This window comes from Pararge aegeria, chromosome 13 (assembly GCF_905163445.1).
Source record: "Pararge aegeria chromosome 13, ilParAegt1.1, whole genome shotgun sequence".
Lineage (NCBI taxonomy): Eukaryota > Metazoa > Arthropoda > Insecta > Lepidoptera > Nymphalidae > Pararge > Pararge aegeria.
In genome coordinates, this window is record NC_053192.1 from 17952805 (window position 1) to 18024893 (window position 72089).

Sequence of the window (72089 nt, forward strand, 5' to 3'; positions counted from 1 at the left end):
AATTATGAATACTTAAACTGCCCACCGGTTATTAACCTCCCACTTATGAGACCTCACTCTAACCATTACGCCAGTAAGGTCGTCAAGAAGCAAATAAATTGAAATACCGCAGTCGATATACCGCAGACGCGTACAAAGCGCTTCGCATCTTCGTTTCTGATCTGCACCGCTAGGATCTGGAATGCCCTTCCAGCTTCCATTTTCCCCAGTGCCTACAATATGAGTAACTTCAAATCAAGAGTGAATAGGCATCTTCTAGGCAAGCGTACTCCACCTCACGTCCACGTCTGCATCATCGCTTACAATCAGGTTTGATTGCAGTCAAGCGCTCGTCTATATTTAGTTTACAATGGCCCTGACATTCACTTATTTTATGGTAAAAATAAATATTGTTTATTAGATAAATTTCTGCATGTTAGGTAAATTTAACTTAGTTAGTTGGATGGGTTCTACCAGGAACCCTTGTACCTTGTAGTTTTAAGTCGACATATTTACGAACTATTTTGTACAGCTGTTGGTTTAATTAAAGGAAAATGAAAAGGGACCTGTGTGGTATATCCGAGTATAATCTATCTCGAATCCAAATTGCAGGAAAATAGGATAGTAATAGGTACAAACCGGAACTGAACGACGGCTTAGCGTACTCTCCGAGGCACGGAAGCGCGGAAGTTAATTGCTTTAGGTATTTTTGTCGCGGCGTTCGCGATTTCCCGCTACGTAACAATGCACTCTTGATTGCAAACGAGAATGCATAAAACCGTCGCGGAATCGTTTTGCGACTCGGCTCGGACTGCTGATTGGAGTGTAACGAGTTTAGGCGGTTAGAATAACAATGGCGATTCCACAATTGTTGGTTAAAAACAAGTTTCGTAAGAAAATAATAATATTAAAACAAGGAGTAACAACAAATAGGTAAGGTAGGTAACAAAATAGTAGGTACTGTTATTATTATGAATAATGTAAAAATATTGGAGACGAAACTGCTTCACTGTCCATCTTCGAAAGGCAAGAGATAGTGGAATGAAAAAGCTAGTTAATTTAGAATTTAGGCGTTCATGCGTTCGGCAGTTAACTGTTGCAAAAAGAAGGTGACAACAAATGTTGTAATGTAAAATACAAATAAATTGAAATTGAGAAAGGATATTATAAAATTAAAAACAACAGAGCTATTTTTTGTAATGGGCCTTGAAACTTTCTAACAGAAACTTTCACTTTGTTCAGAAATTTTGAATTCTTGTGGTAAGAACTAATCGATCATATTTTTTATTGTGAATAATGCGCTAGATGGCCTATAAATACCAATAGGTTTTTGTTTTGGAGAAAAGATGTCTAATAATAACTATTTGCTTGAAGGCATGCACCTTAATTTGTTTGTGAGTAGGTATAATTCTTGCAATCTCTTACTACTGCGTGCATATGAACCTGTCATTTGGTCACGTTGATTTGTTACGATCTATTAAAAACGCCGTCCTTTACAAATATTATTATTTTACATATTGCACTCGTTAAAGGAGAATAAAAACCTACCTAGGTTTAATGAACTGCTTTACCCTTTATAAGTTAGCGCACTTTCACATGAGTACGCTGTTATCAGTTATTTTATCATCGAATAATAAACAATATATATCTTACCAGTTAAAACTAGAACTATAAAGGGTGCCCCACACAGAATCGGTTTCCGTGCGGTCGCGTTTTTTCACACTAGAACGGCCACATGGTATTTTTGTAATAATTAATCGATCAAGCAGATGGCTCACCTGATGGTTAAGGGAAATCTTTCGCCTATTAACAGAGCAACACTTCGCAGGACATGCAAAGAACATGTCCTGCAAAGTTCCACCCTGTGTCTATCTTCCTGACGCATAGCTCGCTAGCTAGCTTGCTTCGGCCGAGCGGCAACCGCATCCTTCAGACCGCAACACAGCAGTATTTGCCTCTATGAGCTCTGTCAAAATAGTTCTAGGACTACTAAACAGTTTGTACCTTTTATGTCAACCATCATCGTGTCTACGTAAAGACAGCGAGGCTTCGATTCTGTTAGCTTTGTCAAAAGTTAATTTCAGCCGTAAGTGTCGGTAGCCCAGTGGTTAGGACTACGACTTCTCTTCCGGGGGCCGAGTTGGAATCCCAGCACGCACCTAAAATTTTTCTAAGTTATGTGCGTTGTAAGTAACTAAAATATCACTTGCTTCAACGGTGAAGTAAAACATTGTGAGGAAACCTGCATGCCTGAGAGTTATCCATAATGTTTCAAAGGCGTGGTTGACTGTGGCCTAAACCATTCTCATTGTGGGAGGAGATCCGCGTCCGCGGTATTGTAGGCCGCTAATAACCCATTAGCGGCCTACAATACGGTTTTTTTGGACACATCTGAGATGTCTGATCTCAGATGTGTCCAAAAAAACCGACTGAAATAAATTATGCCAGTCACTTCGGGTCTTCGACAGAGCGCAACTGACTAGCTATTTGATTTCATTGACCTGATTTTGTGTGTAAGTTAATTTGTCTGTATTCATTAAATAAATTCGGAAGTTCTTCCTGGGGCAGCGGTGAACGCTGAGGTTTAAAGTGGGTGGTCCGAACTTTGATCCCCAACAGACGTAATTTGAGAATTCTTAATTTCTGAGTTTTGCTCTGGTCTGGTCTAGTTGGATACTTCAGCCTAGGCTAGTTACCTACGTAAGATGTCGCGTACAAACCGATGGTGTGTTAACTGTAACTGCCCTAAAAAGGTAGCCCGCTGCCATCTTAAACTGCATCATGTCCTAAAGCCAAATGGTATTGCAGTCAGGGGCTAACTTAAAAGAAAATATATATTTGTAACATCGGACCGCGACCGCCATCGGTTTAGTGTGGGGAACGTTTAATGCAGCATGAGTGACATATAATTATCACACTGTTTCACCCGACTACGGAGATATATGGCAAAGACGGCTGATTGGCGCAATTTGCAGCGACCCTGCTTTATGAGTCCAAGACTGTGGGTTCGATTCCTACAACTGAAAAATGCTTGTGTGATGATCGTAACTTTTTCAATGTCTGGGTGTTTATTTGTAAATTATAATTATTTATTTATATTATTCATAAAAATATTCATAATGCGCCTACTTTGGGGCTAGATGGCAATGTGTATATTGCCCTAGTATAGTAGGACATTTATTTATTTTTCATATATTTATTAATAAAAAAAAGGTTATGTAGTTGATAACCGGTATAGGTGTTTACGGTAGAGTTAGAGGTTTTGTACAAAAATTATATATTATATCGAGAATAATAATAACAATTCGCATTTATAACCTCAAATTGCCTCCGTATCTGCAGTACCGATCTACAGTAACCCTAAGCCGTATTCAAAATAATTGGAATTTAATAATAATGAAAGGTTTTATTAACCACAACAATGATGTAAAAAAAGAAAAGAAGAGTTAAAAACAAACAAAAACACTTCAACTATTAAAATCGACGTCAAGTCCAACATTATGCCAAGGAATGCTGCAATGCTGCAGTAGAGACTTAAAGTTATGCCACGGACAGACAGCGACATGGTCTGACGTTAAAGAGCTTGTGTATACTCCTTGGGTAAGCTATCGTATACATAGCATAAACAACAATATTTTTTTTAAATTATCTCACTTAGTTTTAATTGCTAAATTGTTTACATTAGATCAAGTGGGATTGTATATAAAATAGCAGCATTTGCTCATTTATTGTCTGTATGAAAAAAATAACTACTGAACTGGAATAAAATACCAATAAAAGGCTATCAATGTCTATCCCGAGTAATATATATGGTGGCAGTATGTTTATTTCTTTTATTTAGCGTTTCGGACGCCATTTGACCAGCCTCACAAAACTTTCCTTTCAATTTATCAGCCGCAGTTTGTTCCGTATTTATGCCGTTAAGCTCAATGTTAAATTCTGTACAAACATTATAATACCTTTATAGATAAATTGTGTCGTGTCATTTTTCACTTGGCATTTCTTTTTGCGACTGTGAAAATCGTTTCCATTGCTTTGGATCACCGGTGCAACTTTTGGTTCAATTTTACAATTAAAGAACATGCTTACATTATAAAAAATGATTTTGTTAATGTCATAGGAAATCAAAATGTTTACCCGAATAAATACAAAGTAGAGCCTTTAGGAGGATATAAGCTATCATCATCATCATATCAACCCATTGCCGGTCCACTGTAGGGCACGGGTCTCCTCCCACAATAAGAAGGGGTTAAGGCCGTAGTCCACCACGCTGGCCCAGTGCGGATTGGTGGACTCCATACATCTTTGATAACATTATGGAGACTCTCAGGCATGCAGGTTCCTTACGATATCTTACTTCACTGTCAAAGCAAGTAATATTTGAATTGCTTAAAACACACATCTTCATCATCGTCATATTAACCTTTTACCGGCTCAATCAAACAATCAAACCTTCTTCGCTCAACAAGGCGAAGCCTCCCATAGAGAGATGTGTTAAGGCTGGGTCCACTACGCTGGTCCAGTGCGAATTCGTGGTCTGGATTGGAGAACATTATGTAGAAAACAACACGTTGTTTTCCTTCACGGTTTTGGTGATATTAAATTGATCAAAAACTTTGAAAAGTTAGAGTTGCTTGCTGGGATTCGAACTCACCCCAAGTGAAGCCGAAGTCTATCTACGTTTCATATATAACCTATGTAAGTGGCATATTTGAATAATATAATTGTTGTGCTCGGGCCAAAAATGGGTTAAATAGCACACTTTCACATTTTTAATAATACTAGCTTTTCCCCGCGACTGTATTTGCGGTTGTTTGATAATCCCGCGGAATATATTTGCTTTTTCAAAATAAAAAATAATGTCCACCTGCAGTATTTAAGAGTGCATAGAAAATAAAGTCTTTGTTTCAGACGAAATCTACGGGACAAAATCAAATAGAAACGGGAATTCCCTTAGAGTTTCTCCGGTATAAAAAGTATCCTATGTCCATCTTCGGATGAAATTTGCTTAGTATAAACAGTTTTTTTAACGTCGCCCATCGACAACTCTTTAATCTATCCGATCTACGGTAATAAAGCATTTATTTAATGTACATTTTACAAACGATGAATCAATGGTGTAGAAATGAAAGTTGCATAAACTGGTTTTCTTAAAAAAAAATATATTTAGCAGGAATTTCAATAAATTAACAATTCAACTTCAGCTTTCCCCACTACAAAATGTGTTTATTTCACTCGAATGAATGAATGCAATAAGAACGAACTAAATCATAAAGGTGATTAGGGGTTATCTTCAAACCGCCATACATTAATAAACAAAGGTAAATAGTCGTTGTTCTGACAGGTTTTACTAGCGAAACCTGTCAAATCAATTCCCCATTGATAGCGATTGCAAAATTACCTACAAGTGCAGATATTTAATTACTTTATACTAAATTGTCATTGATAAATTAGAGGCTGAGTTTAATTGAGTGAGTAAAAAGCTAAGCTTTGTTTAACTTATCACAGTAGTAGTAGATAATAACCGCAGAATTAAGAGCATTCAGAAGCCTCATTCAGCCATTATTACATTAAGTGCATTGTGTCCAAAAACAGTAAAAACGCCATTTGCACTCACTCCACACCCGCGGAATGTTGTTAGCTCACAAACTATTCCCATTTTCCCCATTTTATATTAAACGTTTAGAACATTAGAGGTAAATTATTACTGTAAAGTGCTAAATTGAATGAAGTAACTAACCAACTGAACAAGAAACACTACTACAGTAGAGTGTTTTTTGATGCGTCAATATCAGTCCTGTACACGGTTTCTGCATGCTCTTAAATCTGTGACAGTAACTCAATTGAGTCGTGAGAATTAAGAACTCTTTATCGTAGTAACAAACACATTTTGAACAACACAGCCCCGTGGGAGCCCAGCTTAAGCCCCAGCTTTAGTCTTTCTTCACCGTTCATTCAATGAATAGAATAGATTAAGCATTGTCTGCGAGTCATTCGGAACTACTGAAATATGAATAAATTTTTCCTACTCCCTGAATACAGTATCTCATAAGGCTATGTACAGATACGGACAAGTTTTATGATACAAGTTTTATCATTCATCATATCAATCCATTACCGGCTCACTACTGGGTCTTCTGCCACATTGAAGGGGGTTAAGGCTGTAATCCACCACGCTGGCCCAGTGCGGATTGGTGGACTCCACATACTTTTAAGAACATTATGGAAAACTCCCAGGCATGCAGGTTTCCTAACGATGTTTTCCTTCACCGTTGAAGCAAGTGATATTTTAATTGTTGTTATTATTAAATGGCCAATTGTCACAGGGGGCAGCTTTCTGGGTCTAAGGCCGTGGGTTCGATTCCCACAACTGGAAAATGTTTGAGTGATGAACATGAATGTTTTTCAATGTCTGTTTGTTTATTTCTTATATTATAAGTATATACGTACATTATTTATAAAAATATTGATCAGTCATCTTAGTACCCATAACACAAGCTACGCTTACTTTGGGGCTAGATAGCGATGTGTGTATTGACGTATATATTTATGTATTATTATAATTGCTCAAAACTCAGAAAAGTTAGAGGTGCGCTGGGATTCGAACTCAGCACCCCGAAAGTAGAGTCGAAGTCCTACTCATTGTGCTATCACAGCTTCTTAATGTTATGATTAGTTCATACTAATGTACTTTACTAACATTACAAGCGGTGAAAGCCTTTCAATATTGAAGATTTTTTTCAAAAGTACTTATATTAAGCTTACTTGTAATAAATTGATTCTGAATTTGGACGATAAAAAAGGGTATATTGTGAGACAACTCGCATGCCTTACAGCTCTCCATAATATCCTTGTAAGCGTGTGAACTCTACCAATCCGCACTTTGTTAGCGTGATGTACTACAGCCTGAACTTGTCTAATTTCGAGACACATTTTTTTATGTATATAGACAAGCGTTTGACTGCAATCCCCCCGGATGGCAAGCGATGTCGCAGCCTAAGGTAAAGGGCCGGCGCCTAGAAGATGCCTATACACTCTCGATTTGTAGGTAATCGTATTGTACTGTTTATCAAACACTGCTGGACAAAATTCGTATCCCAACGTAAGGGTTTACCTATAATTATCATATCACCTCTCACCCAAAGTTGGAGGTTGCATTAAATGGTAGCTCAGAGATACTGCTGTCTGCTGCTTGCCATATTCCCTCAGTCGCCTCGCACGACCTCGGCGGAAAGAGGAGGGGTGTTGGCAACTGTATTCAGATCTGCCGTCACCACACGGCAAAAGTAAGGATATTTAAAAAAAAAAGCCAGTAATAGTATAGTGATGGAGATAAAGAACCTTGGTAAAGAAGCATCCCCTAAGTGCCTCACCACTCACACCTTTGTAAGATACAACTTTGGATCATGTGGAAACATTAGATCAGTTTTAGCTGATATGCGTCAATTAAAGTCAAAGTCAAAAATATATTTATTCAAGTAGGCCCATAGATGGCACTTTTGATGCGTACATTACACGGTAGTGAGATGATGGCGATGACCATGTTCGTTAACTAAAAACTACAGCTAGAAGAAGAAGCCCACAGTAAACATAGGCGGGTGTTTTTTTTTTTTTGTTTTGACCAGCGACCTGGTTAAAGCAATAATTCACACCAAAGCAGTTTTATCGATTACGTCGTCCTGTATACTATGATAGGACTTTTTTATAAGCTTGCGTTTAATACAAACTTTGAACTTTTAATAGACTTCTCCAAGATGTCAATGGGTAAATTTATAGTATTATACACAACAACAAGAAAAGTCTTATAAAAATTTTTAACTGATAAATTAAAACTTCATGTGAACCTAGCCTAAAGTATTCACTGAAGGGTCATATTAAAAAATCTAAAGTGATTTCTCTATTCTTTAATTTCTTTCCTCCTACCTCCATTTGCATTTAAATATGAATGGAGTACTTTTGCATTTTAATATGTTCAATTAAGTTATTTCAATTAATCTAGTATTCAAGAAAACCAGTCTTAAATTTTTCATTCGCAGCGGTATAGAAATGTTATAACGCTATTTAAGTACTCTTCATTTTTCTTTTATTTTATTTTTCTTTTTCTTTTTCAATGTACATGAGTAGCGTTATAAACAAAGCTGCGTAGTAAATGCCTTTTAATTTTCCACGAAGTTATTTACGTTTCAGATCTAATATCTACCAACCATCGAGGCAAAAAGGGGGGTGTTATCATATATGCATATATGTATGAACGCTTCATAACTGCCTGCGATAGGCCTACATGAATAAAGAAATTTTGAATTTGCATTTGAATTTGTAGTGGGCCGATGATGGTGATGACGACTCTATTAGTAGATACTACTTAAACTTGAACTACAACTATAAATATACTTGCTATTGTTTTAATTTATGAGACAAATTAATAAATAAGCAAATCAGTGTGTTTGCACCCATGTTTGTACGGAGATACCGTTTGTGAGACATGGTATTACGTCAAAGATACATGACGAAGTTATGCAGTAAAGCAAACTGTACGCTTTTTGAAATAAATATCAAATTCACTTAACACCTTTTTATCGCATTATTTATTTATTTACTTTCGAAATATCACTTTAGTTCTTCTATGATATACATATTCCATTCGATCAAAGGCTGCAGTAAGTTCAAGTAACTAATTTAATAATAAAAATAAATGGTAACACGAAAAAGTAATATTGAATTTCAAAATGAAGAACTGCGACGGAGGATCTGAAAAACGTAAGGCTTTTAATCTTTTCTATTTCTCACTTTCAACAAAACTAAAGCCATGCATTTCTTTGTCCAGAATTTTAAAAAGCCTTTAGGTACTGTATAATATAAATTGAGAGCATATAAAATTCTATTCATTTTAATACTTATTTAAATAACTTAATGTGGTGCATTCGAAAGGGAAGAAATATATTTTACTTTTAAACCAACTTATTAATCAAGCTTGCAACCAGGAAAGCAAGCAGGAAAGAACAAAGATAATGTCGCCGAGACATAAAATCGTTAATTGTATCAGTTTGTTTATTTATTTGTTTGCGTGCTGTCTATATGCGGCAAAACCTATGCACCAATTTTGATTGAATTTACAAGAATAGAAACATAGAAATAGTTTGTATTCTCATTGACGTAGATTACTCCTAACCCCGGAAAAGCAACCGGTTTGTACGCGCTTGGTTTAAAAATGTGCACTACTCAACAAGTAGACATGTAATAATTTGCATACTGGACATTACCACGGCACGGCAAAGAAGAAATCTTTTATTTGGATATACACAATCAAAATTTAAAAAAACAAGAATGATGTGATGACCTCAAAAGGGTCGCCCCTAAACAGGTTTGCAATGACCTGAAGTTTGGACGATAGGCACTGACAGAGCACCGCTCGTAACGGGGCAATATCTGGTATGATCTACGGAGCCTTCGTTTGCAGGATATGGCTTCGGCGTCCGCCACATCCAGATGGCGTGCATGTGTTTGACGATGGTGGCTCTGTTCATCGCTCGCAGCAGCTTGGGGGTCGCCATACTCGCCATGACTGACATGCGACGTCGCAACGATACCAATGTAATAGTAAGTACAACCAGCATTATTTCTTTTGCGTTGCTTATACAACTTCTTCTTTACCTACGAAACAAATAAATTGTTCTTGTTTCCATATTGTAGAACTATTTATTGTTGCACGTAAGCTTTCATTGACAGTAATGCCCAAAGGGGTTTATTCCATGACAACCTAATGGAACAACTTGAAATGCTAAAGTACTCTTAGCATATTAAATAACTCTGTTATTTATTATGGGCCTCATAAGAAGGCTCAGAGTTACTCAGTTGGTATTTCTACGTGGTAAAATCAGAAATGAGGAGATCTGTAGAAGAACCAAAGTTACCGGCATTGCTCGGGGCACATTGCTCGGAGAAAGGATGGACGTTGGGGTCCCAAGGTGCTGGAACTGCATTTCCGCACTGGTAAGTGCAGCGTTGGTCGACCCACAAATTTACAACACACGACTATACAAGATCTATGTTCAACAGTGGACGTCTATCGGTTGATATGATGTTATTTATTCATCTCAAGACATCGTAATATTGTTTTCTATGCTATTCGGTGTTTCCCCTTTTTACTTTTGTCGTAGAATAATAATAATTTAGTCAGTGTACTATTTTGGTTTGGAAATATATATCAAAAGGCAAATAAAATAGTTGGAACAAAGTATAAACAGACATTAATTGTTTTTAGGTCTACGAATGGGACAAAAAGACTCAGGGTATGATTCTATCATCGTTCTTCTGGGGCTACTTGATAATGCAGATACCAGCTGGCTTGCTCGCGAAGAGGTACGGAGGGAAGCCCATCGTCCTTTTCTCTCTCCTGGCGAACGCGATCATCTGTGCTCTTCTGCCCACGCTTGTGCAATTTGTAAGTTTTTTTTTATATTAAATTTAAGAAAAAGAGCCGCAGGAATCTTTTTGCACACCGAATTGCCGATAGCCCATTACTCGTAAATACATAAAGAAATAGAATTGAATAGAAATAGTAAGCAAAACCTTGTAAGTTTGATGAACTAAACTACACACATATGTTTATATGTATCGTACTAATTGACGGACCAAGTATGATGGCCCACCTGATAGTAAGTGAAATACCATCGACTATAAACTGATCAGCACTTCACAGGGCATGTTAGAGCAAGGAGCACCAATTATAGACGTAGTTGTTAAACCTCATGTCCTTTTTATTACACCAGCAACCACACTCTTCAGACCGGAACACAGCATTGCAACAATGCTGCTTAACGGCAGAAATAAGCGTGGCGATAGTAGTAACGCCCAATAGGCGCAGTGGGCAGCGACCCTGCTTTCTGAGTCAAAGGCCGTGGGTTTGATTCCCACAACTGTCAAAGTTTGTGTGAAGAACATGAATGTTTTTTAGTGTCTGGGTGTTTATATGTATATAAGTATTTATTCATAAAAATATTCATAAGCAATATAGCTTCGAGAACATTATGGAGAACCCTCAGGCATGCAGGTTTCCTAACAATGTTTTCCTTAACCGTTGAAGTAAGTGATATTTTAATTGTTGTTATTATTGAACGGCCTATTGTCACAGGGGGCAGCTTTCTGGGTCTAAGGCAGAGGGTTCGATTCCCACAACTGGAAAATGTTTGAGTGATGAACATGAATGTTTATTTCTTATATTATAAGTATATATGTACCATATTCATAAAAATATTGATCAGTCATCTTAGTACCCATAACACAAGCTACGCTTACTTTGGGATAAGATGGTGATGTGTGTATTGTCGTAGTATAATTATTAATATTTTTTATTATTATTTATCGCCATCTAGTCCCAAAGTGAGCGTAACTGGTGTTATGGGTACTAAGCTGGCGGATGAATATTTTTAAACAAATACTCATAATATACAGAAGAACATTCATGTTCATCGCGCAAACATTGTCTAGTTGCCGAATTCGAACTCAAAGCCTTGGACTCAGGAAGCAGATATTGTGCCCACTGTGCCAATCGGCCGTCTAAAATTGTAAGAACCTCGCTGTAAAAAAAGTGTTTTAACCCATTGTTTAAACTGCATGGGTAATACTGCAGAAGATTGTTTAATAATATCATTGTGATATGGTTGTCAGGGTGGCTGGCAAGTGGTGTGCGCCTGCCGCGTCATCATGGGCCTGACGCAGGCGTGCCTGTTCCCAGGCTTCCACACCCTGCTGGGTCAGTGGTTGCCGGCGCACGAGATCACCTCTTACTCCGGTATCGTTTATGGAGGTGAGCATCACATCATTACCTTCTTACTTTAATTACATACTAGCGATCCCTGAGTTTAAGTCAACTTTAAAAGAAAGACATATGCTAAGGCGGACTTTTTTTTTAGAACTTTTAAAGGTGAATAAAATACATGCATTCTTCGAAACTTTAACCATCGCAGCGTACGCAGCGGAAGCTCTCAAAGGAAAAAAGACATTCTCCATTGTTGCTATGCTCCTATTGATCTTAGAATGATGATACTCGTATATAGCCTTTACCTTCCTCGATAAATGGGCTATCCAACACTGAAAGATTTTTACAAATCGGACAAATAGTTCCTGAGATCATCGCGTTTAAGTAAACAAACAAAAAATTCTTCAGCTTTATATATTAGTATAAGACACTTACCATTAAATTGTGCTTTAAAAGTTTATATGGGTCTGTTTGAATACATACAAACTCATACTAATATTATAAATGCGAAAGAGTGTTTGCTTGTTTGTTTATTTTTTGTTTTTTTATTTGTCCATACTTTATCAGTCATATGGTCAGGACGACCATGTTAACCAATCAATTTGATTGAGAGTAACGTGGGTACTTTGATCCTAGAAAAAACATCACATTCCAAAGGTACTTAGTATTTTTACACGCTTTATATAAGGTTCACCTGTATGTATGTTTGTAGCCGATTCCTTTAGACTTGATTTTGACCGTCTCCAAACGGTCTGATTTCGTTCAAACTTCGTAGATATATCAAGAACCGATGACAATACACAAATTTTATAAGATTATTCCATTTTTCAATTTTCTAAATAAGATTTTTGGTAATTTATATAATTTTCACCTATAGTCGATAAAGCAGGACTGGTTTTAATTTTAATTTCCAACCATTATCTTCAGCCGATTTCAATAATAATAACAAATTTGATGATGAATGGTTGACCGATTAATTTTGCTATGATAAAAATAGTACTAAAAATCACTCTTTTATAAATAAACTAAACTTAAAGGAAGAAAAAAGTTTAGTTTATATCACGCGTATTTGTAGTTTTTTTGAACTATTATTTTTTCTATTAACATGATATTTCGTCTTTCCGTTACATCCGAACATAATTTTTTATTAATTTTTATTTTTTATTTGTGTATATTTTGTTCATGTATTCGTATGTTACACCACCTATTTGTTCTCGCTCTTGGTGTGCTCTCAATCGTTGTATTCTACTCCAGTATTTGTTTCTCTCTATTCGTTCTTTATTTTCCTTACTGTGTGGTGTACAAATAAAGAGTGTTAAATAAATCCGAGCAAAGCTACCAAATGCCTTATTCACGGGGACGCCGCGGTGTGCAGTTTTTAAAGAAATATTTTATTTTGATTTTGTGTTTTCTGTGTGTCCTTCAATCACACAACAGAGCAAAGAAAATTCGAATGATAGACAAGGTTTATGGGCAGAGAGTTATATAGGCTAGCTTATTATGCACGGTTCCCATGGGATAGATCGAAGACGTAATTCTGTTATGACCATGCGAAAGCGGCTATAAGGATTTTGATGAGATTTTTTTATTAAGGGTATATATTGCTATATATAACACTTAAAATATTATTTTAATCTGAAAACCCGACTCATACTGTTAATGCATAAATTGGTTAGTGGTTTCATTATTAGAGGTCCTGAGTTTGATACTCGCGGTGACAATTTAAAATCTGTGAGTTTCGAATTTTGTGTAGTCTAGTCTGAGGCTTCGGCCGTGGCCACAAACCACCCTACAGATATCTAGGTCAAAGTGAAAATATCTTTATTCAACCATGCCCATAGATGGCACTTATGATAGGTACAATACACGACAAATATGTACACGGTAGTGAGATGGTTGCGATAACCATATTCGTCAACTTAAAACTAAAGCTACGAGGGTTCCAAATGCGCCCTGGTCTAAGAAGAAGTCCACAACAATCTAAGCCAGGTGTTGTTTTTTGTTATCACCATCTCACATTGTCATTTAATATTATCAGAAGAGCAACCTGGTTAGAGCAATAAATCACACCATTGCTATTTTATCGATTACGTAGTCCTTTATACTATAATAGGACGTTTCTATAAGCTTACGCTTAATACAAACTTTAAACTTTTTAAGAGACATCTCCAAGTTATCAATGGGTAGGTTTTTGTATAATTGTATGCAATTTCCTTTGATCGAATTATAAAATATTGTGTCGCTAACCAATATATTAGAACTATATTAGTATGCCATACACACGGCTGCTTTCGCATTTTTAACATGAAAACGGCAGTAGGGGCTAGCAAACGCTGGTGAAGCCCCCGGAAGATCTGGTCAAGTGTTATATGACTGAAGATAAAAAGCATCTTATGCACTTATGCTAAGCGAATTGTGTGTCCAATTTATCCAAAGTCATTCAGGTGTTGCGTGCTGGTACAACAATTATGTGGTTGATATTCAATCGACACGCAGCTAAACGTTTATCCACGTTACTGATATGTACCGCTAAAGTGTTTAACGCCTTTCCGGCAACTGTTTCCTGCTACGTATTACTTGAATATCTTCAAGGCAAGAATAGGTATTTATAGACAATCGTGCCTGATGCAATGATCAGCACTAAAAATAAATTTGAAGCACTAACATAAACTCATCATTGCATTAATGAGATAACTACATAATGCGTTATAATAAAACTTTCAACGTATAAAATATATATCAATATAACGCCTTATTCTACAATAAGGCGTAAGAATAGATTTTTATCTTGTTACATCAAAGAACTATTATTTCTGACGCGTGTAATTTTTAAGATAGGCAAGTGATCTCTCCTCTCGACACAGCATCCCTGCGATTATAGCTTTGGAGCTCCGATGTACGCACCGCGTACATCTTTGTGAGTGATGTTTCGATAGTTTATTCGTAGTTTCCCAACTGCTTTAATATATTTACTGTGGTGGTAAATGGTAGTAGCAGCATAGAGGACGCTGCTACCTCATCTTCGTTATATTCCCTTAGTCTCGTAAGACACCCGCGGCAATAGGAGGGGGTCAACTGTATTCTGATCTGGTGTCACCACACGGCACAGGGTAACTATCAGTGGTTTTTTTTTTACTATCGCTTTTTGTAATGAATATAATTATACTTCTAGCTGTACTCCTTGAGATCATCTGCATTTCATGATTTAAAGTTAAAAACTTTCCTTCTTGAATGGGATTTTTCATGGGAATATAATTTCTAAATACGAACTGCTTTCTAAATACGAATTCTGAGAGAGTGTTCATAAAACTAACCCTTAAGATCGAATTCCCGAAAAGCTGCTTTCCGTGAACGCTTTTGATACTTAGCTTCAAATGTCTGGAACAATATTCGTCTACCGTGCTGTTTTCAAAAGTCATCCCCAAAAGAAATTGCTTGCTAACAAGTAAAGCCAAATTAGTTTCAGGCACCTGAAGTTTGTAAGCTGAAGCCTTAATTACTTTAACACCTACGCCGAGCAGTAGACGTCATTTGGTTACCTATTAGCTGATACCCGCGACTTTGTTCGCGTGTATTAAGGTTTTTTTTCAACATTCAAAATTCAAAATTTAAAATTCATTTATTTCAAGTAGGCCTACTTTATACGCACTTTTGAAACGTCAAGTATGTTTGGTTCGGAAACCAGATTCTACCGAGAAGAGCCAGCAAGAAACTCAGTAGTTGCTCTTTTCCAACATCAACATTTACAATCATTTTTCTATCCTGTTGGAGATGAGAGCGAAGCTGACTGCTTCCAATCTACCTTGTCATTAAGAAATTCATCAAATGTATAGTAACCTCGCTGTATTAAATGTGTTTTACAGATTTTTTAAATGTATGCAACGGTGGGTCCAAAATAACCTTATAAGGTTCATATTATATAAGCGTATACTCACTCCCACAAATGACTTCTGCACCTACAGTATTTCTTATGTTTTAGTTTCACCTATTTTCTTTTTGCATGACCCACTTGCGTTTTATATTGCAGTACGAAAAAACGTGTTTTCTCTCTTTAATAAACAAACATATTTTTTATTTTCGCATTTGTAATATAATATACTAAGAAAACTGCAAGACATACGAAATGTTAACCAAGGAAAATAAATGATTAATGACGTAAAATTTTTGAAGCTAGATTTAAGATGACACGGATAAGTTCTAGACACGTTTCAGATAATGTATTAAAAACGATATTATTTGAAGCACATCTCAGGCTAAGTTGGTTGGAAATTTTCTTGATAAATGAGCTTTAAGTCTTCAAGTTAAAGTTAGCAATTTAGTTAGGCTGGGAAAAATTTGCTTATTGTATTACAAACTTTGATTCATCATTACTTGTATTCTTCATAATAATATGTTATTTATGTAATAAAATAGTTTCAACTAAAAATGTAAAGAGAAAAGATTACATTCTTTTTTCTTTTTATGTAATGACCCACCACTTTGCTTGATTGCGGATAAGTGGGTTTTAATGAATATCATCACAATATTTTAGTGAAGAATACTAGGAAGAATTTATGTCATGCATTTTCTACATGTTATATTATCACTGCATCAAAACTTATCAGAAGTGAGATGAGATGAGTGACATTGCAGTCAAGGGCAAACTTCTAGTGGAGTTAAAAAAAAAATATCCTTTGAATAACGATGATAATGGTCCTACTTACATTTAGTTGCATGCAACGTATAACAATTACAAACTATTATTTTTATTTATTTATTTATTTATTTTATTTATTTATGCAACTTTATTGCATAATAGAGGAAAAACACACAGGAACACTTACTTTAACATAAATTATGTGCCAAAGGCGGCCTTATCACTAAAAGAGATCTCTTCCAGGCTACCTTAAATAATGGAATAAGGCAGAGAGACGGGAAATCGTAATTCTATACATGTAATAAGATAGATTTACACACTACAAAAATACATAAATAATTAAATAAAATAATAAATGTAATAATGTATATAAATATATATACATAAATACACATACGTACACGTATAGTATTAACATATTTATAGTAAGAAAAAGCCTCCTAATAGCCTGCTAAAATCGCAGGGGTCGAATGTCATCAGGGAGTGCATTCCACAGTTTTCCGCTTTTACAGTAGAGGACTCCGAATAACTACGAGAATTACACGTTACAATTCTTAGAATATTTTCTCTAGTGGATCGATATATTCAAACAGAAATATAACATATTTTATAGGTTCTTCGCAGCCTTGTCGACTTATCAGAGCAAATTCCTCTAAAATGACATATTAGGTACTTAAATACGAAAATAAAACGAAACAACAGTCATCATGTTCGCAATATGCGAGAAAACAACGTAACGCTATACCTATGTAACGCTTCATGTAACTACCGAGAAACACGTTGGGTTGTTCGCACAAGCGTAGGAGTTTTTGTTATTTATTGAAAAGTGGCGCCAGTAGGAAAACAAAGCGGAATCGCGGGCGTAACTTTTTTAATCTGGCCCTGCCTGAAGCCTGCCTGTGAAAATTGTGCAACTTCCTTTCTGTGAGTTGCATTAATTGTTTCGGACGCTTTTTATTACTTGCTGCTACAAAAGGAAAAGCCAAGAATAATGAATTTTGATATAAAACATTTTGATAATTTTGGATAGTACAAATTTATCAAAGTGTTTATATCAAAATTTATTATTCTTGGCTTTCTTCTATACTTATAATTATATTCAAATTAAAAATTCATTCATTTCATGCACACTTTCAAAGTACTTTTGTAAAGTCATGCAGTCTATTGTAGTGACTCTAATTTTTGATCTGAAGGCAACCGAAAGACACATTCCTCCGAGAACTTTGTCAGGATTCAGGAATATGAGGCACAGAACAATTGCACACCTAACGTTTGGGTTAATAGACACAGAACAGCACGTTTGTTTATAGGACGTGTTCCAACATTTGTTCGAAAAATTTAAGTGTACCAAGTAAACCAAGTAGTGTGTGTGTAGTGCGCTTTTGTCACAGAAAACTGCATGGTTACATAATGGATTTGATTTAACTGAACACGCGCCGCGTGTCGTAAATGTGCTGCCGTCTTTATTCTATGCCATTCGAATTTAAATAGGAATGCATTTACGTTCACTCCGGGATTTGGAATCAATTTGTCTTATTCCAATTTGCTATGCGTCGTTGCTCGACAATTTAACATCTCATGCATCTTATCTTGCTAGAGTGCAATCTCTTACGCAAATTTATTTAACTCTACGTAAGGTTTGTTTTCTATTCCTGGCAATATTTTAAAATTGATATTTAAAAATAAGTATCGATAAAAAGGTACGTGGTTAATAAAATTACATATTAGCTCGAATACTTCGTTCGCGTTTATAACGTTTTTTTTATTAATCTCGTGGCAAACGGTTGTTTTCTGCGATAAAAAGTAACCTACGTTGCTTCCCGTTCTTTCAGCTATCTCTATGCCAAAAATCAAACTGATTGGTTTCTTGCTTAGGACGTGAGGGAAGGGTAAATTTCACATTTATAATATTAATAAGAACGGTATGGCATGGATATTGTAAGAACCGTATCTTGCTTGGCAAAGCACTCGAGCGATTGAAGGAGTGATGCAGGTTCATCACATCAACCCATAACCGGCTTATTACACGGGTCTTCACCCAAAACGAGAAGGCCTTAGTCCACCACGCGAGCATAGTGCGGATTGGTGGACTTAACACACCTTTGAGAATATTATGTAGAACTCTCAGGCATGTAGGTTTTCTCACGATGTTTTCCTTCACCATTGTTTAATTACTTCAAACGCACAAAACTTATAAAAGTTAGAGGTGCGTGCTGGGGTCGAAGTCGGCCTCCCAAACGGGAGGTCAAGCTCCTGCCCAATGCGCTATCATCGCTTTAATCTACAGTAATTCAAAATAATAGAAGTATTTATTAAAATAACTTTTACTGAAGCATGCCATCACTGCAACTGATTGAATTAATAGCGCCGCTGTCCGCTGATATTTGGTATAGGATGCTTCTTAAACACCACACTATTTATTATATTATTTTTTACCAATGAATATGATCCATTATGCAGATTATGTACGGCAAAATAAAAGTAGCGGCGTATATCCTGTTTAGTAAAAATGTACATACGCCGCCAGAGATTTTGAGGTTTTAGTTTTGAAGAATTTACAAACAGTCACTGCAATATTGCTACGTACATTTGTTACACAATATTCAGTGACGTGCACTTCATACATGCACAAGAGCTCTGCACACCCTAAAATTTTTGTACAACTCATTAATGCGAAGGATTGTTCCATTTTATGGCATCTGCCTTCTTTATGCATACCCTGGTCAAAAACCCTGTGCACGCATATTTATAGCGATCGATGTCACCGAAGTTTACTTATTTACTGTATAGGTAGGCGTCATTCAGTAGTGGGTCTGTAATCTTGAGCAAATAAGGATGTGAATGTCAATATGATACTGAACAATGGTATTTGTTTACTGCACGGGAGGCGTCACAGATAACTATTTACGTTTATTGTCTTTTAATTGTTTAAACACTTTTATCAAGATTACATTTTAGTAGTATTCGAGTTTTTTGTGTCAGAGCTCGTCCGGGGAAGTACAACTGCGATGCTTATTTCTAGGTGGAACTTTGTAGAACGTGATCCTTGAATGCTCTGCGTAGTATGGCTCTGGTCAAGTCAATTATAAATCCTACGAATATGATAAATGTGAAAGTGTGGTTTGGTACTCAATCACGCAAAGACGGCTGAACGGATTTGAATGAATTGTACATGCATGTTGCCTTTGACATTTGATTTGATTCCTGAAGTAGTTCCCAAGGGAAAATTGAAAATTATTTACGAGCTATGCCGCGGGCAGACAGCTTTGAAATTTTGTATGCATGTCACCTATGCTATGGAAAATTACATGTACTTTCTATACAGATCTCTCAAATAGTTCCCTTTGTAAGATTACAAAATTGAACGAAGCTTTAAACTAAATTCTGAAGTCCACGCAGACGAAGTCGCGGGTAGGAGCTAGTGTTAAATAAATTGTTACACTAGCTGTTGCCCGCGACTTTGTCTACGGTTATTTAGGTTTTATAGAATACTCGCGAGAACATTAGTTTTTTTCTTGGCTACAAATTATGTTTTGAAGCCAAGAAACGTGTCGGTTGACCTTACTCTTTACTATCTTAAATTACCTTTAGCTAGAGCTAAATATGAAAAAATAAAATGGTGGCTATTGGGTATACAATCAATGTTTTAATAGCCTATAAGATTCCACTGCTCGACTAATAAGGCCTCTCCTAACTTTACGGTCTGCTCATAATCACCACGCTGGGCAAATGATAGTTGTGGCACAGAGGATGCTGCTGTCCCTTCTCTTTTTTATTCCACTACAGGTAATCCCTTGACTGCAATATCACCTGGCGATTAGATGGGCTAATCTGTTAGGAAGTATGGTACCAAACCCCTAATCGGGTTCTACTGGTGGTGGACTGACTGGTGACTGATCTGCCGTCACAGCATGGCATAATAATACAATAGGCTTATTAATTTTAGATAAATAATGTTTTCTTGTTATAACTACGAAAGTTAAACTTATAATTCTTCATTATAATAAAGTTTGCTGCGATAATCTCAAACCTTCAGTACCCCTATACCGTTCTCGAGTACAAGTTTGCACATCTGAAAACTTTGATTGTTCTCGTGAGTTTCGATAACACACTCAGCAGGTGATTATTTCTTTGTTAAGTGTAAGGAAGTTCACTATAATTTTTCCTTCGACAACATTTTTAATTGACAAAGTTTTCAATTATTTTCTCACTGTAAAGAAAAGTATGTAGAAGATCTATCAAAATAGTATTTCGAAACCCTGTTCAGTGCAAATAAAATATTTCTGTCATATTTTAAAGCATAATTTTATCCATTTTGAGACTTCCGTACCCTCCCTCCTAAGTCGTTCACTCCTGACAGAGTGTCCGTGGCTGACGATGATCCATAATTTTTTGCTAATGCAGCCTCCTCGATGCGCCTCCACTTGTTACGTTCTTCAGCGTTTCCGGAAAATTGGACTATGGAGGTTTGTGTTCCGTACCCTAAGGACCCATGTATCAAACCATCAGTTTTATTAAATATCATCATAACCGTGTTAGGTAGTAATTTGAAATTGTCAGAGTGTGTGTTTCTATTGCCAAATAATAAAGACCAGTTCAGTTTTGTCTGGTGGGAGGCTATGGCCGTGGCTAGTTACCAACCTACTGACATAGACGTGCCGCTAAGCGTATGAGAGTTCCGGTGCGATGTCACGTGGAAACCGATTAGGGATATGACTAACATACTCCGTAACGGGCTAGCCCGCTACCATCTTAGATTGCACACAAGGGCTAAATTCTAGAGTTATAAAAAAACAAAACGATCAGACTTGTTGAAATGTATAAACCTTCCAATGTCTCGCACTTAAATGGCTTTTTTACCGTCAATACTAATTTACTTTGATTATATAAAGACAAGTTAAAAAATTAAATACCTATCCAAGAAATTTCTAAATAGTAGCAGAGCTTAAAGTGACAGAGCTCGTCCGGGGACAAACCTACTACTGCCGTGCTCATTTCTGACATACCTACCTCGCCCTACGCATCAGGTTGATTTTTGGCATATAGGTTTCTGGACGCATTCCCAGCTTGCCCTACAATGTGTTGTGGTTTACTGGCAATGGTTTTCCACTTACTATCAGGTGGGCCATCCACTTGGCACGTCAACTATTACTATTAAAAGTCCCTGTAGTTCTGAAAACATAGCTCGAATCCATAAAGTCAGATCATCTGCTTTCTAACTTTAAGGACAAATGACGAAAGTGATAAATTGTTTATTGTTTTTGTTTATTATTATTTGCTACACAAAACAGGTAATAACTAAAGGTAGAACTAAATAAAAGTAATAACAATTTTTTTTAAGCTAATACCCAAAGTATGTGTACACAACTTGGAGTTAAATTAAACAAAAAGTATAAATAAAATTAAAGTTGAAATAAAAAATAAACCTTAAATTATGTAGTGCTATAAAACTTAAAACACCCCTCCCCTATTTTGATAGTGAGTTAATTCAGTATTTTGTCATTGCTTATAATATAATATATTACTTTATAAATCAATCAAAAGCTCAGCCCACCAAATCACAGTAGGGCTGCCGGAATAAAATACAATATCAATGTTACGCATGGACGGACACCCATATAAGATGTCCGGACGTCCGACCGCGTGTTCTGTGTTCGAAAACTATCCATCAATGTCAATACAGATACCAAAAGCGGTTGGGTCGCATTCAAGTGGCAGAATAGGGCCTTTGCAGTCAATAGCATAAAAGAGCATATTTTCCTCCTTCATTATGTTATCCACTGACTGAGTTGAGACTTTGAGGACATCGTTAAAATCTGGCTTAGTTTTCAACTATGATTGACTAGAGTTTAATGGCTGATATATTTTTGGATAGAAGAACTGAACTTCTTTTTTCTTACAGTATTTAAAAGTGATTGGATGGTGATCATAGCTTGACGATAGGGCAATATTTGTTTATTGATTCATTCATCAATTAAGTACCAAAATAATCCTACAAACATTTTAAATGTGAAAGTGTGGATGTTTGTTACTCAATCACGCAAAACAGCTGAACGGATTTGGATGAAATTTAGCATGCCTGTAGCCTATGACATGGAAAAGAACATAGAATACTTTTTATCTCGATGCCTTAAGTAATTCTGGAGGGAAAATTCAAAATTGTTTACGAGCTAAGCAGCGGGCAGACAGCTTTGAAATTTGGTATGCATGTCACCTATGCCATGGAAAAGGACATGTACTTTCTATACCGATCTCTCAAATATTTCCCGTAGTAGGATTAAAAATTGTTAACGAACGAAGCTTTAGAAACAATTTTGAAGTCCACTCAGACGAAATTACGGGCAGAAGCTAGTAATAAGATAAATATACAGAATATTATCAAGCTTAAACTATGTCGAAAACTTAAATAGAGCTCTGAATTTAAGTTTGTGTACTGGCTCCAACATTAAACCCTGATCACTATCAGCTGTTAACCACGCATTGATCTTCCACACAAACTTTGCATGAAATATATAAATACTAAATGTGTTTCTTCTACTTTCACTTATCTCAAATCGCCGTTATTTTCTTTTCCAGGATCACAAATAGGCACGATCATCGCCATGCCGGTGTCGGGTCTTCTAGCTGAGACAGCTATGGGCTGGAAGCTAATATTCTACGTGGTGTCGGGCATCATGTTTTTACAGTCCATTATATGGATCTTCTTTGCTGCCAGCTCTCCGAGAGATCATCGGTTGATGACGGAGGGGGAAAAGGAGTATATAGAGAGGGGGTTGAATGCTGGTGGATCTAAGGTAAGGGGAATAATAGTTAATTAATTTTTAGCAGGCAAAAGTCTCTTTGTGTCGCATTTCGATGGACTAAGCCGTAGTTTGGGATAAGGTTTGTCAGTATACACGAGCTCATTCCAGTTATTTATTTGATTCAATTGTAAAAAATCTCAAATGGAAATGATCAGTGAAACTTGGTGGTCCGATAATGTGATAACTAGATAATGCGTTATAATAAAACTTCCATTACATTATTTTAGTTTCGTAGTTTGTCTACAAACGTAAATAAGGCGTAAGATTAAAATTTTGACTCGTTACGCCAAAGAAGTATAGCTTCTATCGCGTGTTATCCTAACTATATTAACACACACACTTTTTTTTTCAGAGCCATCGAACTCCATGGAGGTACATCCTACGCACGAAGGCCTTATGGGGTATAATGTTCACCCACATCGGCTGCGCCATCAGCTACGTGCTATTCTTCGTTGACATGCCCACCTATTTAGAAAGGGGGTTACAGATCTCTCTAAAAGACGTAAGTGTTTTATAAAAACGATTGAAGCTATGGATTCTGCAAGAACGTGATTTTAAACTAAAACCATAATTGAGTAGTGAAAGCTGATATAGTCCACGTCACCGATATGCGACATGCTATTGCGCCAAACTGGCGACGCACAGTGTATCGAGACATACATTTATACATTGCATAAATATTTAGTTCTGTCCGCAGTCCCTATTGCTGCCTTTTTATTGCTGTTATTGCTGTTAATAATACATTTGAGCTAACATCGGAATAAACAGTGTAGGAAATATTTAAATATGTTACCTACATATTCTATTAGTAGGGTTAAGACTCGTAATCACAATTTTTTTCCATTTAAAACGCAAAGATACGCGTTTAATTAAAAAAAAATTATATCTGATAGTTTATACTCGACAAAAATCTTAATAGTATAAACATTTTCGAGTGTACTTTTATGAGTTTTTAAGGCCAAAAAATTATTTATCTATCAGGCAGAAAACCGATATAAAATTCTGATATAAATGAAAATGCAAAATTTTAATACTTTGAAGTTTAAACCATTGCGATCGAAATTATTGATCAAATAATATTGCTCTGCTGTCTGTCCGTCTGTCTATCTGTCAGTCTGCCATTAAGCTGTATGTCATGAGCCATAGTATTAAATACATAATAATATTTCACAAATGAATGAGAGAAAAAAAATTAAATGGGGGACCCATAAAACAATTTTATTGACGTTTTTATATATTACTATTATTTATTATTTATTGATAATTTTTGAAATGTTAAATACAACACTTACAACATATACGTTGTAAGTGTACCGAAGTGTTTAGTGTACCGAAGTCGCCCTTAGTGTTTTTTTTTTAATCACATTCTCACGACCATACCTTATTTTCTTCCAGAGTGCATCTCTGTCGGCGTTACCTTACATAGGGATGTTTATCGGTAACATCGCTTCCACGTCTGTTTCCCAGAAGATATACAATAAGGGCTACTTGTCACTTCTGACCTGCAGGAAACTGTTCAATTCCCTTGGTAAGTGAGAAGCAACAAGCCGTCGACACAGAATTAAGAATATACAGAAACCGTGTACACGATTAATAGTGAAATTTCTCGAACAGGCGGTTAGTCACTTAATTCCATTTAGCAGTTGACGCTAAGGGTCTAAGCGTTAACCATAAAATGGGGTAAATGAGAAAAGTTTTGTGAGCTAGCAACATTCCGCGGATGTGGGTGTGAAGTCAGACGTGCACGGGGCGTTTTCCCTGGTTTTGGACACAATGCACTTTATTCAATCCAAATTACAAATTCCATCCAAATTATGTTTGTATGTGACAAACATAAAGATACGTGCAATTTATCAAACCCCGTCGTTTTTGTGTTGGGGGATAAAAAAAAGAAAAGGAAGAAAAAATTATTTATACTTTCCATGCATTTCATACATTACATTCATTTCCAGGGTTTTTCGGCACTGCGTTCAGTCTGATCGCCCTTTCATTCATCGGGCCGGAACACAAGAGTCTGGCCATTGTCACCCTTATCATAGCTCTCACTTTGAATGGCTTTTTTGGTGCTGGATTTATGGTAAGTTATAACAATTAAATACTTATATTTTAGGACTAATGTTTTCAAATCTGCAATATTCTTGTAACCTTTTTTCTCAAGTATGAAAAAAAAAAAAAATGAAAAAATGAAAAAATTTTTATTCAAAAAATACGTTTTACATTTAACATTTATCCGTTGTTGGGACATCCTTTTAAGTAATTATTTTACTTGTGCCAGGGTGTCCCGCCTTCCGTAAAATGTATATAATATGTATTATCTGTGTATATATTCTTATATATATAAAATCAAATCAATAACCGGGAGAGAGTGTGTGTGTTTCTGTGTGTGTGTGTGTGTGTGTGTGTGTGTGAGTGTTTGTGTGTGTGTGTGTGTGTGTGTGTGTGTGTGTGTGTGAGTGTTTGTGTTGCGATTGGGATTTTACTTGTTTGCTTCGAGTAATGCCTCAGTGTCTTCATATGTTAGTTTTCCAAGCCACTCAGTTAGAGTCTTTTTAAGCTGGTAAGTATTAAGTGAGTGTATATTTAATAAACTGTTTACCTTCTTGTAGATATAAGTCGATTGTCTAGTATATTGTTTTTTAGCAAATGTAGTTTTTACAATATTTGAACCTGTTCTAATGTTTATTCTTCTTTTCGTCTTTGTGTTTATGTCTATGGTTACTGTTTTATGCCTCCTTAATAATAGTTGTAATATATATAGCTTTCTCACACTCAACAAGTTATCTATGGAGTATAGCTCAATTGTGGGGAATCGATATGGTTTGCAGTACATTACTTTTAACAAGGCGCGATGACTACGTTCTAATTCAAGGAATTTAATTTTTGATGCTCCTCCCCATATTGGAACGCAGTAAGACAGTATGGATTTAGCAAGAGCTGTATAGACTTGTTTAACAACTTTATTTGTTGCAACATGTCTTAAGATTTTAAAGATCCAAATTAATTTTCTAATTCTGCTAGATATTAATTCAAGATGGGAATGCCAGGATAATCTTTGGTCAATAATTATGCCTAAGTATTTGGTTGAGTTTATTTTATCAATGGTAGGACACGTACAAATTACGCTCTGGTCGTCACAGTAATGTATTTTTAGATTTGATGTAATTGGTTGACTTTTATTATTTATTGCGAAACATATATAGTTTGTTTTATTAGTGTTAAGTGTGAGAAAGTGAGCATTAAGCCAACTTGATATTTTTCTTAAGCCTGTTTCGGCAGCGCTATGAACTTCTATCCAAGTTTTCCCATAAAATACTATAGCAGTGTCATCTGCATAAGAGTAAATATGTCCAGAATTTATTTTAAAATCACATAAGTCATTTATGTATATTAAAAACAAGGTAGGTCCCAAGACACTACCTTGTGGAACACCAAAGGTCATTTCAAGATCAGAACTGATAGAGTCGTCTATTTTTACGCGCTGAGTTCGGTTACTTAGATAGTCCTTCATCAGGTTAAGCTGGTTTCCTCTAATTCCTATGTTATGTAGTTTTTTTACAAGGATGGGGATAGAAACTGTATCGAACGCCTTTTTTAGATCCAAAAAGACAGTTAGACATTTATTTTTCTGGTCAAGATGGTCAGTAATTCGCGAAGTTAAATCTAAGATGATATCTTGCGTACTTTTCCCTTGTCTAAAGCCATATTGCGAGGTAGATAATATGTTAAATTTATTTAGGTAGTGAATTAGTCTGTTATTAATTAATTTTTCCATTACTTTAGACATACCCGTTAATACTGAAATTGGCCTGTAGTTATTGATTTGAGTTTTTTCCCCATTTTTATACACAGGAGTAATAATTGATTGCTTCATAAGTGAAGGGAAAACACCTTTTGTAAAACAAAGATTTGCTAAATAAGTGAGTATCCTTCGAATGTTTAAATAATTTTTTAATGACTTGTGTAAATTTTTTCCACGCCCACGTGATTTGTTAAAAACCATAATAAACGCAGATGAAGAACGCAGCTAGTTGTCAATAAGATGTTTGATTTTTGTTTATTTCGCAGATGTCATATTTGGACCTATCGCCAAACTACGCAGGCGTGATGCTCTCTATAACCAACTTTGCGGCAAACTTTGGCAGCGTCCTCACTCCCATCACAACTAGTTTGATCCTAAAAAACGATCCAGTAAGTTAGATTGAACTGTTTGCCATATTTGAATATGAAAGCCATTCCTAAAGCTACTCGTATATAGCTTTTTAGTTGCCTAGCAATATGGCTTTGAGCAAAACTGGCATAGCATATCCGCACTGGGCCAGCGTGGTGGACTACGGTCTAAACCCTTTTCATTTTGGGAGGAGACTCGTGTCTTTTAATGGGTTGATATGTAAAAAAAAATGTCTCGTGTTCTAATACCCTTTACTCCAAAGGCTATACATTAATACGACCCTCAATAGAATCCGTGCAGTTATTTCTGAATAAAATTATCTACCGAACGACACAAAATAATAGAATCTAAATTACATAAAAAAACTATAGGCAACATGCTCCGTACCGCTTTTGCCTGGAGCCTTATACTAATAATACAATAGAGTTTGACACTGGAGTTTGGCCAGGGAGTTTGTCCAACCAAACTTATCCATCATGAACGAATCTCAAGAATTGAGTCACATAGTCTACAAACCTTTCTTATTTCAGACCGACATAAGTCGCTGGCGCATCGTATTTTTGACCTGCGCAGCGATCTGCATCGCTGCCAACACCAGCTTCATGTTCTTCGCCAGCGTGAAGAGGCAAGAGTGGGATGACCCAGACTTCTTGGATAAGATCAAGGCTGACCCAGGTTGATAATTTGTTGACTCTTAAGAGTTCGTATACATACTCGTAGGTTATATTCATAGACATCTTAATAACCAGACACTAGAAATGTTCTTTAGCAATAATAGGAAAAACTGGTCGCCAAACGACGGCTCCCAGCAGCTATACCACCACGCGTACGCGCACACGCTGGGAGGTCTACATTACTGTATTTCACAACTGCGTGCACTAATTGTTTGAGAGCATATGAGGAAATGAATGAGTACACTTTTATCCACACCACATACAGAAATTCCAAATACAAAAGAGCGTTAAGGTTGACAAATTGGCGGACTAAGCGATCTCTTCTCTCGGAAACTATTCCTCACGATGTTTTACTTCACCGTTGTGGTTAAGGAAAACATCGCGAGGAAACCTGAAGACCTGAGAATTCTCCACAATGTTTTTTAAGGTGTGTGAAGTCCACCAATCTGCACTGGGCCAGCGTGGTGGACTAAGGCCTTAACCCTTCCTCATTCTGAGAGGAGACCCGTGCCCTGTAGTGGCCCGGTAATCGGTTGATATGATGATGGTGATGATGATGGTTGTGGCACTATTTTGTAACTTGCATTTAACTGAAATATAGCAGTTCTTTGCAACCGGTTACCTAAAACTGCCTGAAACTTCTGTCTGTTTGAAATATAAACATAGCAATACGGCTTTCTTCTGCTTTCTAAGAAAGTATTTAATTACAAAAAGTATTTTATACGGATCAGAATAGCACGCACAGTGATATCCAACCAGACGATAAAAGATATTGCTACACAGTTGCATATATTATTGAGATTCACACTTGAAATAAATAATTAATCTATGTTACAGAGGAAGTGAAACCTGCTTTAACGAAAACCAAAGAAGAAGCGAACTCAAAGTAAGAGGAAAACGATTTAAGACCTTGGATTAAATATTTAAGACGGTCGACATTATAATTTATTTTAGGATACTCAACAATAAATTAAGCTATAATAAATAAATAATTTAATTGGTTATTTTATTTTATTTCACCATGACATCTAGTATTCTATCTAGTTGGTCTTATTTAAATAACATCGCGGTCTAGGCTATACCAATTGTCTATTCCGTTCTAATCACACCACGCACTATATAGACCTTTCGTATATAATTTCGACTTGAATACCGAATCGTCAACAACCCTAAAATAAAAGCATGTTATGAAAACTGTGGAAATAGTGGGTGACAATTGGACGGAAAAAGGCATCGTGCAGTTCTAATTAAATTATTGACGTTAATTTTTCAGCCTTTCCACGAAAACATACCGTGATTTACGTTATAAAATCGTTATTACGTTACGTTTCAGTTGAAATTAGAAGCAGGGCTAGGGAAAGTTACCAAAATCTTTGGAGGTGTGTAAATCACTAAGTCAGTACTCGGTTAGTAAGCTTAGCTAAGTTTTTAACAATTTATTATGAAGAGCAAAGATACCTCTGTTTGTTTAAATTAAATAGGCTCCAAAACTAGTGGACCGAATTGAAAAATTTGAATCCCACGTTATCCCTGATGAACAAGGTGATAAAATATTTAAAAAAAAGTTACAGGTGAAAAATTCGATAATGTATGCTAAGGTGTGAAAAGAAAACCAAAATGAAGTTTGATTGGAAAGTAGGCTGGCATATAGTTTTTAAATTTTATCAGTATTATCATTTGAAATTGTTCGTTAAAAACCTGTATTGTGTACCCATGCAAAGACGAGCGGCGACTAGTTAGTTATAAGTATGGGAATAATTGAAGTCTTTTGTCTTTAAAAAAAATTACTAATAGTGACTGCAATAAAATTTCCTACATAGTGAAAATAAATACAATAAACACCGCACGTTCCATAACGCACGTCTATTTATTTTATCTGCTACTAACAGTAACCCGCGATTTTACTCTTCCAAAGAATATACAGCTCCAAAACATTTTACAGCATAAATAACTCTATGCAATTTAAAAAATAACTTTATTACATTTTTTATTTATTTATTTTAATCGCTATTAATAAATGTGACAAGTCAATCATCTAAGTATTATTTTTTTTTTTTTTTTTGACATCAATTAATTTGGCGTATTATTATTATTAATTATGACCTAAGTTTATACCTAATATGAAACGTGCTGCCTCGAAGAAGCACCAAAGTAGTGAGGAGAAATACATTAATTGTTCTTATTAATGTTATCAACAGTTGACGCCCTATAGATACAAACATTATAATTTTCCGTAAAATGTACCATGGTTGTATCATGAACGCATACGATATATGAAGATAAATAAGAGATGGTACATTCGTACGCAAGAACTGATGTTCCGAGAGTGGTTGCTCACAGTTAGACTCTAAAAAATGTTAATTTTCTTAAAATATTTCATCATCGTCGTCCTAAACCTATTAATGTCTCACTGAAGGCCACAAAATTAAGAATTTAGATCAACGATGCTGATTCTGTAAGCTTTAGCTACATGGCACTAAAGTGACATAGACTGCATTGACAGGTAACCCAAACCTCGCGATCCGTAGTTAAATTAACCAAAACACAATCAACACAAAATGTTGATAAGGTTAGGTACGAGAATAGAGTAGAACTAAAATTTTTGTCTAAATCGTGGACCGTATACAAGCTGGTTTTTGCTAAGCTGGTAAATGGAAAAATAAACACCAAATTAAGACCTAGAAGTCCTAATTTGATTTTTATCTTTATTTCATGCCTCGAAGAGCACGCTAGCCAGATCCCAATTACACAGATTACACAGTACCTAAAAGCTTGAGGCCAGACGTTTTTAATTTTCAACTGTGAGACGCATTTCTGCTGAATATAATTACATAACTATTAAGTACGAAACTGCAAAACGTTAACTCAAGATGTTCGACTCACTACTTACACGCTATAAATGTGACTGTAGCATGTATCGACTAAATAAAATGGACCAAATGTCTTTCGGTTTAGAGTCGCAACTCTTGTACTTCTTATTCTTGTTGTGCAAACTCCCGGTCAAAAACTCGAGCTTAAAAATTGAAGACACTTTTGAGCTTTAATACACTGCCAATAAAATCGATTTTATTCCGGGGCTTAAATATTTCCATACTCGAAAACGACTTGTCGCTTGTGAGCGAACAAATCTTGCACTTTGGCTAATGGTCGGGGACCAGGGTGAGCTGCTTTGGTGAACGTGTATCGGAATGCTTCGCATCATCATCATCATATCAACCGATTACTGGCCCAGTATAGGGCACAGGTCTCCTCCCACAATGAGACTGGGTTAAGGCCGTAGTTCACCACGCTGGCCCAGTGCGGATTGGTGGACTCCACACACCTTTACTCATTAACATCATTAACATCTTACTGCAGGGCTAGCACAGGCCGGAGACAAATATTATATCCCCCGATTATATTCCCTGATAGGGAATATAACTTAAATGTCCCTTGAATAAAATTTGTGTTAATGCAGCAAAAGTGCCTTCAGTAGGCCTATTTTAATAAGTAATGTTTTCACTTAGACTAAAACTTTTACTTACTATTGCAAATATATAGTCTACAAAAACTCTCTTTTAACCTTCTTCTTCTCTTTTTACTATTGCATCTTATAACATGTAACCAACAAACAGACATACTCTTTAATTTATTACATAAGTGCGTGTGACAGATTCGTTTTTGTTGACTACTTATATCGAAACTCGTCTCAAGATTACAAATTACAATAATTGTTCATGACATTGGAAACGGAAACAACAAATAACGTATGCTGAATGTAACAGAGTTCACAATCGCAAATAACTCAAGATAAATGCTGAACGCTATCGTGTTTATTCAGTAATTATATACTCAAGGATATTTTAAAGTAAATAATGAACTGAAACTGTATGATATGATATTTCTAATAAGATTCATTTTGTTTTGTCTAAAGACGCCATTTTTGACTACCACAGTTATTCAGAACGATAAGAGTGATTTCAGAAGAATATGAAATACTAGGAAAGAAGTTAATTATAAGATGCATATACATTTTTTGACGTCAATATGGACGTGGAGTTTATAAGACATAATTTTGAGGATAGTTATAATGGAGTACTCACGAAAACAAGTAAGTTTTATTTTTATAACACATGTCAACAAATATATAAATCCAGGATATCAAATTAACTGTCTCGTATATGTAACGGCTTCACAAATTGCGTGCTCGCACATGTTGGTCTAAATCTAGGCTACTTTTTACTTGTTAGTTCATTAAATTAGTAATGATCATCGTCTCACTGAAATGAGAAAGTTTGTATTTACGCATCAGAAATGCGTTATGGCTTATCTGAATACGAAGAGTTTTTTTGTTTGACTGTGTATATTGTGTTTACAGAATTCAAGCTTGGTGTGCGGCACCTGCAAATGGTCTACATGTTTGTTTGCTCTCTTGTACTGGGAATGCTGCGTGGCAGCAATGGCGTCGGCGTGCTCGCCATCGCTGACTATACACGCAAAAATGACACTTACGTGCCGGTAACAATAGAAAACAAATAAATATTACTTGACTTATATTCTTCTATTCTACTATTAGTACATAAATTCCATGATAAAAAAGAGAATCCTTTTAATCCGCGTAATATTTATTTGGTCCTATAATCTGTATCCATTAATTTAGTACCAAATCACAAATATATTAGAAAAAATAATATATACATGCATAACAATCCTTAAACATATACTATACATAACTATATATAAAATGAAAAATACGTAATCCTAAGAAAGGATATTATTTCTGAATCAATTATCTTGTTTTCATAACTAGTAAGCGTAAATCTGATTAAAGTTAGTGGGATTAAAAATTAATGAGGATTTGATTAAGATCTTTCATAAAAGATTATTATCGCGAAACAATTCATTGAATATTGACTGGTATTTATATTATTGTATTTTGTAAAGCCATTAAATCACTTATACAAATTTCACTATCCACAGTCTATCGTCACTTAACCTATAGCCTTCAAATACTGCATTTTTCGCTGCATTTTGCATTCCAGCACCTTCAAATCCTATCATCGTGACCTCTAATCTGTGTGATTACCGCCTATTTCTATTTGTTAAGTATTGGTAACTTCGGTCCACATATTTTTCTGGGCCTTATAGGGTCATTCAGAAAATAGCTATTTTTACTATTCGCTTTTAACTTTGTTAAAGTTCAGCGTGTGATGTTTATTTTTTTAATTCTCTTATTTCAGATCCATAACTGGGATATGCGGATCCAAGGAACTGTTTTATCATCGTTTCTATTTGGATATGCCCTGATCCTGGTGCCAGCAGAGTTATATCTGAAGCAAATGGCGGACAAGTTGATATTAACTGCTGTTCTCCTAATTAACGGTGGTCTTGCTGCTGCCATGCCAACGATAGTCAATAAGGTATATAACTGTACTATTCTATTAAGTAATATATGCTTTCAGTGTCTGTCATCACACGCCTATAACATTTCGCTGCTGGACTAAAGGCCAGCAGACGAGTAGGTGATCGCAGTAGATGGCAGAACACAGAGCGCTGCTGGTGCCTCTTACGACACCAGCGGGCACTGGTGGGATTGTGACAACAGCATTCGCCGTCACCACACCAAACAACACTCCATTGTGTATGACACTAATTTACAAATAGTAGAAAATTGAATCTCTTATTAAAGCATTTCCTGTAGATTGACAAAAAGGCCGAGACAAGTATCTTAAATCCAGAATATGCCAGCAACAAAAAATACACCAATATAGAGGTAACCGGAGGTAGTAGTAGGACTTAGCAGTTAGACTAATTCTGATGTCCGGATGTACTTCTTTAAGTTTTTATATGGCTGATGATGATAATAATATTTTCAGGGTGGCTGGATCGCCGTCTGCAATGCGCAGTTTCTGATGGGAATGACTCAAGCTTGCCTGACTCCTGTCAACCAGAAGCTAATATCCAACTGGCTTCCACCAGGAGAAAGAGAAGTCTTCGGTTTTATTATTCAAGGAGGTAACAATTTAATAAGATCTTCAGAGATTTCAGAGAATTTAAAGATAAAACATATCTTTTTGGCGTATTTGTCAGCATTTATTAAGAAGTCGGTCTTGTTCACACCTGACAAATTTGGCACTATAGTTGGTTTAATTTATGTATCCAGACAAAACAAAATAAGTAGATCTCAGTTAATACTTAGTTTGTTTTTTTCAGCAATACTAATAGGTACGATTATATCCTTGCCAATATCCGGTCTATTAACCGAATCCCGTTTATCCTGGGAGCTGATATTCTACTCGCAAGCCATGATGACGCTGTCAATGGCAGTGATATGGAGTCTTCTGACAGGCAGCTCACCTGAACGGCATCAGGCCATGGGAGATACTGAAAAAGAGTTTATAAGGGAAACTCTTGCGGGATATCACCAAGTAAGGATATTTTGAACCCACAATCAGGAAATGCTCAATTGTGACTGCCCTGCGTTAAATTTGAACCTATTCTCACTATTTTTATCTAAAATTGTTTATCTTAAAATCGTTTGATTAAACGATTCGTTGGGTTCGAATTTCTCAACTGACACTGGTTTACTAAACACATTACAATGCAGTTTTAACTAGACAATGTTAACGAAACTTATATAACTTTTTAATACTATATATATATATATATATATATATGTATATATATATATATGTATATATATATATATATATCATCAATCATATCAACCGATTGACGTAGCTCAAGGAGATTTTAGAAGAGAAGAAGTAATTCCTATAGAGATGATTTCAATGTGGTCATGGTGACATAACATCCTTTGTAAATTAAAACTCGCTGACGTGAAAGTATAAGTGACAACTTTTATATGTCTGGGTATTTTTGTCATAGCTTACTATATAATAAGTTTGGGCAAAAATAGTCATTTTGGCACTTTTGCTTAAACATAATTACTATTTTCAAAGGAAATGGAACCTATACCTTACCTTTAGAGACCTTTAGAGGTCACTGTAACAGAAAAGTATAATCTAATTTAATAACACTCTCATTGATTGCCCTCCAAGTCCGTTTACTCGGGATGTGAGATTTTCTATTTGCTAGATCAGACTAGATATAAAACACAATGGAATGGTAATGGATCAATTACATCATTACATAAGCAGCACGTGCAGAAATAATAATTTATTTAGTTTTTAAATCTTTATATTTTTGTTAGTGTTGGTTTAATCAATTTAAAATTTAATTGCAGAAAAAGCTTCAAAAGCCTTGGTGTCGAATTCTGCAGACGAAGCAATTTTGGGCGTTAGCGCTCGCTCATTCGGCTGCTAATGTTCTCTTCGTGTTCTTCTTGTTTGAAATACCAGTGTTCCTGCATTCTATGCATCTATCTATTAGACGTGTGAGTTTTTATTACATTAGCCTTTGTAGAATCTTTGGCGTTTAATTTTTTATACTGTTATCTTTATTTCATTATCATTATCATCATCCGTAATAACCCATTACGGCTCTACTACCGGGCACGTAAGGCTTGTTAGTTTTATAAAAAGTAGATTAGAAAAGGGCAGTCGGGAACAATTATTAAGTTTAAAGTCAACATCATAAAGATTGAAGAAATTATACATTACACCGTACAGATGCTACTACTTTTCGCGGGGTGTAGCAAATTAAGTTTGACAAATAATTGTTTTTGTTACAATTCTCTTTTCATTTCAGTGCAGCTGGCAAGCAGCGCTACCCTTAGTTGCAATGTGGGTGGTTCACATAATGACTGCTCCCGCTGTTGAACTGTTCTACAGATTTGGTCACATTAATTTCTTGTTTGACGTCAAATATTTCAGAAAAATCATAAATGGCTTAGGTATTTATGTATTTATACTATATGCCAATTAATTATAAGACAATATTATATAGGCAATAATAGTCGTAATTATTTATAAATTTTTTTAGTGTTTTTACCTGCTCTTGGAGGAATTTTACATTTTATAAATTTAAACTTTCGGAACCGACAGGATTTTATCCTGTGACTCTCCGGCAATCGCGGCCTGAGAGCTTTAACCAATTAAGCTACGGTTCTCCTACCGTCAATGCCGACATTAGTATATGCCTTTTACATCAGTCTTATAGCGATCTACTTTTTCAAAGGTCCATATTACAATGAGATACGTTTGAAACAAGATATGACACATTGCTATTTTATAATTGTTATTATTCTTGTTACTTGCACTTGGTAGAATTAACAATTTTATAAATTTAAAATGCACATAAAAATTTTCAGAGCTGTCGGGATTTGAACCTGCAATCGCGGCCTCAGCGCGACCAATTAAGCTACGGCAATCCCACCGTCGATGCCAAAATTAGTATATGCCTTTTTATATGCATTTTAAATTTATAAAATAGTCGGACTGCTTGTATAAAGTTACCCTGCAATCTTTCAAATTTTAGTCAATATAAACCTCTGAGCTATTGAAGCTTAAAAATCAACCCTAATTAAATTGGAGGACATTTTGATGAAGGTATGTGGATCGTGGGTATAAATTGAATTTGTTTTAATTACAGGAACTTTCGGGATAATAATAGGATTAACGATTTTACCCAATTTAGTTTCAAACTGGAATCACTTAGGGGTTATCGTTTTAATTGGAACATTGGGTCTAGTCGGATTACAATTTTCTGGATTCCTTGTAAGTTAATTGAAATATGATTACTTTTAGATTTAACTGACTTCCTGACCTTTTCTCACACAACATCACGCGCGTCAAATTCAATCGTAGTAGTAGAACTAGAAATAAACAGATGTCTAACTATCGACAAGACACGATGCAAATCCCACGATATAAATGGCCGCAGTTGTATGTAATCCAGATGTAACAGTGCAAATATTGGGTCAAAACCGGAAATGTGATTTATTTAATATAATTATATCTGGCCTGTATTTACCTCTGTACCGATCATGCTTAGGTTCTTGTGATTATCACTTAAATCAGGTTATAGTGAGAATCTCTTCGTTTATGAGCACAGCATCCAGTGGTGTCACTGTGATAAGCTTCTACGTTGTACAATCTGCACTTCATGCAATGAATTTACATGGTCTTTGCTATTTATAACTAGTTAATGGGCCTAGCTTTACTGTAATGTACATGGATAAAAACTAATGATTCTACTCTGACGATATTCAGCACAAAGCATTTATTGTTTGTATCTATTACCAGTAGTAACTTTAACATTGTTCCAGGAAAACCATAAGGACATGACACAAAACTATCAAGGGACATTGCTGTTGATGAGCAGCGTGGTCGCCAGCACGCTGGGAGCTTTAGTTCCGCTGGTATCTGGACTGGTGATAGGCGATGATGTTGTAAGACCGTTAAGCTTTCTGTACTATGTGGCTCAAAAAGCTTTGTCGTGGCTTACAAAGAACTTAAAGACTAACTAGATTTCGGATCTTAAATGATGATTTTTTTAACACACCGGAGATGAACAAAGGAAATATTTATTAAATATTTATTCTAGCGCTAGGAGGATGAATAGAAGCACATATTATCTACAAAAGCTCGCCATTTTTGAATATCCAATAATTTTGCTATTGCAGCTTGCTTTCTGGAGAAGGGCGTAGCATCCGCGGGTTTTCTTCAGACAAAGTGGCTGGCATCAGCTAGTTAGTGAAAGAATATATATTTGTTAGCTATCTTATAATCGCGAAGAAACAACCCCAGAATGTAAATCCCATTTTTGTTTGTAGATTTGGGCAACAACCGGTATACATGATAATATCCAAAAGGAGTTTAACATCTCTGACAGATATGGAAAGATCGACCGAATGCAATTTCATCCGAGTACTTGCGGAAACATTGCTTCGCTAGATATTATATTAAAATGCAATTGGAGTATACTTCGTTTGTTTTAATTGACAGGATCATGTGGGAAAGTTTTGTGTGAAACTCGAGCTTTTCCAATCTCAGTACAGGGCCAGTAAATAAGGTATAGCTTACCTGCACTGAGTGACTTGGTGTGGCTCCACCAAGTCACTTATAAACGTAGCTTTAATAGCGTATCCTGATGGAGATGTGTCAGGGTTCTGTAGGGCGGTTTGATCTTATGGGGCAATTAGGGGACAATTCTGTCGATGCCTGCTGAGGAATATTTTTAATAGAAAGCTTTTTTCAGAAAGTATCTATTGAAACCGTGACCTTGAAATTTTAGTCTACCCGTGTCCACAAAGTCTACAATTTTAATTTTGAGGGCTAACTGTAATGTTCAATCGCTTTAAGCAGTATTCATTTAAAATTACAGTTTATTTAGCATGTCATCGCATCCTTGGAATCCTTACTAATATTATAAATGAGGAAGTGTGTACGTTCGTTTGTTTTTCCTTCATTGTCTAACTTAGCAACCAATAACATTTATATTGGCATAAGATTAGCTGAAAGGACTAAAAGAAACCTTAATAAACGCGGACGAAAAAAGTCAGTATCCCACTCAAAATAATAGTAGGTAAATAGCTAGCCAGGTTATATCTATAATGCGTCGGTCTCCAGAATGTTTTATTTTTGCGCTAAAACATAAATCGGCCCATCGATTTAGTTGCGAAATGAAAACAAAAGATAAACACTAAATTAATTTACAATTCAATACGCTTAGGTATGGTAATTTTACAATTCCTCTGGAGTTGTATTTAAATAACAAACCAATCTTAGTTTACTTTAAATGATAACTGTAAGACTCATTTTACAGCTTAGTATCCGAATAATTTTCGTTATAAACTAAAGACACGGCTAATAATGATATTGTTTTACATCTTAACACTTAAAGGGCTCTGCATTGGATAAGGAACATAAAACACATAAATGTCTCTCAGGTGGACCGTTTCTAATAGAGCTGAGTAGCAGAACAGAGACAAAGAGAGCGTAAAAATGTTTTTTTTGTACAGTGCGAGTTACGTATTTATTTGGTTGACTTCTATGAGTCGTTGCGTGGTGTAAAACAAGCTTATTTAAGAATAAGCCTATCAACGGTATTTTTTTAATACGACTGGCTGTTCAGTGTTGAGCAGTTCCAAAGATTAGCGTGTTCAAACAAAAATAACACTCTTCACTTCTTTAAAAAAATATTTAATAATGCACTTGGAATAGCACTCACTCGTACATCAATAGATCTCAGTGCTATTGGGCTCAAATGTGGAAGATAAAGTGATAAAAATATCAAGTCATTTGGCTTTAAATAATTATCTGATTAGTCCATTCTTTCACGTCTTCGCTTGGCTCCGCTCAATGGAAACGCTCCGTAAAGTTTTAATTAAACTCGTCTTTCTTTGCTCTTTAAACTCAGATCACCTAGTAGCAGTGTAACTTGTTGCTTTTAAACAACAAAGTACTCATCTGAAATTTTTAAAGCCTCCATTATAAATGTAGTAATTATAAAGCAACTTAGGAGCGGATTAAGATGTATTTTTTGTTTAAGTGTACTTTTCACTTGGCGGAATGGTGCTTTAAATTTTTTACGATACCCGAATTTCTTAGTGCTGCTATTTAAAAATTAATATTTTTAATGTTATATACGCATCGTAGGTGCAAGCTTTGGTCCCATTTAAAATTTTATATATATTTTTTAAACAGAATAAATTGTCATATGCAAAGAGGGCTTATAGCGACCTACGTATACAATACATTAATGGCTTCAAAGTATTGTTGGGGCTGCCGCGCTTCTGCAGTGCCTCAAAAATGTTTGCGGAGAATCACGTTGATGACTTCTATGCAATCATGAGAAAAAGATCTGCGTCAATGATGAGCAGAATGCGCGGAAACTCCAACAATATTTTGAAAATATTAGGTAATAAATGGGAAAATCCCTTTATAGAGCACTGGGTTTGTACACACTCAAACACCAAGTGCTCAAGAGAGTACTTACCTTAGTTAGAAGATTCCTAATTATTTATTATTTATACGTTTGGCTAATTTTAAAATAAAATACATTTGGAAAATTTCATAGCTATGAATTATTAATTTTATTATTATTATTAGAACATAACAATAATAAAGAAAATATATAAGAATTAAATATTAATAAACTATGTTTCTAGTTCAATCTCAACCGCTGGAGGATAATGTTTATGTCACTGGCGGGCTTCTACATCGGATGTAACATCGTTTACTCCGCCTTCGCAAGCAGCGAGCGACAAGAGTGGGACGGGACTCTCAAGCAGAAGTTTGGATATAGTAATGGTAGGTATATTACTTGTATGTTTTGTCCGTCCGTTGTCTCCTTATGGCAGTGATATTAAAAAAATAATTCAAAATTCGTTTATTTCAAGTAGCCCTAATAAAAGCACTTTTGAAACGTCAAGTCTGTCTGTGTGTAGTGACTCTACCACCGGTTCGGAAGGCAGATTCTACCGAGAAGAAGCCGGCGAGAAACTCAGTCTCTTTCTGAGTGAGTGATTCTGGTTCTGCTACGGATCGCCTTATTCCTGATTTATACAAATACTCTTGACATAGCTATCTCGATCGCGAGCTGAGTTAACCTAAATCTTCTTATAAGCCCCATAGTTAACGAAAATTTATATAATATTAAATAAATAAATATATTTGACGGCCGACTGGTGCAGTGGGCAGCGGCCCTGCTTTCTGATTCCAAAGCCGTGGGTTCGATTCTCCCAACTGAACAATGTTTGTGTAATGAAAATGTGTGCTTTTCAGTGTGTGGATGTTTATTTGTATTTTATAAGTATTTATGTATTATGTATAAAAATATTCATCAGTCATCTTAGTACCCATAACACAAGCTACGCTTACTTTGGGGATAGATGGCGAGGTGAGTATTGTCGCAGTAAAAATAAATATAAGAATAATAAATTCATTTACTACTAAGTATTATAAATGCGTATGTTTTTTCTGTCCTTACTTTACGCTTTATAACTTAGCCAAATCAACTTGATTTTCGTTATAGAGCTAGTTGAAAGGACGAAGAGTAACTTATGGTTTTCATTGACTTGTCGTGTCTTCAAAAAATATGACTCATTGAAGATATCAAATAATTCTTAACTTAAAAAAAACTTTTACTAATATTTGTTTCAATTATTTCTTATTTTGCTAATAAATATACTACGACCAACAACACATCGCCATCTTTCCCCCAAAAAAGCGTAGCATGTGTTATGGTTACTAAAATAACTGATGAATATTTTTATAAATATAATACACATAAATACTTATAACGTACGGATAAATACCCAGACGCTTAAAAACAAACATGTTCGTCACACAAACATTTTCCAGTTGTGGAAATCGAGCCCACGGCGTTGGCCTCAGAAGGCTGCCCATTGCCTGGAAAGCTGTAAATTAAATAAGGAAAGAAAAAGCACTTAACTAACGAAATTATAATGATTATTTTAAAATAATATTTCCAAGAAAAAAGCTGTTTACGTGTACTCATTGTATAAAACCTACATACACACTTTGAAAAGTTTTAAAAGAATATAGATTACACAATTACATTATCTGTTTTGTCCACAGATGTCACTAACATGGAACTAGAAGAGCTAAGCCAATCTAAAGTTAACAATCGATGTTTAGAAGAAGATACTGTAGTATAAGCATAGAAATATTATGTGATTATAGCCGAAAAAATTCTTAATTTTAATCTTATGAATTAAAAAAAACATTTCATTTACAGTAGTACCACATTCTGTTCGGTGTGTTTTATTTTGTTTTCTATTCGAAATATCTCAAATTAGTTTATTCAGTACATGAAATATCTGACATGAGGTGTATTACAAAATGTAATAATGAATGCAAATTTATTTGTTAACAAATTACAATTAAATCCGCTTGCGGTTGAAATTGATTACTAGGTTATATAATATTCACAGTTAGCTACGTAATAATAATGAATTCCCAAACAATAATAAAACAATAATATTTAAATTGGATCAGTGATTTTGATTTCATGAAATCTAGATTATATTATATTAATGTTGAAGTGAATTTGTACCCTAATTCGTATTTGAGGTAGTTGCAGTAGGTAATGGTGACAATTTCACCATTTACGTATTATTACGAAACCACCGGGAGACAGTGCTTACCCAGCATTATACAATTCCAATCAGAGTGAAACAACAGTTTAGCTATCATACAGTGAAGCACATCAGGTATGTGCTTCACTGTATGTTCAATCAACATTTTGTGTCGAGCTGCCTGGCACAGTGGTCATCGCGTTGGTTTTAAGGTTTCATCTTCCGGCAGGGGCAATTAGAGACTTTATTATTCCTGACTTTTCTCTGAGCTGGTCTGGTTGTTGGGAAGGTTTCGGCCGTGACAAGTTACCTCTCTACTGACAAAGCGACTTAGTATGATATCGTGTGGAAACCGATTATAAGTGTGGGTTTAATATGACTGCCATATCCCTAACAGATTAGCCCGATACCATCCTAATTGCATTGCAGATAACTCTTAGGCTGTTTTTACAATCGTTTCGTTCACCGTTAAAGCATGAAGTAATAAAGTAATTGCTTTGAACGCACACAAGTCTTGAAATTAAGGTGCTTGCTGCGCATTGAACTCAGTCCCACCTCGAGGGAGTCGCAGTTCCAATCACTGGGCTACCACCGCTTCACTCCACTACATACTCGTAGTATGAATTAGTTAATCCGGACGCTTGATATCTGTTGGATGCTATTAACTCCAAATATATTTTGTACATAAATTTCTCAGAAACCGAGTTCGCATAAGTTTTATATGTATACAAGAAATTCTGCTTTTTACATGTCATGATTAAAGTGCCTTAAAGTGCCTTAAATTTACATGCCTGTATTTATTTTCTATAATCTAAATTTTAGTCAAGAGCTGAATTGTTGTGCATGACAAATGTTACATTCCTTTTTCCACCAGCGCTACCACCATACCAAATTGTAACTTCTTGCTCTATTATATTTATATCTCTGTAACAACCTTTTTCTTTCACGTCGTCGCGACGTCTTGACATAACGTGCCAACTGTATGATTTTAACACTGCAGTATCCTGCATAAGCTCGCTTGCGTAGTTCGTTATTCCAACGTTGCATTTGCACGCGATGTAAATTAGTGTCCATCAAATCAGCGATATCCGGGAAATCACTGTTCACTGTTCGTGCTCTCAATAACACCAATCTCTCAAGAGGATAGATATTTTAATAGTGTTGCCATTGATTTCATATCTTACTATTCCTTCGGCTTTTACGCTACACCGTAACAGAACTCTTAATTTCATGGCAGCAGATCTTTCTGGCAACACTATAGTGTTAACTAGCCCCAGCCGAAGCATCCATTATCTATTATCTTGAGCAATAGAGACGACATTAGGTCATTTACTCTCACTCATATTCAATTATGTATCGTATGTTATAGTATATATTAGTTATAATTTTGTATATTTATTATGATTTTATGTGTGTAATCTAGATAAGTATTAGTGTGTAATTATTCGTAAGTATGTATATAATAATAATACACCCCACCAATCTATTTCCCTTGGTTTTCCTAATCCTAAGGTTGCCTAGAAGAGATCGCTACAGAGCGATAAGGCCGCCTTTTGTATCCTACTTTTTAAGTGTCCTCTTGTTTCCATTTTTTTTTTTGGGGTGTTCAAAAAAAGTGAAACGTTGTCGTCAAAACTGATACTCACTAGTGTGTTATTCAGTGTAAGCGTCCCAAGATTTAAAACATTTAATAACTCTGGTGTAAACTTGGCCCTTAGCTAGTTGACGACATACTTTGCATTGCTAGTAGAGCTGTACTGACAAGCAAAAGCATCCCGATTTTTTCTTTCTTGGCTTCGTATTTTTGGCAGTAGTTGGTGGTAACAAGCTTAGGCCTCCCAACCGATTATACCAGAGAAAAGTAAAAAATATACACTCCCAAATTTCTGTATAACAGATATAACTATTTAAAATTATAAAAATAGTGTTTTAATTCTTACTATTAATTAAGGCCATATTTAAAATTAGTGAACATATGATGAAATACTAAGTTAAAAGCCCACCACGGGCAGTAATTCACCAGGATCAGTGCACTAGTTAGACAACTACCTAAATTGTACATTTCTTTACAGTTAGTAACTTCTTTATTAAAACACATGAAGCACGGTTTAGTTTTTATAAAGTTTCATATTATAGCCCAGGGCAAAGAGAATACAAACACTGCGATACGTAGGGCTGGCAAACCTTTTTGGTTTTGTTCAACCAACAAATATTATTTACACAGTAACTTTGAAAACAAGAAGTTAATACAGAAAAGTGTGCCAAGGTCAAAACTCAAAATAAAAGTCAAAAATTCCTGTATTCAAATATTCACAAAGATGTCACATTTGATGCGTTAATTACATACAAAATGTGTACATAGTAGTGAGTAGCGATGGCTATAACAACGTTCGTAAACTTAAAACTAAAGCTACGAGGGTTCCAAACGCACCCTGGTCTAAGGAGAAGCCCACAACAAACTTAGCCGGGTGCCATAACTGAAACATACTTTATATTATGTACATTTGGTAATGGGCTTCCACCAATACTATATAAAATACGCTGTCAGTTGTTTAAAAGTTTCCGTGAAAAACAGGAATTCGAAACGCATTTTCATTTACTTAATGCAAATTCTAAATTCATTTATTTTAAGAAGCTACCTAATAAGCACTTCCGAAACATCAAGTTTGTTTATTTGAAGTGAATCTACCACTGGTTCGGAAGGCAGAGTTTACCAAGAAGTAACCGATAAGAAACTCAGCATATGCCGACACCATCAGTTTAACAATCATTCCATCTTGTGAGAGAAGTGGCTGGAGCGATCTGTTTCTAAGCAGCCTTGTCGTTAAGAAATTCATCATTATGTAGTAAAAAAGATTTAGTTTATGTGTTAACCGTGTACCACGGGTTTGCCATCCCTGCTAGCCGCTTTCTTCTATAAAATGTGTTTATTTTGCCTTCAGAATTTATTAAGATTGAGAAAGATCGCGCCATTAAACCGTACGTAGTATGCAGTAACGTGAAGGGGATGGGCAATAAAGGGGGCGTTACACAAAAATACAATTTGCGTGAAATCAACCCTCAACATCTCTCGTTTATGTGAACCAATTTAGAAAACGCCAATGTGATATGACTCTAACGTAAATAAACGGCAGTTAAAAAGATTAAATTGGATGAAATAAAATTTGTTGCCGATCGAAGCTGCTTTTCAACCGCCTTAAAAAAAAGAAAGAGGCTCTCAATTCTACTGTGTTTTTTTAATATATATCTTTTATATATTTGTTACGCGATAAATCCAAATTTTTCATGATTCTTTTTTGTATGGTAAGTAATTTGTAATGCCTTTATATAATAGTAATTTTCTACAATTAACTTGGCAGCGACTTAAGAATGTTGTAGCAAATATTTATTTCTTGCTTTCCAGTGGTTTCACATAGTCAGTTCTTTTTTATCAAAATTTTTTTTCACGCTTTTTTGTGGGTAGGTTTAGAATAAAAATATCTCAGTTTTAATAGTCAAAAGTCAACTGCTTTGATTTTGTATTGCACTAGAAGTTGAACCGTCACCTATGAGCCAAGCAACAGTTTGCACGGCATGCAAGGAACACGTCCTGCAACGTGCCGCCCATAGTCCATCAATCTGAGGCAACCATGCATTTCAGACCGGAACAACGCATAGCAGAAATAAGCATGACGGTAGTAGCTACTTCCCCAGACGAGCTCTGTCACAAAATGCTCTACTACAACTGAAATAAAGTATTGCAAATTTCCTCAGCTAGGGATCGACCTCATGACCTTCCATTATTAAGTCGTCAAGACTTGGCAACTTGGAAAAAGCTGCTTGAGTTTATGGAAAGGCAAGTGGAGAGTGCAGAAGTTGACCACCCAAGTGACGACTAACCAGTCTGCCATAACTTATTGGTATGGGAGAGGATATCCAGTGGTCGAAGTCATCATCATCAGCCTCTTAATATCCCTGACATAAATTCTTTTGAAGCGTTCATACATATATGTTTGCATAATTGTAATAGATGGTGATAACTTCGTTCGCCAACTTAAACCTAAAGCTACGAAGGTTCCAAACGCGTGCTGGTCTAAGAAGAGCCCACATAAAACTAAGTTGGCGTAGTTTAAAGATTATAGTCACGTGTAGAAAACAACGATATCTTAAATTTCTCTCCGAAGCATGGGACTTAACAACATTAATTCCGGAACTCAGGGGTTGCACAGCTTTTTTTTGGATGCCCTAGAATCCTCCAGCAGGTGTCAGATAAAGAATTCCAAAATCTAATAGACTTTTTAACTAAAATAACCCTTTATTTTCCAGTTTCGAGTAGAAACTGATTCAAAATGAATTCACCAATTCATCTGTCTGTTCGCGTTGAAACGTTGAAATGGGTTACATACGGCTATATATCTAAGTTGGCATTGTCTCTCCTCCTTGCTGCGGTCTCGACGACGTGTTTAACTTGATCAAACTTTCACGCGTATTGCATAAGAAGTATTTGTGTGCATGAACCTACCTTATGCTGGATTTTAATTTGTCGTTTTGTATCCAGGAGAGATTAACCTTGGAACAGTGTGAGTTGTCTTGTCATAAAAGATTTATAACTCCGAAGAAGGAATGAAGGCGTGTGGGCTAACAACCCTTTCATTCCGATATTATAGTGTAATTGTAGGAGATGTTAACTTTACGAAGGGAATTTATTTTGAAGAATCTTTGGTGTTTTGGTATTGCAAATAATCCAAAATTTATCTAGATGTCGTAGTTTATTAGAAAGTAGCCGCTCCAGGCAAATTCATCTTTTTTATTTGTGACTTATGTCCGTTTTCACTAACGCCGAACAAGGCAATGCCTAAATAAGTACCACCTGATCTAAGGAGATTCCTAGGCATCAACTGTTCACCATTAGTTGTCAATTAAGGGTTAGTAAAACGTATATTCTTATATACTCGTATATTATAAATATCTGTAGAAACTACCTAAATCATTAAGCATGCGATTTAGGCGATGCCTAGATTTTGTGAAAACGGGCATAAGCTTTATAATTGCATACTTCAACTATATCGATACTAATAGTTTTGCTGCAGGTTGTACTTTTGGTTTGTCTATATGAACGTCCTTATTACAGTCGTTATTGAGAGCCTATTGATTTAAGAAGATTATAAGCTACTTAACTTCACACCACAACCCTGAGGAATCACGCCAACCAATTCATAGTGGGTCAGCGATGCGACGCGGTTGGTCGAGGTTATATTGTGTAGAATAGCGGTTGAGAGTTTATAAGGAGAAAAAATATTTATCAGAACCTCTAGTAGGTAATAAACAAGCAATAAAATTAAAATATACACAAAAAAAAATAATCACAAAATATTTAGATATGAGTCTCCAATTTAGAAGCTATAGGTATATTGAAATTAAAAAATTAGACAGATTACTGACGTAGAAACAGCAAGACTTGTTTACTTCGCGTACTTTCATAGTGTGATGTCTTACGGGATCTTATTATGGGGCAAAGCTGCTGATATTGAAACTATATTCATATTGCAGAAAAGAGCTGTACGGTCAATATATAAACTTAAATCACGTGAATCCCTCCGTGAAAAATTTAAAGAAATTGGTATACTTACGGTAGCCTCACAATACATTTATAACAATATAGTATTTGTAAGACAACATATTAGTCTTTATAAACAAAAAGTGGATATAAACAGTCGACTTACAAGAAATGGTCATAAATTAGTGACATCTGCATATCGTCTGCGAAAGGTGCAGAAGTCATTTGTGGGATTGAGTATACGCTTTTATAATATGATTCCTAAGGTAATTTTGGACCTACCAATCCATAAGTTTAAAGAATGTGTTAAAACACATTTATTACAGCGAGGTTATTATACTATTGATGAGTTTCTTAATGACAAGGTTGCTTGGAAGCATCCGGCTCCGCTTTCATCTCTCACAAGATAGAAAAATGAATGTTAAAATATAAAATGTAAATTTTTGATGTTGGAAAAGAGCAACTGCTGAGTTCCTTGCCGGCTTCTTCTCGGTAGAATCTGCCTTCCGAACCGGTGGTAGAGTCACTACACACGGACAGACTTGACGTTTCAAAAGTGCTTGTATTAGGCCTACTTGAAATAAATGAATTTTGAATTTTGAATTCCATGTAGGGCTGCCTGGAGGCAGAAATTCTAATTCGTAACTACTTTGTATATTCAATATTAATATCTCATTTTTTTTATTTAGTTTTTGATGATTAGTATATTTTAATTATTCTGTAATATAATAGTATAGATGGGTCATAGTTACCAAATAATAAATTAAACCTAGATTCGCTCCTTATTGCCCGTCGAGTAAGGAGTGTTTTTTTCGAGTCGTAACTTCCCCTGCCACCCTGACTGCACCGTACTCTTTGTACGTTTAGCGAAAGATCATCTTCGATAAAATAAACTATAATGTCCTAATCACATAGTGTAAAAAACAAAATTTATGTACTAAATTACGAATATAGGTGTTTGAAGTGTTAAAATAAATATTTCTTTCAACTATGTGTAACTAAATAATACATTCACAGTTACTGAATATAGGACTAAGTAGCTCGGCTATTGTACGGTCTCTAAAACTAACAAATTCACCAACTCGCCTCTTCCAACAACAAGAAACTAATTTGGAGACAAAGCACTAAGCTTAGTTTACGGTCTACCTTTGCCGTATGCTCTGAGTTTGTGGAACTCAAATTCAATTGTTACTGAACTTATGTTCCTACAAAGTACCCTGGACCAAATGTTTTAATGACCAGTGATTGAAACATTTTCGAAATAGTATGATCTAGTGCAAGGATGGCAAACCATTGGCACGCGTAACAAAGATGGCGTGAACCAGCGGGATGCATTTGATTTCTGGTCAAAACTATTCTTTTGCCAAGGATGCAAGCTTTTATTTTCTTAAATAGAGGCAAAATAAGTTTACGTTTTAAGCAATTCTTACATAATTTTATATGTGGATTCCATAAATGTGGTTTCCAGGATGCTGATAGAGAAATATCCTATTCTAATAATTTCTTCATATAGAAATTATTTATAGATAGATAGATATTTCTCTACCAGCATCCCGGAAACCCCCTTTTCAGGTTGCAAGCTATATAAGTATCGAATTTTATCAGGATAAAATTAATGGTAGAAAAAGTATCGGTAACAGACACGCTAAAGCATTCATAACGTTATTAATATTCAAAATTTATTTATTTCAAATAATCTAACACAATAATCACGTTTAAAACGCCAAGTCTGCCTCTTTTTAGTGATTCTACCACTGCTTCGAAAGGCAGATTCTACTGAGAAGAAGCTGGCAAGAAACTCAGCAGTTGCTCATTTTCAGCATCAACAATTACATTAACATTTTAACATTCATTTTTCTCTCTTGTGTGTTTTAACATACACATGCATTGGCTAGTCAAAAATTACCTTAGGAATCCAATTATATCCTAGTATAGTAACCTCGCTGTAATAAATGCGCTTTAACTGTAAGTTTGTTTGTTACACTGTTACACAAAAACTACTACATTTATAAGGTACGTGTCTTTCAAAGAACAAAAACAAAAGCGGACGAAGTCGCGGGCAACAGCTAGTACTTATTATAATAGCGTATACTCAATTCCATAAATGACATCTGGAGCTTGTCGCAGACAATTTGCAGATGTCACTAATTTATAACCATTTCTTGTAAGTCGGTTGTTTATAGCCACTTTTTGTTAATGCAGACTAATATGTTGTCTTACAAATACTACATTATTATAAATATATTGTGAAGCTACAGTAAGTATACCCATTTCTTTAAATTCCTCAAGGAGGGATTCGCGTGATTTAATTTTATTTATTAATTGTACACCTTTTTTTGTATGAGTAGAGACATAAAAGAATATCGCTCATCATAATGTACGCGCTGAATTTGTAACGTACACATTGACACAAGTTACTTGCAAATGCAAATAGAGATCGAGTGATTAAGTTATTCACACCAAGTTCAAAGTCCTCCATTGAGACAGCTCTAATGGCGCACCTCAAAGGTAATTCCCAGTTACAAAGCTACTTGCGCGGTGGAGTTAGTTCGCGTCGAGTTAGTTCCCAGTGCATGGGCTAAGTTGGCAACTTGGTGGTTTGAGATACTCTCGGCGCACGAAGTCAAATTGCTTAATTTGGCGCAATTAATGGCTGCAGAACTAGTGATTGGCTCAGTTACGTATGCAGAACTTAATTTACATGTCTTGTGGCTGTATCTATACTATCTGTTCCCTGCGGTTTCACTTGCGGTAATGAAGTGTTATATTAAAATATAAACCTTACATACTAAGTTACTCGGAATCAGAGGATTTTGTACTGAAAAAAATCATATCTCGCGCATATATAAAGTTACTCTTTCACATATTAATACACACACACGCATAAATATTTACATACACACACATATAGTACACAAGCATAAATATTTACATACACACACACGCAAACATATACACACACAAACACATACTCGCACACACACATTAACACGTCCTATTTTACGTACACACACATTAACACGTCCTATTTTACGTTGTTCTAAATTTCTGTTTTGATCCGTTGGAAGGCTACGGCACTCGTGATACATGCCTCCCTAGTACGAGTGCCTAAGCACTACTGTTGGCTTTATATTTCACTGTTGTATTTAAATGGTTCATTTACTTTTTGTTCTTTATTTATTTATTTATTTCAAATAGAAAATTGTAAACAGCAGGAATCTTCTTATGGACACAGTGATACTCTATTGATTTGTGGACAAAGGAGTGCTTAAACACTGGCACTAAGGTAACTCGTGTTACGAGTGTCGCCACCTTCCTTCGGACCCATTACAACAACGTGAAATTAGGAAAATACAATCATCGCGATACATAATATATTATAACTAAAGAAACTACTTCATGCAATTGCATAAATGCGAAAGTATGGATAAATACGACGCGACGCAAACTCACACACGCACAATCATACACTCAATCATCGAGACAACAATTTAAGGAGAGCACCGTCGCCTGTAATACAGGATTTTACCTAAATCAGGGACAGTAGATTTTAAAAAATTTGGAAAATTCAAGAGTGCACGCCTCATAATCTCATTTTTTTCACAATAAAATTGTTTTTTTTTTAACTGAAACTTTCAATGCTCATTACAATTTTTTTTTCATATTAATTATTATTCATTTTTTGTAAACAAGACACGGGAATGTCATAATGATTGCACATTGAAAGTTACAATTAATATTAGCTAGAATAATTACATGGAAATTTAACGACAGTGAATTGAACGCTCATATTAACTAAGAAATTATGCCGTGTGTTACTTTAGATAATTAAAAAAAAATTATTCCGATACGATCATTTTTTTGACCAATTTTGATGCCACATACACCCGTCCATACACGGACGTCCAGAAAAGATTATGTTTAATGTTATTATTTACTATGTTAAACAAAAAAAATGTTATTGAAATGTATTTTATGTGCCTGACAAATTATTTGACTTGATATTAGTGTACTCAAATTAACCTGTAAGTGCAATATAAATAACAAAAAATCAATTTCAGTTTCGAGAAAACTGCTTTTTTTGAAATGTCGAGAGTAGAGCACAACCTCAACGCTTCGCTTATGAGGCGTGCAATTGCACCATCACATACATTTATTACATACACACCAATATAAGTTGTGAGGTACGCATTTGTTTGTATAATTACTTTACGTTACTATAGTTGTACATGATAAATAAATAAAAAAAAATGGATATAAATGAATCGTTAGACCGGCTGATGTGATCCTTATAAGCATTTGGAGACAAAGAAGTAGATTAAATTGGCATATATACAATACATAAGTCACTATTTATCCCGGGAAAAATTTAAGATTCCCATGGCATAGATTCGTTTTGCTTTGGCAGAAGCAAGACATCCCAATGTATTTTGAATAGTGATAGTTAAAGGATCGGAAAATAACATGTGAATGAAGTTGCGGTTAATAACTAGTATTAACTGTCAGCAATATTGAGTTTTGGATTATTTTAACTACTTCATGAAAATTAGTAAATATTAATCAGTAGCATTTTGAGATAGTGCCCGCAAATACAGTCGTTACCCTCCTTTTCCCGCGAGTGTCATACGAGGCGACTAAGGAAATATAATGGGAAGATGGCAGCAGCGTCCTCTGTGCTACTACCATCTAGTGCTTACACCAATAATGTGAATTATTCTACTAGTCAAGCCCTTTCATTTGATACCCTTAATGAAGGTGAAGATATATGATATGGCAGCCTTCTTAGGCTAATTTTCATCACATATACCTAAGACCACTCCCGAGGAATTCACCTTTCAAACCAAAAAAACAAAATCCAAATCAGTTTATCCGTTCGGCAAATACGATGTCACACACACACGCACAGGTACTTTTTGTGTAGGGGGTGGGGGGTGATAAGGTTTCACCAATAGTCAGATTGACTCTTCAAGGTTTTGAGTCTTTATCAAGGCAGAGCGACCGTTAAAATAAATTTAATTATGTTCAACGTTGTTACAACAGAAACGTTACATAAAATCTCACGGAGCGAAAGAATCCGTGTTACTCGGTAAAGAAGTTAATTGAAATGGGAAATGCTAGGGGTGTTCCCCTTAGACTTCGATTTCACCAATATCTACATTTTATGTATCATTTTCTCGTTCGCAAAGATCCTGCCTTTTTCTTTTGTTTCATGAGGTTCACGAAAATATTGATCACTCTTTTATATGTGCTGATTTTGATTGCAATCATCTTCATTACCAACCCAAGTTCACCACGCTCTCAAGAGAGAGAGGATTTTTGGACTTCGCACGCCTTTAAGAAACATTATGGAAAACTCTCAGGCATGCTGGTTCTCAACATTTTCCATCATCTTCAAGACTAGTGAATAACCTCTTAATAAAAGTATAGATATATAGCACTAGCCGTTGCCTGCGACTTCATCTGCGCTTTTTGCGGTTTTTAAAAATGCTACAGATACCCTTTACTTTCCCGTGACCAACTTCAAAAAGATAATACTACTTTTTTTAATCGAGCGGGATAGTCGAAGTCATCATTTCATTAAGATCAGTTTATGAGCCGAACTTATTTCAATTAAATAAATAAATTTAAATACCTGTATTACCACAATAAACACATAGCCATCTAGCCCCAAAGTAAGCGTAGCTTGTGTTATGGGTACTAAGATAGCTGATTAATATTTTTTTAAAGAATATAATTCACATAAATAATTATAATATTCAGATAAACACCCAGGCAAAGATAAACATTCATGTTCATCACACAAACATTCTCCAGTTGTGGGAATCGAACTTACGGCCTTGGAATCATAAAGCAGGGTCGCTGCCCTTTCCCATTTATATTATTCGTTTTTCTGCGTCTGGAAAACGCTGCAAACAAAAAATAAGGAGTAATTCACAAAATTTGACTTTTTTTCGTAACAATAAATAGCGACATCACTAGCTGCAGAGCCCTCGATTCAGTAAACTGGGGGCAGTTTGTTAAATTGAACGTAAGAAACCTTTTGGTGGTGGCGGGCGCTGGGACGCTGGGGAATCACTCGAACATATGTTATTTGTTTATTGTCCGAATTGTGGGTATTTTGATATTTTACCGGCAACATATACATTGCAACAGTGAAAAGAAGTAAACCGATAATGCGAAAATCCTTATTTAAGATCATAATATGACTGATTTGATTTCAGTATGCAAAGTTGTAATTTGCCATTTTGTTTATGCATTCTTGGAGTAATAGAATTCATAAAAAAAAATTGTATATATATTATAGAAAATACTCAATAATGTGTCATTTTGAAATATATTATTTTTTCTTCTTCTCAGTCGTCGTCATTTAAGGGTCGTGGTCGTTATTTAAGGGTTGTGGCACGCTTAACTATTCTTCGCCACTCCTCTCTGGCTGCTGCCATATTATTTTTTAGTATGTCCTAAAATTTCAAAAATATATTGCGAAAATCGTACTTCAAAAGAGACAGTTATTTTTAGGCCCACTAGCAATGCTGGCGTTTATAAATCATTTTATATTTAAAAAAAATGGAGTCAACCGTTTTTGTATAGGGAACAGGCCCACCAAAAAATGTGACGTGCTTATTTGAATCGCATGCTAATTTGTTCCTTATAACCTCTCTAATCTAATAGGTATTATTTATTACCCTTACCTCGTCTAACCGGACTTCTGAGAAATCGACACTTCAAATGTTAACAAATAACCTCACAAATAATGGTATCATAAGTAGATAGGTCCTATAGTACGTTAAAATAGTGCACTGTTTAGCTAAGGTTTTGTATTATAATAAAAAATAAATAATAAATAAAATAAGCAATTCATTTTCATTAGATGTTTCAAAGAAATCGACTGTCAAGGGTCAAGTGTCAGTGACTTATAAAACGAATGTCAATCAAAGAATAGTGGATTCTGGTCCTTTTCTCTTGAGGTTACTTTGTAATTATTTTCATTGAGAGAATTTTACTCAATAGCGTAAAACGGGCGACTGGTTAGTCAAAAATTGTGTCAAGAATAACTAACATATCTTTATGTCACTGTAAAGAACTAGATACATAGATTATTAATAGTTTTAGGCTAAATGAGGTTAAAGGAACTCCTTTAACCTCATTTATTACATACTCACCAATATAAGATGTGAAGTACAACTTTGGTTGTATAATAATTATATTTACTATACTTGTACAAGTGCCTACGTATGATATTTAAAAAAAAAAACAAACAACACAACACTCGGCATCTTGAAGGAATGCACTGAATGGTACAAATGTACAAATGTATACCTTAGTAGCAAAATTAGTCAGTTAACGCCTTCTTCAATTACAGTGTCAGTTCTTGAAACGATCAGTCTATAATTTCACGCTCCGGTAAGCTTATATCTGTTTATTGCTACCCTTGAGTGCCGTCAAACAATTCATCAACGACTATTCCTTGAATCCGCCCTCCACATTTCACCTTTATAGGTAGCGGGCATTAATTTGTAATTCTTTGGAATGAGAAAACAGCAAAAGATATTATCTATTCTTTATTACCAGAGTGGAGAGAAGCAAAGAAATAAATTTAAGTATTGGTTTTTACGATGCACATCACTCATATTTTGATTTTGCTTGATGCAAACCACAAAGTTGGACCACCATCGTTTAAAGCAGTATTATTTTATTATTACATGTCTAAAATTAAAATGCATATAACATTTTTGGAACCGACAGCTTTTGAACGTGCAACTCTCTGCCAATCGCATCCATGGGCTTTATAAGATAAATTTTCTAAGTGTAGGTAAAAATACGTTGACATTTTTTTCAAAAAATAATCCTTATTATGTCGATATGTCGAATGTTAGAATGCCATTTTAAAGTAATGCTAATTTATGTGATAAGCCCTGTTTATAAACAAATCAGTGAAGTAAATACATCGTAACAAAACGCAATATTAAGTATAAAACAACTTACTTACTTAGTTCCTTGAAGACTGGAGCACCGCAATGCTTCTTGGTGGCAGAAATAAGCATGGTGGTACTACTACAACTTTGCTACCACTACTTTAACTTGAACAGTGTACATTTTGGGGTAGAATGCTTAGACGCTGAAGACACCATTTAATGAATCGCATCATTCTTTGCTCGCCAGAAGTAAAGCAAATATAAAAATATTTATACGATTTTAAAATGTGAACAAATATTAAATTGAAATAATAATAATGCTTCAACTTTCAATGTTTTTTACATTATCCTACTAGTCAAGCCCTTTCATTTGATACCCATATTGAGAGAGTTGTGAAAAGATATGTGATACGCCATTTTATGGCGGCGGTCATCTTGGAGCGATTTTTATCAAATACGGTTAAAACACTCCCGACTGATTCACCTTTCAAACGAAATCAAAATGGTTCATCCGTTCGAGACAAACTATGTCACTGACAGAAACCCACACACAGACACTGACACGACAAACGTATAACATCCCTTCGTTTTTGCGACAGGGGTATAAATAACTCTGGATTATATTAGCGTCAATATAGAGTACTCCCGGGCGACTTTGATGTATATAGATATGTAGGTACGTTTACATTGCGGGTGGTGCAAGTCTCTCGGGAATTCATTGCAGTTTCATTATTCATATTCAACGTCTCTTCATATTGCCAACGGGATATAATCCTCTAGATTATAACATAAACATAACACCTAACTACGTCGCATAGTTCGTGACTAATTTTTCGTACTAACGACGGACTAGGCAATGCCTAAATAAGTAAGGCCTAATTAATAAAGATTCCTAGGCATACATTTACCTTTCACCAATCAAAAATTCTGTGTTCTTATTTTGTGTTTGTATTTTCATATTTTAAATTTTTCTTACGGGTTTACCGTGTGCCTAGTGTTAGATTTTTAACTTACGTTTAGTTATCTAATAGCATGCAAGTTAACTAGAACTTGTATGGAATCGACAGAGCGCCATCTAGTGAAAATTACTGTGTTCAATTCTTCTATAAAAATAGGAGTAAACTTTTGCGCAGTCGAATAAGGAAGGTTAAAAAATTTAATTTAGCCCTTGTAACTCTGATTAGTTCCATATTTCGTAATGTATTGCCGTAATCCTATTTAATCGAATGTAAAATATATATTATTTATGACCACGTATTGATAGATACTTCAATAAAGTTGTTCGGCTTGGCATTCATTCTGAAGTTATTCCAATCAAATGATGTCACGGAGCTTTCCGAAGGCTGCCCATCTCAGTTTCAGAGTATCTTAGTATTTCAAGGAGTAAAACTCGACGATTGACCCCTTTCTAGAAACTTGTGCAATTTCAAACAGAGAGACTCCTTTTACTCGGGAGCGAGGTTGTTTTATCTATCAAATATTCTTTCTCTCTTAATTGAAGGCACAGAAAAACTCCCGTAACATTTCCAGCATGGGGCATTTACAAAGAGCCTTCAGTAAGAGGCTTCGGCTACGGCTAGTCACTGCGTTACAAAACAAAGCCGCAATTAACCTTTCTGGTACGATGGTACGATGCTACGAAGAACTAACTGCTTACGATGGCTCAGCCGAGTACCAATTTGCCGCTTTGGATGCTGTAGATCGCCAAGCCAGGAGACTTATATTCACCACTTTTAGGTAAACTCTAAAGTCACGATCATCGTCGTAAGGCAGTTTATCGGTGTTATATAGGAGAGTGTAATCAGGAACTGTTCGATCTCGTTCCATCACACCAATCCACCATTACCATCGCACCGCAAGACACCGGGAGGAATTACATCTCTATCTTGTCAATATTCCAAAAACTCTTCTTATACACATGGCTCTTTGTCTCATGTCTTTCCGAACTCTGTGTTTCCTAATTCTTAACACCTTGGTACTTTTTACACCTCTTAATCTTTGGCCGCATCTACTAATATACTAGCGCTATGCACTTGTATAGCGTATATTAACAATAAAAATTAAGCCTATAGCCGAATAAACGAGTAAATGAGCGACGTGAATGAATTAATACTAGTGATAACTTTGATAATATTAATGACGGCTTATTGTATTCTCCAAGGCTGGCAATTTGTGACAGAAATCGAACCTGGAAAGTAACAAAAAGAGCAACTGCTGAGTTTCTTGCCGGCTTCTTCTCGGTAGAATCTGCCTTCCGAACCGGTGGTAGAATCACTACAAACAGACAGACTTGACGTTTCAAAAGTGCTTATACTTGAAATAAACGAATTTTGAATTTTTTTTTGAAAACCAAAATGATAGGAGTCACATGATTTTAATTTTGCGTGTGATGTTAGGACTTTATCTGATTTCTTTCAGTAAAAACTTTGGCAGTGGTTTACTCAAAAACTATTAGGTCTCGGTTTACCAGAGGAGTCTCAGGTACATTACATAATGTACCTCTAAAGCCTGTGAAGTATTATTTTACACGTTGTGTAATTTTTTTTCTAAATATTTAGAAATGTATTTGTTTATTTTGTTTTTCTAACCTTATTTCTATTTATAATATTATAACATTAATGAAATAGTCAATCAAAATAATGTGTTAAGTATTGTGTGCTAGTAGAAGACATGAACATGAAGTCTCGTCAGGGCATTGCAGTATGGTTGAAATAATAATAAAACAGGTCCTTTTTTTCTAAAAACAGTTAAATTCTTAGTTATGGTAAATAGGAGCTTAAATTTACAATTCGAAAGGTTTTTCCAGAATATTTAATATAAAAATGAAATCCCAGCTTAATATAATCAAATTAATTAAAATTCAAGTACCAACGATGCTTGTGCAAACAGTAAATTTTCTGGATTTATTCCAAGCCCCTTCATGCAGATATGAAATACCCGGCATAGCACGCATCGAGTATCGAGCTATTTCCGCGGATGCAAATATTTATACTTCATTTAAATTCTTGCGCTAAGCTAACGGGGAATTTCTCAGTTTTCTCCTCACATTTCCAAAAGTATTTTACAAGTTTGTGTATTGAAAGATTAAAATATTGGGTTGAATCAGGTGCTACTTCACGCAAGAACATGCATAGGTAAAGCATACGTTTATTATTTTAAAAAGTGTACAACAAGAATCTCCTTGTGGACTAGCCACAGTATTAGATACTTTTACTGAGTTCACAAAGCAACATATTACAATCAATTAAATTGTTATAGTACGTGTAGTAGAGGGATGGAAATTACATATTATTATTTACCATTTATTATTTTATGATTTGCAGTAATGTGTAGATTAACCTGAGCAGTTCGATATTGTTTTACAACATTAAATTTTTTTAACCATGTTTAGACAGGTTACTCATTCATTTATTTATATCAACCTATTACCTGCCCGCTACAGGGCATGAAAGTCCTGCCACAATGAGAAGGGGTTAAGGCCGTAGTCCACCACGCTGTCTCAGTGCGGATTGTTGGACTCCACAGACCTTTTAGAACATTATCAATAACTCACAGGCACGCAGGTTTTCTCACAATGTTTTACCTCACAGTTGAAGCAAGTGATATTTTAATTACTTAAAACGCACATAACTAAGAAAAGTTAGAGGGGCGTGGGATTCGAACTCGGCCCCCCGAAAGTGAAGTCGAGCTCCTAGCCACTGGGGTATCACCGCTTAAGCGGTTTAGATAGTGAAAGGTCTTAAAAAAATAGCATTTTGGTAGACAGCCGTCCTTAGATTTTGTCGCGTCTTTAGAAACCTAGAGGAATCTAACGAGAACTCAGTGTTTTTATCTATCCACCCGTTTAGATTAAGTACATGATGCAAACATACATACAACCTCTCATTATTCTTCTTATTATTATCTGTCGGGTGAGAACTACTTTATCAATATAATATTATCACAAAACGTACGTAAACGCAGAAGCAAATGAGATAATGATAACATGGCAGATAACTTAAGTAGTTACGTTTGTTGACAGACGTAGACGGAATGCGGGTGCCTTGATGCGGTTGATGCTTTAAAATATGGTTTGCATATTGTAATGATCCCAGGACATAGCTACAGAAAGTTGATACTTGACCCTTGGATGCCCCAGCGGAGTAAAATCTCAGAGTTTCAGTCTCAGAGAATACATATAAGATTTAAAGTGATTATACAAAACATTAAATAAACAAAAAATATAAATTTAAAAAAGTAGTTCTTAATTGCATTTACAAAGAGATTAATAATATTTCTTCTCGCAAGAAAAAAAAAAAAATTAAAAACTTCTCTTATGCGAGGAGAAAGGTCTTCTCAAGAAATGACCACTGGTTTCTATCTTTGGCTACTTGCATCCAGTTTAAGCCGGCAACTTTAACTGTATCGTCTGGCCATCTTGCAAGTGGTCTGCCTACCTTTCTATGGCCTGCAGGACCAGACCATGAGGTCGTCGCCCATCCTAGATATGTGACTGCCTATCGCCATTTTAATCTTTGTAATCCATAATAGATCAAAATACCATTTTAAGTTCTTAATTTGATTTTTGTTATATGGTGAATAGATAAGAATCGATACGATGAGGTATTAAAGCAGTTTAAAAGACGCGCTAGTGATAGAAAAATGAGGACTAATATACTGGAATGGCACCATCATCGATAGCCATTTACAGTCCAGTACTGGGCAAAAAAAGGTGGTGGATTTTGTGAGAGCGGGTATTCGAGTAAAATATGTGCAAAGTGAGCGGACGGCTAGTAAAATTGATTGGAAGAAGCTGACATGTTGTGCCCATTTAGCGTAGGAGAAGTGCAATAAGAAGTGAAGTATTCAACCGTTCTGTATGGAACTGGAATGTCATTATTGATTTTGCAGGCAATGTGTTATCAACTCATTATCTCATTACTTTCCTGTTTATTCTACTATTACGTAATTCGTGCTGAAGAAGCATTACAAATAAATTATTTAAAACAATGATCAGTATATTTTTTGGTAGAATCAGTTCTCTGTACCTAAACTCTCTCTTCCTGATCTTGTACATAGCATTTTTGGCTACATATAATGATGTTTCCTAGATCGGGCCTAAATTTTAAACTATTGGGGTTTTCTGTAAACATACACCTGAAGTCAGGAAATTTTTGCTTTCGTACCCCGGTCTCGGAGATAATTTTAAACTTCCGACTCGTGCGAGTCTTGCTGTTCGCTGAGAGGTTCCAAGCTCTTTCCTCAGCACGCACCACTAATTTTTCATGATCAATGATTAAGGATCATTTGCTTTAACGCTGAAAGAAAACATAGTGAGGTTACTGTATCATCGGAATAATAGTCATATCATCGGAATGCTTGAGAGTTCTCTGTAATATTCTTGAAAGATGTGTAAAGTTTTCTCGTACCGCGAGAAGACCCGTGCCCTGTAGTAGGCACGGTAGGCTGCTACTGCGTTGATAGCAATTAACATAAATATTTAAAAATCGTGAAAGTTACTAACTAACTGCGCTCTTCTCTCTTTTTCTCCCATTACAGAGAAGGTGGAGAATGGCAACTTGCAATGGAAACTATTAATAGGTATTACCTAAAGAAATGCTTGCCCCAAATTTAGACATTACATCATGAGTAAAAACCTCTACAAGATACTGGTATTAGTTCTCAGATTTCTTACTTAGGTAGTCGTAATAAAAGGCAATTTCATTGCGATAATTACAGAAGTTGACATCAAAACAGACTTAATTGCGCTACTAAAGAATTAGTAATGAAAATTTGTTATAAAGATAATGAAACAAATACCAAAGTTAGACTTTCTGAAGGTGACAGTGATTTAAAAGCTTCTGCGGTACACAATATAGAACTTTGAAAGGTTTTGTGATTGAAAATAATACATTCCACTAAGTTTATGTAAATTGTTTTAACTATGACAAAGTTATAGCTTGAGATAAGTTAATCTAAATAGTATCTACTTAATCCATAAATTATCCATCTATACTAATTTTATAAATACGAAAGTGTATCTGTTTGTTAATTTGTTACTTCAGCTCAATCGCTGTAGCGATTCCCTTCTTGCTAGTTAGTCGGTATCGGAAAAATGAATAGCTGGTTTTCGAATGAGTAGTAAAACCGGTCAACTGCAAGTCGGACTCGCGCACGAAGGGTTCCGTAACATTGTCACTTTAATTATAACCTAGATGTGCCCTGCGTCTTCGCCCGCGTGAGTTACGGGACGCAGCATACTGCTGCGTAATCTACATCTACCTCAATAAGCCAATACCGATCGTAAAGTTTTTTCAGGCATGCTGGAAGTGCCAAATGTAAAAACCAATAATATTATGACATGTAAACAATGCCTGTCCTACTCCTGATTTACCGTATTTAAAAAAGTTTGACTTCATATTACCCGATAGCGCTGGGTAAGCAACGTAGACCCAAGTCAATAAATAGATGGGTGCCAATTGGAAGTTACTAACAAAGAAAATAAATCGTTCAAGGAAGAATCGAATTCGCATTGTTACTTGATTCGTATTCTAGAGGTTAGCCAAGAAACTTTCTAACACTTTTAATTTAGCACTCCGGCCCTGATAAATGTGGCAACAGGTTATGTCTTCAGTTTCTTTAAGTCTTAAGTGAGGGTTTTGCTGCTGTCCACTAAGGAGTCCTGTCCTCTATCTTAAATAATATTCATCAGAACTTCACCAAATGTGGGCAAAACTAAACTAGTAGTATAATCTATTTAGTAAAAAAAATATTTTATAAATTTGTTTAACATTTGTCGGAGTTATGGTGATAAATCATCAAGCACTTTCATCCCTTCTCGCAAAGGAACTAAACTGAATTTCGTGATAAAAAGTATCCTATGTCCTACTTCGTAGTATGACTTCAAATCGTGGGAAGTTTGATTTGAATCGTGATGCGTGGCCCAGATACGGAGATACAGACGCGAATAAAAAAAAAATTGGCTTCAGTATCGATTCTACACTCAATCTAGCCCTCCAAAAAAAAATTGAAATCCGTTAAAGTGTTATTATATTACATATAGATGTGACAGCGTATTTGTTTGTAAGCTAACGAAATGTAACGGAGAATAAGAAACAGCATACTCCTTGCTTCTGCTACCATCTGCTGAGATCACTGACCTGACTTCCCAGAGTAGTGATTTTGGACAAACTCTACTTTAGTCTAACAATGGCTATGCATTTGCTTGGATCCTTTTGTGGACGATAGTACGGTTACATATATACACAGATAAGGTGTTCAATTTATAAGACCTCTCTTTTCATATCGAAGGTTACAATTAACAATAAGGATAGTAATTTTTGGAGCACAGCTTCAGTACACCTAGGTTACTTACACAATCTAAAACAAATATGAATGCAAGATAACAGACACATTATTTCGATAGATGCTGCGGCATTTGCACAAGACGGTGATCATGATAAACAAGTCCCATGCGATAATTAGATCAAATCAAAAGAAAATTATTTGTTCCTTAAAAAAAATACATGATGGTAGTGAATGATAGTACGGACAACAATGGTACCGAGAATGGTAAATCTGTGCAAGTGAATGTTTCAGAACAGTGCAATGAATTCAAAGGTACCTACTTACCCAACGACATGGAGTTTCTTAATTCAATGCGTATTTACAATGAGTAATTCCACATCGAAATATAATATTATCATGATAATAATTAACACCAAATACCTGTATGGTACAGTCAGCAGATAAATATAATTAAATTGAGTTTATTATTTAAGTGCAAAACAAAAAAATAATTGTTGTTAATTGGATGTTATTTTTAAATTAGATCTTGAAAGGGTATCTGTAAAATTTTGTTCATTATTGTTACTAAGCTTCTGGCGTGAATCATTCGACTTAAAAAAATCCCTTAAAATTGAGATTTTAATATTATTAAAATTAAGCTTAATTTGCTACACTCCGCGAAAAAACAGGAGAATCTGTATTGTGTAATTTATAATTCCTTCAATACTTATATATATCATAAAATTCCGCAAAGTAAAACCTGCCTCTTTTCAATATTTAAAAACGGTGAGACTTTTTAGGTATTTACAATCACGAAGACATGCATGCACGTTGGTTGATAACATTTAAATTATATATTCATAACATTAATAGATGAGTTGTATCAAATAAAGTTGAAACAATAAGTGAGTGTCGCAACATGCAGAACTACTTTATGAATATTGTGTTATAGACGAGTTGCTACTTAGGCATACCAATTTACACAATTTTGAGTCATACAGGAAGAAAGGAGATGAAGAGATAATCAGGAAGAAACACAGAGTTTCTATTGATGTGATATGATTTCTTTTAAACTTTTTAAAGTATGATCTCGTTTCATTATCATAATTAGTTTCAGGTTGGGGATATCGACATCAACAATGTCTGATTCTTTTCTTTTGTCTTCTCACCGCACTAAGCATGCGATCATGTATGGGAGTAGCCTTAGTAGATATGGTAAACAGCAACATTGAGTATTCCGATAAGAATTTAGTCCTTGCTAATGCAACGGATATAAATTCACTAGGAAAAAAATATAACGGGAGTTACTTAAAGGAAAATAATATAACTGACGATACCGAGGCTAAAAGTCACATTCAAGTGGTTCTACATTCACTTTTGTTGATACCACCAGTGAGTATTTAATTTACTTCCTGTTTTTAGTTTAATTAGTGTTAATCCTGGCTTTAATTTATTTAACTTTTACGCTTTTTATTTTTTCACTCAAAAGTCTTGACTATGATGATAAAATAAACAGAAAAAATTCATTTAACGAACTCTCTATGGCATTTAAGATTATATGCCTTAGAGAACTCTGCTTCTAATGAATGTGGTGTTGAAAATTTAATTAAACGTCCATAAAAAACAGTCACTTGAAAAAAAAAATATTTTTGAAAGAAAGTCTTGAAGAGATCAGAAACATGTACATACATAAATAATTATAAATATTGAAATATTATAGTTTCACCCAGAGGCAGACTGCCAAGTCTTCAGATCTGATATTTCTAGTTTTTAATCTCAATGTTCCAGTACCCCAAATTCCAATGGACCAAAAAGACCCAGGACATAGTAACGTCATCATTTTTTTGGGGCTATATGCTGCTGCAGATACCAGGTGGACAACTGGCACATCGTTTTGGTGCTCGATACCTACTGACTGGAGCTCTCTTGATAAATGCAGTTATGTCCTTCTGTGTACCTTGGGCAGCATTTTATGTGAGTCCTTTCTATTTACCGAGAATTTGTAAATTATTTTAGATGTTTTGTAAAAGAAGTTGCACTGGTATTTTGGAACGAGCTCTGACCTGCGATGCTCCGTAATAAATAAGATTTGAAATAACTGCATATAAGTTTGAAAAAAAATTGCAATACTTTTGGTACCATTTTAATCATGGACGTATTACGTATACGACGTATATAATGACTGAGGGGCCAGTGTTATTGCAATCGCGTAGATGACGCCTCAAGTTAAAGGACACGAGACTGCACTTTGTAGAACGTTTACTTTGCATGTGCTGCAAGGTGTTTCTCTGTTTTTAGGCTTTATTTTCCACCATGGGCTGTCAGTTATTACAATTTTTTTTTATTAAGTATATACCATAAGAACACTTTAAATATTTTCATTCTCATGCCACATACATACATCAAACATTATTACCAGCCACACCTGATACTTCCTAAATAACTTATAATTGTATGACCTTGAGTTATGTCCTTAAAGCTTAAAAACTAATTAATTATAGCTGTTATTTCTAGGGTGGTTGGATATTGTTGGCAATATTCCGAATGGTACAAGGTTTGACCCAAGCTTGCTTGCTGCCGGGAGTTCATACCATATTGGGAAAATGGGCACCTTTAGAAGAGAGAGGTAGATTAGCTGGCTGGGCTTATGGAGGTAAGTTAGTAAGCTAAAGATCATTTATTAATAATGCTGTTTTTAAGTACAAAAGTTAGCTAAAGTTTACTTTGTAGTTTTTTTTAAATTATTATTTTCCAGTTCTCCCCCGACTTTATAGTTTAAGCTTAGTTAACTACAGATATGAACTTTTATAATTTACTACATTGATATTGCCCAATTTTCCGTAACGTCTAATAAGGCGATGCCTTAGTAAGTAGCGTCGTTGTCTAAGGAGATTCCTAGGCATACAGTTACGTTTCACCTTATTTTATATATGTTCTACTAACGTTTTTCTTTGATTCGATCACGCCATCTTGCATTTTTATTTTTGTAATGCTAACTAGCACTTAACGCGCGTAAGTGTCATATGCTGGTATCTTATTATTTACTATAATTAGGATTACTTTTTGAAATGTTGCCAAGGTGAACCAGAAATTTGGGAGAAATTTGGGACCAAAACACCTTGCCCAATATTTATAAAAAAATACCCAGGCGTCAATTCCGAGCGCGCGAATTTTTGAATTTTTCTGAATTTTGATCAGCCGAATCGGAGTCATAAATTTAGATGGCATCTTACGTCGTTAGTATTCACATAAATAAATAAATAAATAAATATACTACGACAATACACACATCGCCATCTAGCCCCAAAGTAAGCGTAGCTTGTGTTATGGGTACTGAGATAGCTGATGAATATAATACTCATAAATACTTATAATATACAAATAAACACCCAGACACTGAAAAACATTCATGTGATGAACACAAACATTTTCCAGTTGTGGGAATCGAACCCACGACCTTGGACTCAGAAAGCAGGGTCGCTGCCTACTGCGCCACTCGGCCGTCAAACATAAGAGTTGGTGAAATATTATATTTCCCTAGGAATCACTTAAATCACTAGGGTATCTGATTTAGGCGTTCCATAGGCATTTGTGTCTTTTACCAGTTGGATTTGTAAACAATTACTAGTAGTTGAGCTTTTTTTGACAAAACTCGACCGGGGAAGTATCGGGGGTTTTTCTATCACCAAGCTTCATTAAAAAGCGTAGTTGACGGTGTTATTACAGGCACATAAGGCTTAACACCTACTCCTTAGGTTGATAGGCATAGGGTGAAACTTAGCAGGGTGTGATCCTTGCCTGCCCTACAGAGTTTTCCTGTTCATAGGCATTGGTTTTTCATTCACCATCAGGTGGGTCACGTACTTGGTCAAAAAATATAACTTAAAAAAAACTTTAAACTTTTATTCTTTTGTTGCAACTATTTTTGGGTTCACTTAGTCTTTATAAAAAAATATACAAACACTTATTGCCATCAAGGTTGCATCGTCATACAATAAATATAAACTATTATCTTAATAAAACATGGTATAATCAAAAAGAAAATCCTTTTGGCATATTTCCATTCATTATATGTTGATACAACGAATTGTAATATTCCACTTACATCTTTATATCTCTCTGATTTATAATTTGTTTGAAATAGATTTAAAAAAAAGTTAAGTAAACTTCATAAAATTATTATTATGTATTGTAGAATATCAAAATAAACATTACACGACAAATAACTAACTGTACTGCAAACTAATATTTGGTTTGCGCAAACAATATTTATGTCTCCTCGAAAGGAAATTATTACTTTCCCAAACTTTTTAAGATCTTTTACATGATACAACGTGTAAATGAAAACCGAAATAATACTTCACAGGCTTTAGAGGTACATTACGTCGTGTATCTGAGACTTATCTGTGAAACCAAAACGCAATAAGTTTTTGAGTAAACCACTGCCATAGATTTTAATGAAAAAAATCAGATAAAGCCTAGTATGTGATACTAATTAAAATCATGTGACTCTTGTCACTTTATTAGGTATGCGTCGCGTAGTGTAGGTACTATGCGCGTGTCGATCTTTTATCTTCAATAGCTTTGACATAAATAAGTACTTAGAATGAATTGAATTCGTTTGTATGGAAAATAATTATGATATTGATTTAATATTTTTACAGGGTGATTCCTTATGACATGTCCTTATGCATCCTTCATTATTATTCGTAATCATGTCACACGTTGCATTATAATATTATAATTTAGTTGTGAGTAAATATATCAGGTTATTTGTACGAATAGATCTATTAGTCGTGATCAAGTTTTGACAACTGTTCCTGGGAAAAATATAATCATTTTTTTTCGTTAGAGCGTTAATTATTATTTTGTTTACTACTGATAATTAAAACAATTAATGCTTTTGCAATATTCCACAATTAAATTATTATAACAATTTACTTTTGACTGTAAACCCATTTACGTGTTTAAAATTTTAAGGAATGTATTTGATACTCTTCCTTAGTAGAATAGGTTTGCATTTTTGTATAAGAACTACAAATTCTAGGCATAAATCACCTCCATTTTAACTGCCTTTAGTCAGGTCAAAATACGCTCTTAATAGCGTTGTTTATAGAGCCATACTTATGTAAAGATATTTATGTTTTCATATATCCACATTGATAGCACATACTACAAATAAGTATACATAATTTAAATGTGCTTAATAATACGTTTGCTGTCACCATTTGAGTATTCTCATAATTACGTTTATTAGCGGCTACTTAACGGGTGTATATGCTTTTACTTTATGTTCATTCTTTGGTTTAAATGCTTGAGCTTTAATAAATAAAATAATGTACCCATCGAAAATGCCTATGAACCTATTTCAACAAAGAAATAATTGACTTTGACTCTCAGATTGTTTAGTCCTTAAAGTGTAGAATTTAATGGCTAAACTGAGTCACAAATATGAAATTTACTCTCCACTCCATGCTGAGGTTTATATAAACGTACACCCTACTTTCCCGTTATGAAATACCATCTATAGCATGCTTCGCAATTTTGATCTATTCGTGGTATGTGGATTGTCGAGTGAGAAACCAAATGAATTGGGAAAACGGATCTTTTGGCTTCTTTCCTACAAATAAGCGCGTCCCCAACATATTCTCAAAGTCTCTATTTTTAATGTAAAAGAGGTCTAAGACAGTGTTCAACTTAGCTGCTGATGTTATAAACCTATGCTGTATTAGGTATAAACCTATTACTGAAAAAAACGTCGTCTTCATTTCGAGAATTAATTAATTCCTTATGATGAGACATTTTCCTTTCCGTTCATAATCTTTTAATATTGGCACAGTTGATACTATACGCAATAAAATATTATATTAAACACAGATGTAGACATTTGTCTAACGCAATGAAAGTTATGAACTCATTTTCTCTGAGACATGATTATTTATTTTGGCTTTTATTTAGAGAACGTTGTTATTATATACGCTTTGATCGTCAAGCTTTGTATATTAAATAATACTCTACATGAGTTATATTGGCAAGATTCATAAAAGGTTGTAAGGTCAAAGGTTGAAAGGTTATAATGGAATAGAAACAGAGTAAAATCCTCAAAGTTTAAGTTTACAGTCACGATGACGGTTAATTACAGGCACATATAACGTATGACACTGTTTTACAAGAACTGAATCGGATGTAATTGCAGTTTTACGTGAGAGAACTAAGAGTGAGAAAAAAATGCCCTTTTTAATTAAAATAAATAGAGATTATATAACTTTATTCACAGGTTCCGTCCTAGGTGCAGTGTTGGGTTTAACTATAACTGGTTTCATCGCAACATCGCCACTAGGTTGGCCTGGTATTTTTCGTTTCTACGGAATAATCTCAGCAATCATTGGCAGTGTGATGTGGATTTTTGGAGCGGACACTCCTGCTCAGCACAAAAGTATATCCGCTACTGAGAGACGATATATTGAAGAGAGGTTAGGTAGCAATGGAAAGGTAATTTTTAAATTGGTATGCTGACGGACTGGTAACCGTAGTGTGACCGCCCGTTGAACCTTACATATAGGCCTAATAATGTATTTATTAATATAGATTAAATTTAACCCGATAAACTTAATATAATAGCCATACCTCTTAACAGGTTAGCTTGTATACATTTTGGACCGCACATCACCAGCTGAGATTGCAGTCAAGGCCTAACTTGTAGTGGGTTTTTTTTTTACCATGAAATGCAGAATCTGGAGCATTTAATCAGACATGACTGGTAACGTCTCCTGACGAAAGGCAATATAGAGGGGAAGAGAAGCGTCATTAAAAGAAGAAAAACGACAGCCGGCAGATAAGCGTTATGATATTGTATCCTTAGCGCGCTATTATGATTACACGTTTTTAAATATAGCATACACACTGAAACAAGGACTGATATTCACGTTAATTAAAAGTGCACATAGCATTGACAAAGCGTCACCTTAATTTTTGACAAAAATTCAACTCATCGATGAGTGTTCGGTGAGATTTTTCCTAACCATAAAATTCTTTATTTACAGAAGAAACGCTCGATCCCCTGGTCTAGCATTCTTCGGTGTCGTGGTGTTTGGGCAATAATAGCAGCTCATGTAGGCCAATCGTGGGGCCAACTTACCTTCTATACTGAAGTTCCAGCCTTCATGGACAAAGTTATGGGAGTTAATATAAAAGCGGTGAGTTTTAAAAGTACTGGGTTTTTTTTTATTTAACTTAATTAATGTATTCATTTATCTTAATTACAGTAAACGTTAACTTACGGTATTCGATGATAAAAATGGTGATTTAAAGAATTGACTATATTTCTATATATAGTCAATTCTTTGAATCATCATTTTTTATCTAATCTTATATATCAATAACTAAACGTACCAATTAAAACTAAAACAACTTTGTTTATTTCAAATTCTTTAAATAGTTCCAAATTTATGTTGACAACAACAGTCGTAGTGTAGTTTGTTCTGTTTTGTTTTCTTTTGATGATCAACTAAACAGATCATACAATTTGTCATTTTACAGAATGGAATGCTCACAGCGTTGCCGTATCTTATGATGTGGTTCGCAAACTTCTTCTTCACCTGGTTCTCCGACATGTTGATTGTTAAAAAGATTCTCAATGTAGCTAATACAAGAAAATTAGCTAATTCATTTGGTAATAATTATTTTTAGATTTGTCATAATTTCATTAGGTTATAATTGTTGAATGTCATAATCAAATACTGATCGAAGATAGAAAATTAGAGGTGAGGTGTCCAACATCAGGACATTAGTCAATTTTAAATTCAAAACTCATTTATTTTAAGTAGCCCTATTATAAGCACTTTTGAAACGTCAAGTATGTCTGTTTGTAGTGACTCTACCACCTGTTTAGAAGGCAGATTCTACCGAGAAGTAACCAGAAACTCAGCAGTTACTCTTTTCCACCATCATTTTACAATCACAGCTGTGAAATTAAAGCAGAGCGGCTTGCTTCCAGACCACCTTGTCATTTGAGTTTTTGAGGGACTGCGGCTAAGATTTGAAACATCAGGTGTTGGGACACAGCGCAAACGCTCGCTAGAGTTTGAGCCCCATTGCTTGATGACATTTTGGGGGGTATGGGAAGATATGAACACTTCTACTACTTAAAGACGGTCATAGACAGCTCAGGAAAATAAATGTTCCTGCGGGGTTAATAAAAACTCGGATAAGGTCACATATATCAGAAAGTACATTATATTTCTCCCTTTTAAATATTTTGCAGGAAGCTTTCTTCCAGCCATTGGTCTGGTGGTGTTGGCGTTTGTTCCTAAGAACATCTATGTGGTTGAAGCTGTACTTATCATTCTCTGCGTCTGCAAAGTCGCTGCCAACGTCGGATTTCATGTAATTACATTCGTGCTTTTAAAGTTTAGCAGAGTGCCCTCTTTAGAACAACATTTTAAACTTCTTGTCAGATATTTTATCCTGATGTTTATGTATAATGTTTATTACCGAAACATTAGATTTAAATTTAGTTAAAATCTGATGATAGCACTTATCGGTCAACTCCTTTTCACTTACAATTTGTTGTGTTATTTTGAATATAGCAAGATTAAACTTCTGTCTTCTTTTTTTTTTAAATATTTATTGGCACTTCTTTGCTTCGTCATTTTTGATTTTCCCGAAAATACAAATTAGTAGCACCAAATTAATGTGCTAATTCGAACAAAAACAATCTATCATATTTCCACTAACAGTTATTATTTGTTGCTAGATTAACCATATCGACCTATCAAGTAACTTTTCCGGGACTTTGATAGGCTTAAGCAACTTCGCTGCCAATGCGTTTGGTTCACTAGCACCGATAGTAGCTGGTCTCATCCTTACTGATGTCGTGAGTAGAATCATCGCATTACGTTCATTATTCTTAAGACTTCTTGGAGATGGAGGAGGATGGAACTGTTCAACGTTTATTTGTAAACCGATCGCAATAAGTGCAATTTTTAATTTAAGAACGTATATTACTTACGATGCCATTAAATTTGTCGTAGTAGCATAGACATCGTCTCTTCTAGGAGACAAATTATAGAGCTTTCCGTGGCGATCCAGTTAACAACATTGATAGTGATGATAAGAGATCACAGGTTTAACGTGTTGTCTGATGCACGGTAGTAGACAGCCAGCGCTAAGTTTTACACTCTTGTCCTTTGGCCGACCCGGGAATTGAGATCAAGGTAACACTACTATAATGCGCTTCTTTTTACTTCTAAAGGTATGTGATTTTAAAGAATCTTCTAATCTCATTTACATTTCCATAAAGAGGGAGACTGAGACGTAAATGTTTTTTTCTACAACCATGATTTTTAAGTGTTTTAAACATATTTTTAA

At 35.2% G+C, this 72089-nt stretch overlaps 3 protein-coding genes across 3 annotated transcripts in view; all 3 read left to right on the forward strand.

Annotated features, from left to right (window-relative positions):
* Positions 1–8629: 8629 nt before the first annotated feature.
* Positions 8630–28981, forward strand: LOC120628924 (putative inorganic phosphate cotransporter). Its single transcript, XM_039897598.1, has 11 exons — positions 8630–8736; positions 9437–9576; positions 10241–10420; positions 11647–11785; positions 22950–23167; positions 23529–23678; positions 24572–24704; positions 25129–25253; positions 27242–27364; positions 27875–28019; positions 28856–28981. The coding sequence occupies exons 1-11, from the start codon at positions 8706–8708 to the stop codon at positions 28906–28908; spliced, it is 1437 nt and encodes a 478-aa protein (XP_039753532.1). The 5' UTR covers positions 8630–8705; the 3' UTR covers positions 28909–28981.
* A 2945-nt stretch (positions 28982–31926) lies between these two features.
* Positions 31927–41659, forward strand: LOC120628922 (putative inorganic phosphate cotransporter). Its single transcript, XM_039897596.1, has 11 exons — positions 31927–32108; positions 32376–32515; positions 33238–33417; positions 33874–34012; positions 34211–34425; positions 35244–35393; positions 35708–35852; positions 36551–36675; positions 37227–37349; positions 40071–40212; positions 41503–41659. Exons 1-11 carry the CDS (start codon positions 32045–32047, stop codon positions 41580–41582), a joined length of 1503 nt encoding a protein of 500 aa, XP_039753530.1. The 5' UTR covers positions 31927–32044; the 3' UTR covers positions 41583–41659.
* A 21217-nt stretch (positions 41660–62876) lies between these two features.
* LOC120628920 (putative inorganic phosphate cotransporter) overlaps positions 62877–72089 on the forward strand; it is a 9521-nt gene continuing 308 nt past the window's right edge. Inside the window, exons 1-9 of the mRNA XM_039897592.1 lie at positions 62877–63053; positions 63832–64112; positions 64509–64694; positions 65235–65373; positions 68998–69212; positions 69764–69916; positions 70260–70392; positions 70984–71105; positions 71476–71595. Of these exons, the coding sequence (XP_039753526.1) occupies positions 62960–63053; positions 63832–64112; positions 64509–64694; positions 65235–65373; positions 68998–69212; positions 69764–69916; positions 70260–70392; positions 70984–71105; positions 71476–71595 (1443 nt within the window). The 5' untranslated portion in view covers positions 62877–62959. The remainder of the gene's footprint in view (positions 63054–63831; positions 64113–64508; positions 64695–65234; positions 65374–68997; positions 69213–69763; positions 69917–70259; positions 70393–70983; positions 71106–71475; positions 71596–72089) is intronic.

Excerpts from the sequence above, each read along its gene's own strand:
- LOC120628924 (XM_039897598.1), top strand. The coding sequence starts at position 8,706 with ATGAAGAACTGCGACGGAGGATCTGAAAAAC. Across the intron at positions 10,421-11,646 it reads TGCCCACGCTTGTGCAATTT|GGTGGCTGGCAAGTGGTGTG; the intron begins GTAAGTTTTTTT and ends TATGGTTGTCAG. Across the intron at positions 11,786-22,949 it reads CTCCGGTATCGTTTATGGAG|GATCACAAATAGGCACGATC; the intron begins GTGAGCATCACA and ends TTTCTTTTCCAG.
- LOC120628922 (XM_039897596.1), top strand. The coding sequence starts at position 32,045 with ATGGACGTGGAGTTTATAAGACATAATTTTGAGGATAGTTATAATGGA. Across the intron at positions 32,516-33,237 it reads AAAATGACACTTACGTGCCG|ATCCATAACTGGGATATGCG; the intron begins GTAACAATAGAA and ends CTCTTATTTCAG. Across the intron at positions 35,853-36,550 it reads AAAAATCATAAATGGCTTAG|GAACTTTCGGGATAATAATA; the intron begins GTATTTATGTAT and ends TTTTAATTACAG.